Source organism: Sapajus apella, unplaced genomic scaffold (genome assembly GCF_009761245.1).
Source record: "Sapajus apella isolate SASKATOON/1434 unplaced genomic scaffold, GSC_monkey_1.0 scaffold40, whole genome shotgun sequence".
Lineage (NCBI taxonomy): Eukaryota > Metazoa > Chordata > Mammalia > Primates > Cebidae > Sapajus > Sapajus apella.
In genome coordinates this window covers 12,876,099-12,948,187 of record NW_022436980.1, presented here as the reverse complement: position 1 = coordinate 12,948,187, position 72,089 = coordinate 12,876,099, and the positions used below count along the sequence as shown (strand labels likewise).

The window sequence follows — 72,089 nt, the reverse complement described above, 5'->3', positions numbered from 1 at the left end:
GAAAGCTAAGAAAAAGAAGTAACTTCAGCATCCACAAACTGGAATTTCACTCAGAGACCCAATATGAAGGTCAGTAACTACAAAGACAACAGTTGGATAAACCCACAAAGATGGGAAGAAACCAGCACAAAAAAGATGAAAACACCCGAAACCAGAACACCTCTCCTCCTAAAAGGGATCACAACTCCTCACCAGCAAGGGGACAAGGCAGGATGGAGAAAGAGTGTGATGAAATGACAGAATCAGACGTCAGAAGGTGGGTAATAAGAAACTACAGTGAGCCAAAAGAACATGTTCTAACCCAATGCAAAGAAACTAAGAACATTGAAAATAGATTTGACAAAATGCTAAGGAGAATTGACAACATAGAGAGGAATATAAGTGAATTGATGGAGCTGAAAAACACAACACGAGAACTTCGCGAAGCATGCAAAAGTTTCAACAGCCGAATTGACCAAGCAGAAGAAAGGATATCAGAGGTCAAAGATCAACTCAATGAAATAAAACGAGAAGGCAAGAATAGAAAAAAAGGGTAAAAAGGAATGAACAAAGTCTCCAAGAAATGTGGGACTATGTGAAAAGACCTAATCTACATTTGATAGGTGTACCTGAAAGTGATGAAGAGAATGAATCCAAGCTGGAAAACACTCTTCAGGATATTATCCAGGAAAACTTCCTCAACCTAGCAAGGCAGGCCAATATTCAAGTCCAGGAGATACAGAGAACACCACAAGGATATTCCTCAAGAAGAGCAACCCCAAGGCACATAATCGTCAGATTCACCAGGGTTGAAATGAAGGAGAAAATGCTAAGGGCAGCCAGAGAGAAAGGTCGGGTTTACCCACAAAGGGAAGCCCATCAGACTCACAGCAGATCTCTCAGCAGAAACCCTACAAGCCAGAATAGAGTGGGGGCCAATATTCAACATCCTTAAAGAAAAGAACTTTCAACCCAGAATTACATATCCAGCCAAACTAAGCTTCATAAGTGAAGGAAAAATAAAATCCTTTGCGAACAATCAAGTACTCAGAGATTTCATCACCACCAGACCTACCTTACAAGAGTTCCTGAAAGAGGCTCTACACATATAAAGGAACAACCAGTACCAGCCACTCCAAAAACATACCAAATGATAAAGAGCATCAACACAATCAAGTATCTGCATCAACTAACAAACAAAACAGCCAGCTAGCATCAAAATGACAGTATCAAATTCACACATAACAATATTATCCCTAAATGTGAATGGACTAAATGCCCCAATGAAAAGACACAGACTGGCAAATAGGATAAAAAGCCAAAACCCATCGGTGTGCTGTATCCAGGAAACCCATCCCACATGCAAGGATACACAAAAGGCTCAAAATAAAGGGATGGAGGAAGATTTACCAAGCACATGGAGAGCAAAAAAAAAAAAAACCAGGAGTTGCATTTCTCATTTCTGATAAAAGAGGCTTTAAAGCAACAAAGATCAAAAGAGACAAAGAAGGACATTACATAATGGTAAAAGGATCAATGCAACAAGAAGAGCTAACGATCCTAAATATATAGTCATCCAACACAGGAGCACCCAGGTACATAAGGCAAGTTCTTAATGACTTACAAAGAGACTTAGACTCCCACACAAGAATAGTGGGAGACTTTAACACCCCATCGTCAATATTAGGCAGATCAACCAGACAGAAAATTAACAAGGATATCTAGGACCTGAACTCAGACCTGGACCAAGCAAACCTAATAGACATTTACAGAACTCTCCACCCCAAATCCACAGAATATACATTCTTCTCAGCACCACATCACACCTACTCTAAAATTGACCACATAATTGGAAATAAACCACTCCTCAGCAAATGCAAAAGAACGGAAATCATAAACAGTCTCTCAGACCACAGTGCAATAGAGTTAGAACTCAGAATGCAGAAACTAACTCAAAACCACACATCTTCATGGAAACTGCACAACTGGCTCTTGAATGCAGACTGGATAAACAATGAAATGAAGGCAGAAATAAAGATGTTCTTGGAAACCAACGAGAACGAAGGCACAACATACCAGAATCTCTGGGACACATTTAAAGCAGTCTCTAGAGGAAAATATATAGCAATAAATGTCCACATGAGAAGCAAGGAGAGATCTAAAATTTAAACCCCAGCATCAAAATTGAAAGAGCTAGAGGAACAAGATCAAAAACATTCAAAACCTAGCAGAAGACAAGAAAAAACTAAGATCAGAGCAGAACTGAAGGAGACAGAGACACAAAAAACCCTTCAAAAAATCAATAAATACAGGAGCTGGTTTTTTGAAAAGATCAACAAAATAGACAGACCACTAGCCAGATTAATAAAGAAGAAAAGAGAGAATAACCAAATTGATGCAATAAGAAACAAGAAAGGGGATATCACCACAGATTCCACAGAAATTCAAACCATCATCAGGGATTACTACAAACAAATCTATGCACATAAAATAGTAAACCTGGAAGAAATGGATAAATTCCTGGACACTTGCATCCTCCTAAGCCTAAACCAGGAAGAAGTTCAAACCCTGAATAGACCAATAAAAAGGTCTGAAGTTGAGGCAGCAATTGAGAGCCTACCACCGAAAAAAAGCCCAGGTACAGACGGGTTCACAGCCGAATTCTACCAGACATACAAAGAGGAGCTGGTACCATTCCTTCTGAAACTATTCCAAACAATCCAAAAAGAGAGAATCCTTCCCAAGTCATTTTATGAGACGAATAGCCTGATACCAAAATCCGGCAGAGACTCAACAAATAAGAAAACTTCAGGCCAATATCCATGATGAACATAGATGCAAAAATCTTCAATAAAATACTGGCAAGCCGATTGCAACAACACATCAAAAAGCTTATCCACCATGATCAAGTAGGCTTCATCCCAGGGATGCAAGGCTGGTTCAACATAACGCAAGTCTATAAACGTAATTCACCACATAAACAGAACAAAAGACAAAAACCACATGATTATCTCAATTGATGCAGAGAAGGCCTTTGACAAAATTCAACAGCTGTTTATGCTAAAAACTCTCAATAAACTAGGTATTGACGGAATGTATCTCAAAATAACAAAAGCTATTTACAACAAACCAACAGCCAATATCGTACTGAATGGGCAAAAATGGAAGCATTCCCTTTGAAATCTGGCACTAGACAAGGATGTCCTCTCTCACCACTCCTATTCAATATAGTACTAGAAGTTCTAGCCAGAGCAATCAGGCAAGAAAAAGAAATAAAGGGTATTCAATTAGGAAAGGAGGAAGTCAAATTGTCTCTATCTGCAGACGACATGATTGTATATTTACAAGACCCCATCGTCTCACCCCAAAATCTCCTGAAACTGATAAGCAACTTCAGGAAAGTCTCAGGATACAAAATCAATGTACAAAAATCACAAGCATTCCTATACACCAATAACAGACATAAAGAGAGCCAAATCAAGAACGAACTGCCATTCACAATTGCTACAAAAAGAATAAAATACCTAGGAATACAACTAACAAGGAACGTAAAGGAACTCTTTAAGGAGAACTACCAAACCACTGCTCAACGAAATAAGAGAGGACACAAACAGATGGCGAAACATTCCATGTTCATGGTTAGGAAGAATCAATATCGTGAAAATGGCCATACAGCCCAAAGTAATTTACAGATTCAATGCTATCCTCATCAAGCTACCAATGACCTTATTCACAGAACTGGAAAAAAACACCTTAAAATTCATATGGAACCAAAAGAGAGCCCGCATAGCCAAGTCAATTCTAAGCAAAAAGAACAAAGCAGGAGGCATCACACTAGTAGGCTTCAAACTATACTATGAGGCTACAGTAATCAAAACAGCATGGTACTGCTACCAAAACAGACATATAGACCAATGGAACAGAACAGAGGCCTTGGAGGCAACACAACATATCTACAACCATCCGATCTTTGACAAACCTGACAAAAACAAGCAATGGGGAAAGGATTCCCTGTTTGATAAATGGTGTTGGGAAAACAGGCTAGCCATGTGCAGAAAACAGAAACTGGACCCCTTCCTGACACCTTACATTAAAATTAACTCCAGATGGATTAAAAACTTAAACATAAGACCTAACACCATGAAAACCCTAGAAGAAAACCTAGGCAAAACCATTCAGGACATAGGCGTAGGGAAGGACTTCATGACCAAAACACCAAAAGCATTGACAACAAAAGCCAAAATAGACAAATGGGACCTCATTAAACTCCACAGCTTCTGCACAGCAAAAGAAAGAGTTATTAGAGTGAATCAGCAAGCAACAGAATGGGAAAAAATTTTTGCAATCTACCCATCTGACAAAGGGCTGATATACAGAATCTACAAAGAACTAAAACAGATCTTCAAGGAAAAAACAAACCAGCCCATTCAAAAGTGGGTGAAGGATATGAACAGACACTTTACAAAAGAAGACATACATGAGGCCAACAAACATGAAAAAATGCTCATCGCTCATTAGAGAAATGCAAATCAAAATTACATTGAGATACCATCTCATGCTAGTTAGACTGGCAATCATTAAAAAATCTGGAAACAACAGATGCTGGAGAGGATGTGGAGAAATAGGAACACTCTTACACAGTTGGTGGGAATGTAAATTAGTTCAACCATTGTGGAAGACAGTGTGGTGGTTTCTCAAGGATCTAGAAATAGAAATTCCATTTGACCCAGCAATCCCACTATTGGGTATATATCCAAAGAAATATAAATCGTTCTACTATAAAGGCACATGCATACAAATGTTCACTGCAGCCCTGTTTACAATAGCAAAGACCTGGAACCAACCCAAATACCCATCGATAATAGACTGGACAAAGATAATGTGGCACATATACACCATGGAATACTACACAGCCATAAAAAACGATGAGTTTGTGTCCTTTGTAGTGACTTGGATGAATCTGGAAACCGTCATTCTCAGCAAACTGACCCAATAACAGAAAGCAAGCACTGTATGTTCTCACTCATAGGTGAGTGATGAACAAGGAGAACACGTGGACTCAGGGAGAGGAGCATCACACACAGGGGACAGTTGGAGCGGGTAGGGGAGAGACAATGGGGGTTGGGGATGGAGGGGAGGGTGTGGAGGGATAACATGGGGAGAAATGCCAGATATAGTATGCACCTAAGGTAAAAAAAAAAAAAAAAAAGATGAGTTCGTGTCCTTTGTAGGGACATGGATAAATCTGGAAACTATCATTCTCAGCAAACTGATCCAAGAATGGAAAACCAAACACCAAATGTTCTCACTCATAGGTGGGTGTCAAACAATGAGAATACATGGACACAGGGAGGGAAGCATCACACACTGGGGTCAGTTAGGGGGAATGGGGAGGGTAGTGGTGGGTAGGAAGGGGTAACATGGGGAGAAATGCCAGATATAGGTGACGTGTGGATGGAGGCAGCAAACCACATTGCCATGAATGTACCTATGCAACAATCCTGCATGATCTGCACATGTTCCCTAGAACTTAAAGTACAATAAAAAAAAAATTATGTATATATATATATAAAGAATTGGTATTTGCCAAAAAATTCAGGTTCAGGGAGGGGTAAATAGGTGAAAAACAGTAAATTTTTAAAGCAGCAAAACTATTCTGTATGATACTATGATAATGGTTACATAACATTATATATTTGTCGGAAAAAAAAAAAAACTCACATAGGCCAGCCATGGTGGATCTCACCTGTAATCACAGCACTTTGGGAGATCAGGGTGGGCAGATTGCTTAAGGCCAGGATTTCAAGACCAGCTTAGCTAACATGATGAATTCTCTTCTCTATTAAAAATACAAAAATAAATTAGCTGGGCATGGTGGTGCATGCCTGTAATCCCATCTACTTGGGAGGCTGAGGATGAACCCAAATTGCTTGAACCCAAGTTGCAGAGGTTGCAGTGAGCCAAGATCGTGCCACTGCACTCTGGCTTGCATCACAGATCAACTTTGTCTGAAAACAAAAACAAAAAAAAGGCACACACAATGTGTGACACAAAATGTGAACTTTCATGTAAACTATAGACTTTAGTGAATAATAATGTATCAATATTAGGTCACCAGCTGAAGACAAATGTTCCACATTAATGCAAGTTATTAATGATAGGGAAAACTGGTGTGGGGAGGTGGGAAAGAGTTGGGAAAAAGGAGGGGTATGTGGGTATTCTCTGTCCTCTCTGCTCAATTTTTCTGTAAATCTCAAACCATTCTGTAAAATAAATCTATTAAGTCAACGAAAAATTAGAAAGCCTTCTCCAAGTTTCTGCTTGGATATCACCAAAGGGGAACAGCTGAGTGGCTAAAATGCTGTGCTAATTTCTCACTGACATCTATTTCTCACTGACATCTTTCTTCTTAATAAAGTAGGTAAACTAAGTAAAAAAAAAATGCACTTTCCTCTTTTGGGCCTCAAAAACGCTTTTCTTTCTATTTTGAAAGAAAAAAAAAAACAAATCACTGGTCAACTTGTTATTTTCAGGGAGAGATCCAAGATGGCTGATTAGGAGCAGCTCAGGATTGCAGCTCCCAGTGAAAGCGTGGAGGGTGAGTGGAAGTCGTATTTCCAGACAGATTTTTATTGCCCAAGCCCCATGGGTCGCCAGTACAGCTGTTTTGGCCAGTGCGGCTGTTTTGGCCAGTGCGGCTGTTTTGGCCTGCGTGGCTGTTTTGGCCTGCGTGGCTGTTTTGGCCGGTGTGGTGGTTTTCTGCACAAAATACATGGGCCCAGGAGCCATTTTAGCTGGCAAATGGAGCTCCTGGGATAGAGAGTTACCCATTCAACAGATTAAAAAAAAAAAAAAAAGAGGGGACTGAAACAGGGAGCCAGGCCAGGAGATTCCCAAACAAAAAAGCACCACGAGTCTCAGCACGGCTGTTTCAGCTAGCGCAGTGTATCACTGCACGGGAAATCACACAGATCCTGGTGCCTTTTCAACAGCTGACTGACACACCTGGGACACAGAGTCACTTGTTCAACTAAAAAGAGAAGGGCTCTGAGGTACAGAGCCAGGTGATCAGGCTTGGCTGGTCCCACCCCCACAAAAAAACAACAATCTGAAACGCTCTGGATTGAGGGTTTCACAGCAAGCACAGCTGAACCTGGGAGGGTCCAGCTCTGTGGGGGAGGGGCATCCACCATTACCAAGGCAGTCAACCACTACAGAGGTAGTCTGCCATTGCTGAGGGAGCCCACCATTGCCGAGGCAGCCCACCATCATAGAGAGAGTCCGCCATTATAGAGGTGGGCAGCCATTGCCAAGGCAGTTCTAACTATACCTGTATAAACAGGACTGCAGGAAAGTTCATACTGCAGCTGGGTGGAGCCCACAGCTGCTCTGCAAAGCCTCTGCAGGCAGACAGTGACTAGGCTGCCTCCTCACCAGGCAGGGCCGCCCTGAAAAAAAGGCAGCAGCACAACAGAAACTCATAAATAAAGCTCTATTCCCTGGGACAGAGCACCGGGGGGAAAACAGGAAGGGGAAGTTTATGAGCTCTGCTGCAGCAGACTTAAATGTATTTGCCCAGCAGCTCTGAATAAACAATGGAGCTCACAGTTCAGCATGTGAGCTCCTATAAAGGACAGATTGTCTTCTCAAGCAGCTCCCTGACCCCCATATATCCAAAGAGTCACCTCATAAAGGAGAGCTCAGGCTGACATCTGGCAATTATCCTTCTGGGACAAAGATAGCAGAAGAAGAAACTGGCAGCAACCCTTACTGTTCTGCAGCAGCTGCAGGTAATCTCCAGCCAAGCAGGGCCTGGAGTGGACCTCAGGAATCCTACAGCAGAGGGGCCTGAATGTTAGAAGAAAAGCTAAGAAACAGAAAGAAATAACTTCATCATCAACAAACTGGATGTCCACTCAGAGACCCTATCTGAAAGTCAACAACTACAAAGACGACAGGTGGGTAAATATACAAAGATGGGAAGAAACCAGCACAAAAAGGATGAAAACACCCGAAACCAGAACGCTTGTCCTCCTACAAGGGATCACAACTCCTCACCAGCAAGGGAACAAGGCTAGATGGAGAATGAGTGTGATGAATTGACAGAATCAGGCTTCAGAGGGTGAGTAATAAGAAATGTCTGTGAGCTAAAAGAACATGTTCTAACCCAATGCAAAGAAACTAAGAACAAACAAAGATCAAAAGAGACAAAGAAGGGCATTAGATAATGGTAAAAGGATCAATGCAACAAGAAGAGCTCATGATCCTAAATATATACGCACCCAATACAGGAGCACCCAGATCATAAAGCAAGTTCTTAATGACCTACAAAGAGACTTAGACTCCCACACAAGAATAGTGGGAGACTTTAATACTCCACTGTCAATATTAGACAGATGAATGAAACAGAAAATTAACATGGATATCCAGGACTTGAACTCAGATCTAGACCAAGCAAACTTAATAGACATCTACAGAACTCTCCACCCTAAATCGATAGAATATACATTCTTCTCAACACCACATTGCAGTTACTCTAAAATTGACCACATAATTGCAAGTACATCACTCCTCAGCAAATGCAAAAGAACGGAAATCATAACAAACAGTCTCTCAGACCACAATGCAATCAACTTAGAACTCAGAATTCAGGAGCTAACTCAGAACCGCACAGCTTCATGGAAACTGAACAACTGGCTCTTGAATGTTGACTGGATTAGTGATGAAATCAAGGCAGAAATAAATATGCTCTTCAAAACCAACACGAATGAAGACACAACGTACCAGAATCTCTGGGGCACATTTAAAGCAGTGTCTAGAGGAAAATATATAGCAATAAATGCCCATATTAGAAGCAAGGAGAGGTCTAAAATCAACACTCTATTGTCAAAATTGAAAGAGCTAGAGGAGCAAGATCAAAAAACTCAAAACGTAGCAGAAGACCAGAAATAAGATCAGAGCAGAACTGAAGGAAATAAAGACACAAAAAACCCTTCAAAAAAAATCAATAAATCCAGGAGCTGGTTTATTGAAAAGGTCAACAAAATAGACCACTAGCCAAATGAATAAAAAAGAAAAGAGAATAATCAAATAGATGCAATAAGAAATGATAAATGGGATATCACCACAGATTCCACAGAAATACAAACTATCATCAGAGAGTATTACAAACAACTCTATGCACATAAACTAATAAACCTGGAAGAAATGGATAAATTCCTGGACACTTGCATCCTCCCAAGCCTAAACCAGGAAGAAGTCGAAACCCTGAATGGACCAATAACAAGGTCTGAAGTTGTGGCAGCAATTAAGACCCTACAACCCAAAAAAAGCCCAAGTCCAGATGGGTTCACAGCCAAATTCTACCAAACATACAAACAGGAGCTGGTACCATTTCTTCTGAAACTATTCCAAACAATCTCCAAAAAGAGGGAATCCTTCCCAAATCATTTTATGAGACCAACATCATCCTGATACCAAAACCTGGCAGAGAATTAGCAAGAAAAGAAAACTTCAGGCAGATATCCATGATGAACATAGATGCAAAAATCTTCAATAAAATACTGGCAAGCCAATTGCAACAGCACATCAAAAACTTGTCCACCATGATCAAGTAGGCTTCATCCTGGGGATGCAAGGCTGGTTCAACATACTCAAGTCTATAAATGTAATTCACCACATAAACAGAAACAAAGACAAAAACCACAGGATTATCTCAATACCTGTAGATGTAGAGAAGGCCTTCGACAAAATTCAACAGCCCTTTATGTTAAAAACCCTCAATAAACTAGATATTGATGGAATGTATATCAAAATAATAAAAGCTATTCCCGACAAACCAACAGCCAATAATATCATACTGAATGGGCAAAAACTGGAAGCATTCCCTTTGAAATCTGGCACTAGACAAGGTTGCCCTCTCTCACCACTCCTATTCAGTATAGTATTGGAAGTTCTAGCCAGAGCAATCAGGTAAGAAAAAGAAATAAAGTATATTCAATTAAGAAAGGAGGAAGTCAAATTATCTCTATTTGCAGATGACATGATTGTATATTTACAAGACCCCATCGTCTCACCCCAAAATCTCCTCCTGAAACTGATAAGCAACTTCAGGAAAGTCTCTGGATACAATATCAATGTGCAAAAATCACAAGCATTCTTATACACCAATAACAGACTTAAAGAGAACCAAATCAAGAACGAACTGCCATTCACAATTGCTACAAAAAGAATAAAATACCTAGGAATACAACTAACAAGGAACGTAAAGGAACTCTTTAAGGAGAGCTACCAAACCACTGCTCAACGAAATAAGAGAGGACACAAACAGATGGAGAAACATTCAACGTTCATGGTTAGGAAGAATCAATATCGTGAAAATGGTCATACAGCCCAAAGTAATTTACAGATTCAATGCTATCCCCATCAAGCTACCAATGACCTTATTCACAGAACTGGAAAAAAACACCTTAAAATTCATATGAACCAAAAGAGAGCCCGCATAGCCAAGTCAATTCTAAGCAAAAAGTACAAAGCAGGAGGCATCACACTAGTAGGCTTCAAACTATACTATGAGGCTACAGTAATCAAAACAGCATGGTACTGCTGCCAAAACAGACATATAGACCAATGGAACAGAACAGAGGCCTTGGAGGCAACACAACACATCTACAACCATCCGATCTTTGACAAACCTGACAAAAACAAGCAATGGGGAAAAGATTCCCTGTTTAATAAACGGTGCTGGGAAAACTGGCTAGCCATGTGCAGAAAACAGAAACTGGACCCCTTCCTGACACCTTACACTAAAATTAACTCCAGATGGATTAAAAACTTAAACATAAGACCTAACACCATGAAAACCCTAGAAGAAAACCTAGGCAAAACCATTCAGGACATAGGCGTAGGGAAGGACTTCATGACCAAAACACCAAAAGCATTGACAACAAAAGCCAAAATAGACAAATGGGACCTAATCAAACTCCACAGCTTCTGCACAGCAAAAGAAAGAGTCATTAGAGTGAATCGGCAACCAACAGAATGGGAAAAAAATTTTTGCAATCTACCCATCAGACAAAGGGTTAATATCCAGAATCTACAAAGAACTAAAACAGATTTACAAGAAATAAAACAAATAAGTCCATTCAAAAGTGGGCGAAGGACATGAACAGACACTTTACAAAAGAAGACATACATGAGGCCAACAAACATATGAAAAAATGCTCATCATCACTGGTCATTAGAGAAATGCAAATCAGAACTACATTGAGATACCACCTCATGCCAGTTAGAATGGTGATCATTAAAAAATCTGGAGACAACAGGTGCTGGAGAGGATGTGGAGAAATAGGAACACTTTTACACCGTTGGTGGGAGTGTAAATTAGTTCAACCACTGTGGAAGACAGTGTGGCAATTCCTCAAGGACCTAGAAATAAAAATTTCATTTAACCCAGCAATCCCATTACTGGGTATATATCCAAAGGATTATAAATTGTCCTACTATAAGGACACATGCACAAGAATGTTCATTGCAGCACTGTTTACAATAGCAAAGACCTGGAAGCAACCCAAATGCCCATCGATGATAGACTGGACAGGGAAAACGTGGCATGTATACATTAAGGAGTACTATGCAGCCATCAAAAACGATGAGTTTGTGTCCTTTGTGGGGACATGGATGAACTTGGAAACCATCATTCTCAGCAATCTGATGCAAGAACAGAAAACCAAACACTGCATGTTCTCACTCATAGGTGGGTGAACAATGAGAACACATGGACACAGGGAAGGGAGCATCACACACTGGGGTCTGTCGGGGGGAAATAGGGGAGGGACGGGGGGTGGGGAGTTGGGGAGAGATAGCATGGGGAGAAATGCTAGATATAAGTGATGGGGAGGAAGGCAGCAAATCACACTGCCACGTGTGTACCTATGCAACAATTTTGCATGTTCTTCACATGTATCCCAAAACCTAAAATGCAATAAAAAAATAAAAGAAAGAAGCCAAGAATGTTTCTTGGTTAAATGAGAAAAAAATTAAAAAAAAAATTGTTCTTTTCCTGAAATGGCTCATACATAAAATAAAATTGACGAACATGGTATCTAAATGAAAATAAAAAGAAATTAATCTCTGTGGAGGACAGCCACCACATTTTAAACCACTTCAGTGTTTCAGGTTTATTGAAAAAAAGAAGGCTTACAAACTCTGCCACTATTGGGACACCCATTTCCTAACAGATTTGCTAGTAGTACATTTATTAGGGCCTGAAAATATAATCTGAGAAGGATGGATCTATTTTGAGAGGTGGTATATATTCATGCTCACACAGTTTCATTTATCCATTGACTCAACAAACATCTACTCAGCCCACTGAAAACTGGGGGAGAGGTCATGTTGACGTGGGAGATACCGGGTAAAAGATCTGGTTTCTGTCCTCAACAAAATCCTAAGGTGCTGGGAGGACAAGAAATGTGATCCTTGCAATCTAAAATAATAATGCTTTCAGTGCTTTAGGAATACAGAGGTGGGAGTTATTCCTGTTGCCTGAGGGAGCCAGGAGGCTTCTCAGAGGACATAACTAATTAGCCTGGAATCACGAAGAGCCATCTGAAACCTATTTCTGACCCACAGAATCAGGTTTATTGCAGGCTAAGCCATCTTTCACTGTTGGTGGTAGGGCGGCTCATTTATCTTCTGCAGGAAGCAGAAAGGCCCCCCGCATAAAGAGACAAAAGGCATGGATGTGTTAAAAGAAAAAAAATCCCACAATTTGTAATTTAGAAAAAGAACGGAGACTTAGACACGGTTACAGCCTGCACGGTGGCCATCCCATCCCACAGGCTGGAAAGCAAGACTCCAGCCAAGACTAGAGACAGGCACTTCAAAAAAGGAGCGGATGGAGTAGGAGCTTTAGGCTGAATAGGTTGGTTGAGCATGCATTTCAACAGGTTACAGGAGGAGCTCCGAATATTCATGTAGATGGTCCTGACACATGGGTATTGAACAAACATGCATGTTACATCCATGTTCACTTTGGAGATTTAAAATTGAAATGTTAGGCTCTATATGTCAGAAGGTCTTTTCAGGACATGAAGGCATGCAAAGTACACAATCTCTGTAAACCAGCCCTAACCAGTTACCAAAAAATGATGGAAATCTGTCTCTTATCCAATCAAAGCTGTTAGTCACGGCTGGTGGAACAGGGGGTTGGTTACTCAGCATCTGATGGTGAGCTGCAAATTGTGTTAATATTGCTTATCTCAAGGCCAGTGCTTGTTTAGCTGCCAGAGGAAAAGAAAACCCTTGGGCAGTTACAGCATAGTTTATTCCTTAAATGTAGGGGTGTGAGACTTCACGGTCTCCCGGCACAGCCTTGGGGCCCGGTTATAACTGTTTATTCCTTAAGTGTAGGGGGCGGGACTTCACCCTTGCCCAGCATGGCCTTGGGTCCTGGTTATAACTTAGTAACTTACCGCCACAGTCTGTTCTTCCGGTCTTATGACCTCTATTTTCACACGAATGCTGGTCAGTTGTGTCTAAACCATAAAAGGAAGGAGAAGCTAATGAGGTGCATTTGACCTCCTGTCATGTCTTGGTGGGGAACTCAGTCTTCATGTTTTTCTGGGTTCCCCTTGGTCACAAGGGAGCCACTCAGCTGGTAGAGGGACTTAGGATTTTATGTTTAGTTTACAGATGGATTTCCAAGTGAGCACAAAAGTTACAAAATTTGATCGTTTAATCATATTTTCTCTACAATGTTTAGGCTCTTCATGATATTTCAGCGGGCAATACTGAAACCAAACCATTTTTATTTAATCAGATTTTGGTAACAAAATGGTTTATGATCTTCAGTAATACTAAATTAGAAACCATAATCACTTTTAATTTTTATAAGAAAAGTACTGCTTTTTTGCTTTTAAATATTCCCATCCCGGGCTCCTGCACTGGTTGTCAGTGGCCATCTGCCCTTAAGCGCATTTCCACTGTTTTAATAATAGAGGGCAGATGCTCTTGCCTTGGAAGTTCAAGATCTGTTCTATATTGCGAACTGGCCCTCACTTGAAGCACAGATGACCAAGACAAGTTCTAAATCTATTCCTAAATCATCAACAAAACTGGGGCACCAAAAGAAACATTTCTGAAGTAAGTTGACATTTGCCTGATTTGAATGTGCCATCTAGATCCTGCTGGGACTTGACTAATGCAATATTGACAGGGTCCAGTACACGCGATACCAAAATATGGTACCTTGGCATAGTAGAGAAGGAAAAATCTTTCTTACTAGGTTCATGGCTCAGGCCCCCATAAGAGAAGAAACTAGAGAAAAGCATACAAACTTATTTATTAAATAGTAGATATTTTGACACGGGAAGCTTTATAAGAAAATGAAGACTCAAATAAATGGTGTACTTGTTCTTTCTCACACTGCTATAGAGAACTGCCAAGACTGAGTAATTTGTAAAGAAAAGAGGTTTAATTGACACACATTTCAGTATGGCTGGCGAGTGCTCAGAAAACTTACAATCATGGTGGAAGGCACCTGTTCACAGGGCAGCAGGACACAGAATAACTACCAAACGTTTATAAAGCCGTCGGATCTCGTGGGAACTCTCTCACTATCATGAGAACATCATGGGGGAATGGCCCCTGTCATCCAATCACCTCCCACCAGGTCTCCCTCAACACCTGGGGATTAAAATTTAAGATGAGATTTGGGTGAGGACACCAAGCCAAACTAAATCAAATGGCTAAACCTGTATGGTTTTATGCTAGATTTTATGAAGAGTAGAGTCATGGAGAAATATGATAGGGCAAAAAGGGTATGATTCAATGGTAATAAACTGTGGGGGGACTTAGCAAGGCCTGTTTGTCCAGATTCTTCTCTGTGACCCTTGATCTCCAGAGATACGGATATTCCTCTCCTCTAGGAGGGGAGGGGCCCTTTCTCCTGAGGGTCTATGACCTGCTTCAGGGGAAGGCCAGGAAATCCTTTCTAGGTTTTATGATCTGCTTCAGGGGAGAATGGCAAGGCAAGATAAGAGTGGTCTTCCTGCTTCTGCAGTTTTCTCAAATTCCTTCGGCTTAAAATATTCACTATGCAGGGTGCCATATTTTTGAGTAGTGTGTCTTGAAGCCTGTCAATATTGTATTAGTCAAGTCCCAGCAGGAAATAGATGATGCAATTGAATTGGGCAAATTTACATTTCACAGAGGAACTATTTACCAAGGTATAGTAGGGAAACTACAAAAGATACTGCAGGGTCCTAGGATTGGCAACAGTGGGCCTGGGACGCTCTCCCCCTAGGCGTGAAGGGTCAAGGTCCTGGGAGGATGGCCATAACCTGGAGACAAAGGGCTGGGTGGGCAGGGCAATAGAGAGCCACTGCCAGCCCACAATGACACTGATGTCACTCTCCTCTCTCCTTCTCTGTGCCTGCTCCCTTCCCCAGTGGCCAAGCACAACTGGAAGCTGAGAGCAATGGAACTAGCTCAGTCTGTTCATTCAGCCCCCAAGACACACAGCAGGGTGGAGAAAGGTGAAAGCTGAAACAGGCCAGCAAACAGATGATACCCAGCGTGGAATGTATTCACTGGTGGCACCAAAATAGCCTTGACTTATTATCTCATGTCTTAGTATATTATTTTAAAATATATGGTTAGAGAGAAGCCAGTTTTTTCAGGCCTCTAAAAGTCTTCATTGGGCCTCCTCATTTGGTGCGTCTGACCTGGAAGAATAAGGGTGGTGTAATTTGGTATTCATCAGTCAACTGCAGCCCAGAATATCCAAGGCTCCCAAGGAGGGACCATATGTTCTGTTTAGTCTCAGTATACTGGCTATGACCTTGAGAGGGGTTCTGAGTCTCAGGACACTGGCTGTGACCTTGAAAGGGGCTCTGCTGTCATCCTGAAGGGCAGGGCAGAGTTGTAACCTGCTGACTAGGCTACACATAGGCTCTGCCACCAGATAGACCCCCACACCCCCACAATCCCCGTGTCTTTCCAGTGACAACAGCATACTCCAAGCCTGCCAGGGTTAGAGAGACACATACTTCAAGAGGCAAGCTGTCCCACTGGAGAGACAAGAAAGCAAACAAGCAAAGCACGGAGTCAACACACAGCCAATTTAGAAAATAATCGGGGTCAGCACACAGCACCCCAATGGATTTTTCCAGGGGAAAATGTTTGTGTTATTTAACAATGTTGATATTTCTCACTAGCTCTCAGCAGTGAAAAGCGGCAGAGTGTCTTCATCGGCACTCCATACCAAAACAGAACATTTACATTTAAATATTTGAATTAAACATATCTTGTGTTTGTAGAGCATTAATGCTGTTGACATTGTTCCATGGTTGTACTCTTTAGGGAGTTGGAATCTGTCTTCAATATTCGTCAACAAACCTAAGAAAACACTTAGTAGGAATCAGGACTGTGCAAACTACTCAAAGAGGCCCTTGAATTGGAGTGGAAGATGAACTCCAGCAGGATGGTGACGAAGGCAAGGATTGTAGACAGATGCCAGTGGCTATTACTGCTCTTGCTAATTTCACTTTAGAGGGCATGTATTTGTCCTCAGTAGGGTATGGAGGCTCCACTTTTGGAGAAAGACACGGTTCTTCTCCAGAGCAATGTGCCTTCTCCCTTCCCCCTGAATTCCTTGAAAAGTCTTCTCCAGCTTCTTGGCACTGGCCTCACACACTTGAGATCACTTCCCTCTGCTTAACCTGGCACCTAATTCAGAAACTATATTCTGATGTCATGAAAAGAAAACTAATTTACCAGCTGAGAGCTGAGCCACTGAGCAGGTGAAAGAGGTGACAAATGTTTCTGAGAGGTAACAAACTCTACATCTCACGTGTGCCCCTTATCTGCCATGTCCCCATCTCACCTGCCCAAATTTGTACCTCTGGGACCCTGTATGCCAGCTGAGGTCTGTGGGTGAGGGAGTGCTAGTCCCCAGAACCAAAAGAGGATGAATTCTCCATCCTCCTTATTCTGACCACGTAGTCCTATGAGCTGTTTCTGTTTTAAGAGTGTGAGTTGCAGGAATGAGTTATGTAGTGGGCCGCAGGTGGGTTAGAAAAGAAATTAGAGAGCCAACGGCAAACTCAGTTATGATCAGTGACTGTGGCCTGCCTTTGGGCATCTGGTTTGCAGGAGGAACCCATGAGATCAGATGCCAGTTGCCCAGAGGCATAGAGTGACACAGCACAGTGGAAGGGAAGGCGCGAGGGCAGAGGGCACCTGCCACCCTGGAGAAAGGAGCGACGCCAAACATATCCACTCCAACCCCACCTGCTCTGCAGAGATCCCTTCATCAGCCCCACAATCCCCTGCTCCCCTCCCACCCAAGCCTTCTCCAGAAAAGGGCGGGCAGGTGCAGTGGGCCTGACTCCCCAGCTCACACTGCCCTGTGCAGAGCAGCTCAGGAGGAACGCCCACCTGTCACTGCAGTTTGAGGCCTGGGATCTCGGGAAGGTCAGCATGTCCCTAGTGCAACATGTGCACGGCAGTAGTAGTCCCAGTGCCCGGCCAAAATGGAGACAAGGCAAAGCACTAAATTGTGCTGTTAGTACTTGGGGGTCCCTGTCATTCAATAGGGCCCAGAAATGTCATCAGGGCATCATTGTCTAACTCTACTCTCCATGAAAGAGGCGTGAGCAGCCAGAGTGGGAGCCATGGGCCCACCTCAGCCAATCACTGGGGAGCTGCCTGCTGCCCCCACCCATTTCTTTAACAGTCCCCAAGGGTCCCTGACATTCTTTCCAGCCTCAGAAGCCCCCAGAAGCCCAAGTAGCCAATTCTTAACTTCCTTGAGCTGTTTCTTCTGGAAGAACAGCCACCTTCACAACCATGACTGCTGGCTGTGCTTATTAACTACACTGCATTAAAACCTGAACCCCCAAATCTGAAGGTGTGGCCTCAGGGCTCATTGCCCTTGACCCTCAGCCATTCTATCAGTAGAGCCCTCTGCCTTCACAGCCTTTTGCTCCTCTGACATTCCCACCTCCCCATGGCCCACCTTCCCCTGTCTCCCTGGTCATGCCCACTCTGTCACCTTCACTGTTCCCACTAGGTTATGGAGGCCTTTTGGTCATGAGCTCCTTCCACCAAATCAGTGCCTGAGGCGGCTGCATAACAATCTCCTTCCTTGATTAGAGCATCTTAATTATACTCCAGGAATTTGCTTAAACAGATTAATCATTATAGAGGACAAATTTAGAAGCTGTGCTCACTGAGGGATCTGCTCTGAATGTCCCTGGGGAGATTCTGATGACAACCGCCTGTTGGGCCTGTGCCAAGGCCTTGGGCACCTCAGGAACTTGGACACTGGCTGGAAGCTCTACGCCCTGCTTCAGGCTTCTCTTTGCTCCTCTGGGACTGCAGAGCAGGCTCTGCAACTCCTGGTTGTGAAACGTGGCTGGAGTTTGAGAGTAGGGAGCCCTGGTGCCTTCTTGCTCTTCCAGTGGACTCACTGCACTCTAAGGTATGGATTTGTGGGCCCCTCCTCGATAAAGTAAAGCCTTAGTCCACTTACTTGTGGCAACTGGGCACCACAGATATTGGCGCCTCACCTCTGGTCAACTTAATCAGGATTTCTGGGGTTGAGCATCTCTAATTTTGCAGGAGCTACTGAAGTGCCCACCAGATGGTTCTAGTATACACCAAGGTTAAGGAATCACAGCAAAATCTGAGCACTATCATATGGTTTACTTCTGCGCACATAAGCGTGGAGAGTCAGCCCCAAAAGTGCTTTGGCACTGAGGATAAATCACTCTGGTACTAATGGAAAATAATTGGTGTACACAGATCTACCCAAAGTCGGTGTTTACAAACCCTTATCACTGGGGAGGCAATGTTTCATGCTGTTTAAAAGCCAGTGCTTTGGATCAGACTATATGGATTTAAGGGCTGCTCCCCCATTTCCTAGCTCTGTGACCTTGGGTAACTTTACCTCTCTGAGCCTCGGTTTTCTCATAGGGACTGTGCCCACTTCACAGGATTGTACAGAAAGGGAGTAAGACTATATATGGAAGGAGCTTAGAGCAGTGCCTGGCACACAGTAAGTGCTCACTTAAAGTTAGCTCTCACTATTTCCTCATTCTTCTCCTCAGCATCACCATTTGGCTCAAGGATAGAACAGAATGTTCATAAGAAGCCAGGTCAGAAGTCCTTCCCAGGGACAATCAATGAGGCTGAACCTATAGCAAATCAATGACACTAAGCCAGTCCTGTCCCAGTCCCCTGCCTATGTGAGCCCTAAGTGGGAATGAAAATGCATTCCTTTCAGAGCTTAGAGTCACGTGAAGAAACAGATTTTCATTTTTTTTTTGGAAATTAAAAAAAAAAATGATTGGGAGAGGGATCCAAGATGGCTGATTAGGAGCAGCTCAGCATTGCAGCTCCCAGTGAAAGCATGGAGGGTGAGTGGACACAGCATTTCCAGACAGATTTTTATGGCACATAGACCAGGAGATACCCAGGCGGAGGAGCCCCATGGGTCACCAGTGCAGCTGTTTTGGCCAGCGCGGCCGTTTTGCTGGCTCCCCGGTGCCGCGGTTCTCCATATAAAATACACGGGTCCCGGTGCCATTATAGCTGGCGATTGGAATTCTGGGAATGCAGAGTCACATATTCATCTGATTAAAAGGGGGACAGAAACAGGGAGACCGGACAGCAGATTCCCAGGCAAAAAAAGCGCCAGGAATCTCAGTGCCACTGTTTCAGCCAGCGCAGTGGGTTGCCACACGGGAAATCACACAGGTCCCGGTGCCTTTTCAACAGGTGACTGGAACACCTGGGAGACAGTTAACCATTCAACAACAACAACAACAACAAAAAAAAAAAAAAAAAAAAAAAAAAGGCTCTGAGGCAGGGAGCCAGGTGATCAGGCTTGGCTGGTCCCACCCCCATAAAAAAACAGCAATCAGAAATGCTCTGGATTGAGAGTTTCACACTAAGCACAGCTGAGCCCAGGATGGTGCAGCTGTGTGGGGGAGGGGCGTCTGCCATTACTGAGGCAGTCAACCACTACAGAGGTAGTCTGCCATTGCTGAGGCAGCCCACCATTGCCGAGGCAGCCCGCCATTAGAGAGAGAGCCTGCCATTATAGAGTTGGGCAGCCATTACCGAGGCAGTTCTAACTATACCTGTATAAACAGGACTGCAGGAAAGTTCACACCACAGCTAGGTAGAGCCCACAGCTACTCAGCAAAGCCTCTACAGACAGACAGTGACTAGGCTGCCTCCTCACTGGGCAGGGCAGCCCTGAAAAAAAGGCAGCAGCACAACAGAAACTCATAAATAAAGCCATAACTCCCTGGGACAGAGTACCAGGGGACAAATAAAAAGGGGGGGTGGTTAAGAGATCTGCTGCAGCAGTCTTAAGCATACCTGCCCAGCAGCTCTGAATGAACAACAGAGCTCACAGCTCAGCACTTGAGCTCCTATAAAGGACAGACTGTCTCCTCAAGCAGCTCCCTGACCCCGATATACCCAAAGAGTCACCTCATAAAGGAGAGGTCAGACTGACATCTGGCAATTATCCTTCTGGGACAAAGATAGCAGAAGAAGAAACTGGCAGCAACCCTTACTGTTCTGCAGCTGCTGCAGTTGATCCCCAGGCAAGCAGGGCCTGGAGTGGACCTCAGGAGTCCTACAGCAGAGGGGCCTGAATATTAGAAGAAAAACTAAGAAACAGAAAGAAATAACTTCTTCATCATCAACAATCTGGACATCCACTCAGAGACCCTATCTGAAAGTCAACAACTACAAAGACGACAGGTGGATAAATCCACAAAAATGGGAAGAAACCAGCACAAAAAGGATGAAAACACCTGAAACCAGAATGCCTGCCCTCCTACAAGGGATCACAACTCCTCACCAGCAAGGGAACAAGGCTGAATGGACAATGAGTATGGTGGATGCAGAATGAGTGTGATGAATTGACAGAATCAGGCTTCAGAAGGTGGGTAATAGCAAACTTCTCTGAGCTAAAAGAACATGTTCTAACCCAATGCAAAGTAACAAAGAACTTGAAAAAAGATTTGATGAAATGCTAATTAGAATAGACAACTTAGAGAGGAACACAAGTGAACTGATGGAGCTGAAAAACACAACACGAGAACTTCGCGAAGCATGCACAAGTTTCAAAAGCCGAATTGACAAAGCAGAAGAAAGGGTATCAGAGGTCGAAGATCAACTCAATGAAATAAAACAAGAAGGCAAGAGTAGAGAAAAAGGGTAAAAAGGAATGAGCAAAGTCACCAATAAATATGGGACTATGTGAAAAGACCTAATCTATGTTTGATAGATGTACCTGAATGCGACAAAGAGAATGAATCCAAGCTGGAAAATACTCTTCAGGATATTATCCAGGAGAACTTCCCCAACCTAGCAAGGCAGGCCAATATTCAAGTCCAGAAAATATAGAGAACACCACAAGGATATTCCTCAAGAAGAGCAACCCCAAGGCACATAATTTTCAGATTCACCAGGGTTAAAATTAAGGAGAAAATGCTAAGGGCAGCCAGAGAGAAAGCTTGGGTTACCCACAAAGGGAAGCCCATCAGACTCACAGCAGATCTCTCAGCAGAAACCCTACAAGCCAGAAGAGAGTGGGGGCCAAAATTCAACATCCTTCAAGAAAAGAACTTTCAACCCAGAATTTCATATGCAGCCAAACTAAGCTTCATAAGTGAAGGAAAAATGAAATCCTTTGCGAACAAGCAAGTACTCAGATTTCATCACCACCAGGCCTGTTTTACAAGAGCTCCTGAAAGAGGCACTAAACATAGAAAGGAACAACCAGTACCAGCCACTCCAAAAACATACCAAATGGTAAAGAGCATCAACACAACGAAGAAACTGCATCAGCTAACGGGCAAAACAGCCAGCTAGCATCAAAATGGCAGGATCAAATTCACACATAACAATATTAACCCTAAATGTAAATGGGCTAAATGCCCTAATCAAAAGACACAGACAGAAAAATTGGATAAAAAGCCAAAACCCATCGGTGTGCTGTATCCAGAAAACCCATCCCACATGCAAGGATACACAAAGGCTCAAAATAAAGGGATGGAGGAAGATTTACCAAGCACATGGAGAGCAAAAAAAAAAAAAAAAGCAGGAGTTGCAATACTCCTCTCAGATCAAATAGACTTTAAACCAACAAAGATCAAAAGAGACAAAGAAGGACATTACATAATGGTAAAAGGATCAATGCAACAAGAATAGCTAACGATCCTAAATATATATGCACCCAATACAGGAGCAATCAGATACATAAGGCAAGTTCTTAATGACTTACAAAGAGGCTTGGACTCCCACACAATAATAGTGGGAGACTTTAACACCCCATTGTCAATATTAGACAGATCAACGAGACAGAAAATTAATAAGGATATCTAGGACTTGAACTCAGACCTGAACCAAGCAAACCTAATAGACATTTACAGAACTCTTCACCCCAAATTCATAGAATATACATTCTTCTCAGCACCAAATTGCACTACTCTAAAACTGACCACATAATTGGAAGTAAATCACTCCTCAGCAAATGCAAAAGAATGGAAACCATAACAAAGAGTCTCTCAGACCACAGTACAATCAAGTTAAAACTCAGAATTCAGAAACTAACTCAGAACCACACAGCTTCATGGAAACTGAACAACTGGCTCTTGAATGTAGATTGGATAAACAATGAAATGAAGGCAGAAATAAAGATGTTCTTTGAAACCAACAAGAAGACACAACATACCAGAATCTCTGGGACACATTTAAAGCAGTCTCTAGAGGAAAGTATATAGCAATAAGTGCCCACATGAGAAGCAAAGAGAGATCTAAAATTGATACCCTATTGTCAAAATTGAAAGAGCTAGAGGAGCAAGATCAAAAAACCTCAAAACCTAGCAGAAGACAAGAAATAACTAAGATCAGAGCAGAACTGAAGGAGATAGAGACAGAAAAAAATCTTCAAAAAATCAGTAAATCCAGGAGCTGGTTTTTCAAAAAGATCAACAAAATAGACAAACCACTAGCCAGATTAATAAAAAGAAAATAGAGAATAATCAAATAGATGCAATAAAAAATGATAAAGGGGATATCACCACAGATTCCACAGAAATTCAAACCATCATCAGAGAGTATTACAAACAACTCTATGCACATAAAGTAGTAAACCTGGAAGAAATAGATAAATTCCTGGACACTTGCATCCTCCCAAGCCTAAACCAGGAAGAGGTCGAAACCCTGAATAGACCAATAACAAGGTCTGAAGTTGAGGCAGCAATTACAAGCCTACCACCCAAAAAAAGCCCAGGTCCAGATGGGTTCAGAGCTGAATTCTACCAGACATACAAAGAGGAGCTGGTACTATTCCTTCTAAAACTATTCCAAACAATCTCCAAAAAGAGGAAATCCTTCCCAAATCATTTTATGAGACCAACATCATCCTGATAATAAAACCTGGCAAGAAAACTTCAGGCCAATATCAATGATGAACATAGATGCAAAACTCTTCAGTAAAATACTGGCAAGCCAATTGCAACAGCACATCAAAAAGCTTATCCACCATGATCAAGTAGGCTTCATCCCAGGGATGCAAGGCTGGTTCAACATACGCAAGTCTATAAACATAATACACCATATAAACAGAACCAAAGACAAAAACCACATGATTATCTCAATTGATGCTGAGAAGGCCTTCAACAAAATTCAACAGCCCTTTATGCTAAAAGCCCTCAATAAACTAGATAGTGATGGAACGTATCTCAAAATAATAAAAGCTATTTACAACAAACCAACAGCCAATACAATACTGAATGGGCAAAAACTGGAAGCATTCCCTTTGAAATCTGGCACTAGACAAGTATGCCCTCTCTCACCACTCCTATTCAATATAGTACTGGAAGTTCCAGCCAGAGCACTCAGGCAAGACAAAGAAATAAAGGGTATTCAATTAGGAAAGGAGGAAGTCAAATTGTCTCTATTTTCAGACGGCATAATTGTATATTTACAAGACCCCATCGTCACAGCCCAAGATCTCCTTAAACTGATAAGCAACTTCAGCAAAGTCTGAGGATATAAAATCAATGTGCAAAAATCACAAGCATTCCTATACACCAATAACAGACATAAAGAGAGCCAAATCAAGAACGAACTGCCATTTACAATTGCTGTAAAGAGAATAAAATACCTAGGAATACAACTAACAAGGAAGGTAAAGGACCTCTTTAAGGAGAACCACAAACCAGTGCTCAAGGAAATAAGAGAGGACACAACTGATGGAAAAACACTCCATGTTCATGGTTAGGAAGAATCAATATCATGAAAATGGCCATACTGCCCAAAGTAATTACAGATTCAATGCTATCCCCATCAAGCTACCAATGGCCTTCTTCACAAAACTGGAAAAAAAACACCTTAAACTTCATACGGAACCAAAAGAGAGCCCGCATAGCCAAGTCAATTCTAAGCAGAAAGAACAAATCAGGAGGTATCACACTACCAGACTTCAAACTATACTACAAGGCTACAGTAATCAAAACAGCATGGTACTGGTACCAAAACAGACATATAGACCAATGGAACAGAACAGAGGCCTTGGAGGCAACACAACATATCTACAACCATCCGATCTTTGACAAACCTGAAAAAAACAAGCAATGGGGAAAGGAGTCCCTGTTTAATAAGTGGAGTTGGGAAAACTGGCTAGCCATGTGTGGAAAGCAGAAACTGGACCCCTTCCTGACACCTTACACTAAAATTAACTCCAGATTGATTAAAGACTTAAACATAAGACCTAACACTATAAAAAACCTAGAAGAAAACCTAGGCAAAACCATTCAGGACATAGGCGTAGGCAAGGACTTCATGATCAAAGCAACAAAAGCATTGGCAACAAAAGCCAAAATAGACAAATGGGACCTAATCAAACTCCACAGCTTCTGCACAGCAACAGAAACAGTCATTAGAGTGAATCAGCAACCAACAGAATGGGGAAAATTTTTTGCAGTCTACCCATCTGACAAAGGGCTGATATCCAGAATCTACAAAGAACTAAAACAGATTTACAAGAAAAATCCAAGCAAGCCCATTCAAAAGTAGGCAAAGTATATGAACAGAAACTTTACAAAGGAAGACATACATGAGGCCAACAAACATATGAAAAAATGCTCATCATCACTGGTCATTAAAGAAATGCAAATCAAAACTACATTGAGATACTATCTCATGCCAGTTAGAATGGCGATCATTAAAAAATCTGGAGACAACAGATGCTGGAGAGGATGTGGAGAAATAGGAACACTTTGTTGGGAGTGTAAATTAGTTCAACCATTGTGGAAGACAGTGTGGCGATTCCTCAAGGACCTAGAAATAGAAATTCCATTTGACCCAGCAATCCATTACTGGGTATATATCCAAGGGATTATAAATCATTCTACTATAAGGACACATGCACACGAATGTTCATTGCAGCACTGTTTACAATAGAAAAGACCTGGAACCAACCCAAATGCCCATCTATGATAGACTGGACAGGGAAAATGTGGCACATATACACCATGGAATATTATGCAGCCATCAAAAACGATGAGTTCATGTCCTTTGTAGGGACATGGATGAACCAGGAAACCATCATTCTCAGCAAACTGACACAAGAACAGAAAATCAACCACCACATGTTCTCACTCATAAGCGGGTGTTGAACAATGAGAACACATGGACACAGGGAGGGGAGCACTACACACTTGGGTCAATTGGGGGGAAATAAGGGAGGGACGGTGGGGGGTGGGGAGTTGGGGAGAGATAGCACGGGGAGAAATGCCAGATATAGGTGATGGGGAGGAAGGCAGTAAATCACACTGCCATGTGTGTACCTATGCAACAATCTTGTATGTTCTTCACATGTACCCCAAAACCTAAAATGCAATAATAAAAAAATAAATAAATAACAAAATGATTGGAAAGGGAATAAAAAACAAACAAAGCCGATCTGGTCAAAGGGTGAATTCAGAAAACAGGTACAGAGAATGGTCCTCAGTACCACAAACTTGTTTTTCATGTCATCACTGTCCTGATGGAACCATGCTTTATCCTTTAAATCTTGTCATATAAGGAACTGCTCAAATTCCATAGTTTTACAGAATAGTGGAGAGAGTATTTCAAGCACAGGGCCGGAGGAGTCAGTGTGGTCCTGGAGAAGGGCACACAGCTCAGTTGGGTTGGATGTGCACGGTGTCTGCAAGATCATGCAGCCCTGAGCCATGCCAAGGAGTATGCACCTGACTCTGGAGGTTAGGGGTCTCATTTAACTATGCAGGAAAAGTAGTAGAGAAGGAGTTTGTAAACAGATTTGGAGTTAAGATTGGAAGCAGAGACACTGGTCAGCAAACATATTTAATCAGAGAAATAGACAAATGCAAAAAAATCTAAGCATTTGTTAGAATTGTATTTAAAGCCTTCACAGCTTTAGAAAAAAAAGTAAGTGATGCAAGTTTTAAACTAACTAAGACGTATCCTTGGCACCAGCAACTGCATGCTATGTAAAATCACATTTGTTTTCAAAAATAGGGAATTACATTTCTCGATTGAGATAATTTTCCTTTTTCTCATATTAATCTTTGTTGCTTTTATAGACAGTAAATTGTCACCAGAAAGAGAGATGACCCCTCATTTCACTTCAATAAATGCTTTCTGCATATTTGAATATGTATGATGCCATGGGACATTGTAGACTAAATTAAGCATCTTTATAAGGGATGCAAAGGAAGACGCATGTAATTCACCATAGAGAGAGTGCTGGCATGGGAAGAAAATCCGCTAAAGTGGAAATTCTCAAAGGCGTTAACAGGCCGGGCAAGCGTGGTAACTCAAGCCTGTAATCCCAACATTTTGGGAGGCCGAGGTGGATGAATCACCTGAGGTCAGGAGTTCAGGACCAGCCTGGCCAACATGGTGAAACACCATCTCTTCTAAAAATATAAAAATTAGCTGCGCATGTTGGCATGTGCCTGTAATCCCAGCTATACATGGAAGGCTGTGGCAGGAGAATCACTTGAACCCATGAGGCGGAGGTTGCAGTGAGCTGAGATCGTGCCATTGCACTCCAGTCTGGGCAACAAGAGTAAAACTCTGTCTCAAAAAAAAAAAAAAAAAAAAAAAGCCGTAATAGACTAGGTGTAGCACTGCAGACAGGTGGAAAGAGAACAGGATTTGGTGTAACGTGACCAGAGCTCAAGTTTTATCCCGTGGAGGACCAACATTGTCAACTCTGTGCTAGTTTGTTTTTCAGCCTCATCTTCCTCTTCTGTAAGCTGGAGGTAAAATACATGGACTGAGTCATGTTGTTTCAATCTTGTACTTATACAGTGTGTTTCTTAGGCCCCGGTGGAAAACTTTACATTTATCTTTGTAGAATTTCATCATCTTGGTAGCAATTTTCAAACATGTGAAGGGTTAGTATATTTGTGGAGGGATTAGACATGGTCCATGTGTCCAGGGGCAAGAAGCAAGACAGATATGGGAAATAGAAAGATGGAGAAAGGGTCAATATAAAAAAGTAATTTTCTAACCTTATAGCCTTGGTGTCAGGAGGGGGTGGTTTCACGTGACTGGAGGTGATCCGTCATAGCTTGGAGACAGCTGGATAGGGACACAGTAGAGTGTGTCAGATGATATCATTTCCAAACCTGAAGTAGAATGCCAAACAGCTCAAAATGAAATCTCATCCACATGCAGTGAGGGCATACAGGTGGGGCGGCCTTTTGGTTGAAGACTAATAAGAAGGTTACATTTATGAGTCTTAGATTGCAGTGAGCTGACTTTGCATCTGATGCCTTTTCTTCTTACTCTTTTTCTGAGTATTCTTTTAAATATTTTTTTTTGAGACAAAGTCTCACTCTGTCGCCCATGATGAAGTACAGTGGCACGATCTCAGATCACTGCAACCTCCGCCTACTGGGTTCAAGTGATTCTTTTGCCTTAGCCTCCTGAGTAGCTAGGATTACAAATGCCCACCACCACTTCTGGCTAATTATTGTATTTTTAGTAGAGATAGGTTTTCACCATGTTGGCCAGGCTGGTCTCAAACCCCTGACCTCAGGTGATTCTCCCACCTCAGCCTCCCAAAGTGCTGAGATTACAGGCATGAGCCACCATACCCAGCCTACTTTAAATAATTCTTGAAATATATATTACTGGGTATAAATAAAAGACCTCCTTTCTTTCTGAAAAACGTTATTTCAGTGAAAAGTTATTTAACCCTAAAGTACCCAAGTAGGCTTAAAACTACTAGATAATTTAAAATTTCTATTGACATCTAGGAAGATATACAGATACATACATATTATACACACATATATTTACTCATTATTCATTTATTTTTATGGAACTCATAAACTTTTAACTATAATTTATTGTAACAACTGAACTATCAGGAAAATGAAATAGGTCATTTGTAAAAATACATTTCATTTCCAAGAATTTAGTATGGGGAATTAATTGCAGAAAACTTAGCTACAAAATTGACTCAAATCAGTATTTTTCCACATGCCTTTTATCAGCCTCTTATAGATTCACTCCTGAGGCAATGAGTTTCGAAATAATTGTTGAAAATGATTTATTGTATTCAATCTGAATACTTGATGAAGTAGAAGCATTTATTGCCTTGTCATAATTATGTATTTATCTGAATGTTCTTAAAGATAATTACTTGGAATATTTATTTCAATGAAACTTATTAGGTAGAGGTTCACATAAACTACTATGCATGTGAAATTCCAAATTCATCTATGTGGTCTAAAATGCTCTATATAGAGGAATAATTTGAAAACGTCTAATCCTACAGTTGAGTAAAGCATCTTCTGACTAGCGATTCTTGTCACCTGCATCCTGACCAGGTGAGGCAGGTCTTCGGTGCCAGGGCCATGGGTAATGTCCCATCAAAGGAGGTGGCCACATCTATTCCATTTATTAACATGAACTCAGTAAGCTACACTGACTGGTTTCTTCACAGAGCTCCATTTGCAGGCTGCGGGGCCCCTATAGCTAGAAGTTTTATGTGCCTTTCTGTTCCAGCAAGTTTTTTTTTTCCTTTTTTATGCCTCTGAAGTCATAGAGCAGTACTATCCTAGTAATTCTCCAACCTGGATGCATATTTTAATCTTTAGAAGTTAAAAAAAAAACAAAACAAATGTAGTAGATAGAGCAGCAGTTCTCAAACTTCACATCAAACTCATCTGGAGAGCTTGTTAGGCACAGGTGGCTGGTCCTCATGCCCATCCCCAGCTCCATCTCTAGCCCCAGAGTTCTGATTCAGTAGGCCTGGGTAGGTCTGAGAATATGCATTTCTAACAACTTCCCAGATAATGCTGAAGTGCCTGGTCCAGGGCCCACACTTTGAACCACAGACCTAGAGAACTGTAATTAATTTGTCTTAGATGGGGCCTGAGCATTTGTAGTTTTAAAAACATTCCAGGTGATTCTAATGTGCAATTAGGGCTGCAAATGACAATTAAATCTGGTGGACTTCTTTCTTAAACACGTACCTTTTTATTTTGTATCAAGGTTAAGTGTAACGTGGAAAATCTTATACAAGTACCAAGGCGACATGACACCAACTGCTGAACATAGAGTGTGACTTAATTTTAAAAGCATTCACTGATTTAACTATTACACTAGCAATAATTTGAGTTATTAGTTCACGTCATACTTGTAAGGCTATGAATATCTTCTTAAAATAATTCTTACTGCATATTAAAAAAATAAAACATAGGTTCATGGATTGTTGCTCCCATATATTTTTCAATTTGTTCTACTCACACCTCCCTAAAGTACTTATAAGAGTCTAACAAGGCTGGGCTTAGTGGCTCACACCTGTAATCCCAGCACTTTTAGAGGTCAAGGGGGGTGGATCACAAGATCAAGAGATTGAGACCATCCTGGCCAACATAGTGAAACCCTGTCTCTACTAAGAACACAAAAATTAGCCGAATGTGGTGGCTAATTTTTCCCAGCGGCAGAAGAATCACTTGAACTCGGGAGGTGGAGGATGCAGTGAGCCGAGACCATGTCACTGCACTCCAGCCTGGCGATAGAGCAAGATTCCATCTCAAAAAAAAAAAAAAACCAAACAAAAAACAAAAAAAAGAGTCTAACAAAACGTTGAACAAACATGAAGAAGCCAAGCAAACAATGTGGTATTGAGTATAACATGGGTGCCGTATAAAGTATAATAGGACCACTTCAAATTAATGCCATCACTAAAGAGCCTCTAAACCTTGATTTAGAATTACATCTTATGTTGTTACCACGTATCACTCTGGATCAAAAAAGACAGAATCAGCAAATGGATTTGGGAAATTTTTTGTTGACAAATCACTGAAACAGAATATTGCAGAGATAGTTTAAAGGTTCACAGATGTTTCTCTGCATACATGCCCTGAGACCTTGCATCGCGGCTCCTTTTTGGGTATCAGTAGACATTATCCTAGGGAAGATATTTTTACCAGAAGGCTGAAAAGTTCTAGTTAGCATATAGCTTTGTCTGTCAGGGATTATCAGGACTCCAGGGTAATATGTAATTTCATACAATAGGCATGTGCTGTGAGTAGAATTATTTAAGACAGCTATGATTCCAAATATGGATAAGGGGAAATTCCAATTAAGTGGCATTTGAATTTTAAGAGTCCTTTTGAAAAACAAAAACCGCGAAGTGAGAAGCTTTATTTCTACCTGCCATTACAGAAAGGCTCCTTCAGATGGAACATGAGAGGTAATGTTTTTACAGCACTTTACAGTTGTCAAGACACTTCTACATGTATTACTCATAGAATCCAGGCTTAGTTTTCTAAAAAATAACTTTTCAGAGATGCTGAGACAGGAGAGTAGAAAATAATTTGTCTGCTTTTGTTCAAGGACCTTTATCCATGAACCGTATTTGTTTGGTGGCAGCTAAACTTGAGGTAGCCGACAAGCCACAAACAAAGTAGGGACGAGGAGAGGACGCGGGGTAAGGACAGAGCTGCCTGCGGGAAAGATACAGGTGGAAATCCATTGCTCTGGACACTGCTGTCCAGAAACGCCCAGCTCCAGAGCTGAGTGGCTCTGAAGGCTGCAGATGACCAGGGCAGAATCCCAGGGAACCCTCATCACCCAGAAAGGAATCTAAAACCAGACAGATGAAAGTGGACACTGAGAGAAATTCAAAGTCAAGGACAACATAGCCAGAAGTGGCCAAGATACATGAAACAAGAACAGAACAGGAAAACCGAGAGAACGGAAGAACATAGAATTAGGGCATCGAGCGTAGCCGTTCCACCCCTCTCCTTCCCCCCGCACGGCAGGCATCGTCCTCTCACCATTTCCTCCTTTGGGAGGAATCAGTGCCACTGTTTCAAGCTTCAATATTCCCCGTTGACTCTTGCCTGGATTCTGAGTGAAACCATGCCTTGGGTAAAGGTGTCATTAAGGATCTGTTGCATGCTTTCGTATTTTCTTTTATCAAAGTAATAGGCTACCATCTCAGGTTAGCTTAATATGCTTGTCATATCTGTTTATAATATTAAGAAATATTTTTCCCATAATTTTTATGTGGTGGGAAGTCGGGTCCAGGTTAATGAATATTCTTTTTACGGCCAGACAAAAAAGAGCCCACACAGTTCTGAGAGCATGTTTGTAATCCCCTTCATTACCAGACTAGAAAGGGTGTCAGTTCTCTTCTTCCTAGACATACAGTGATGAGTCCCAGGCCCGAGTGCTTATCGCCCGCCTTCATTCCCGTGCACTAAAGCAGCTTACCGAGTCCCACGCTCTCCACGTGATCGGCTCTGCGTTCCATCCGCGGAAGAAAGCGCCACGCTGCTTCCCATTTGCAAGGCCTATCCCTTTCACCTGAGTCACATTTATTATCTCTCTAGTCACAGACGCTGATTCCACAACACAGATTCAGTCACATCCTCCTCTTCATCTCACGCCGCAGCCGGGATGAAGGAACGCACCTGGCATTTAAACCTGGGTGCTGAAATGCCTCTGCACGTGGCTTAAACCGCTCGCTAAAGATTCCCACTCACACCTTTGCAACAGCTACATTGTAAAAAACGAGTAAGCTGTGGCTCTCGAATGGAGAGGCTATTTCCCTGCAGCCATATTCTCCTTGTGGGAGATTCCCTAAGGGGTGCTTAGAAGATGCCCAGGGGTTCTGAACACAAGGCCGGATACCAGCGTCAGCACTGATGGACCCCTACTGCTGATGCCAAGACTAAGAAGCAGCAGAGGGCAATGGGGTGGGGCAAAAGCCAGACTATTGAGAGGAGGGGTAGGGAGCGGAGTGAGGAGGGTAATTCAGGATCTCCAGTGCAGCTGCCCCTTTGAAGAACACTCCAAGGGAGTGGGCCTGGCTGCCAGAAGAGGTTCTGGGAGGTCGGTAGGGAGGGTGGGCAGGGCGGCCCAGGCACAGGGTTCAAATGCTAAACAATCTCAGAGACAAACAGGCAGTACCTCTGGGAGCAAACGAAGCGATCCAGCAGCCTGAGGGATGCGCTGAGCCCACCGTGGGATCTCAGGCAGGTCCTCCAAAGGTCGGGGGTGGGGCAGGACCGGCATCATGGGTGGGGCAGTGGGCGGGCACACGGGGCCCCGAGCTTGTTTGAGGCTCTGCTGCCGCCATCTTGAAATTGTAAGCAATTCTTTCACTAAGGGCTTGGCATTTTTATTTTTTAAAATTTTTAACTCTGCCAGTCCTAAAAAATGTGGCCTGGATTAGGGAGAGGAGGACAGCGTTTCTTCTAAGGTGATAGGATCCCAGCCAACACTTTAGGGCTTGGCGTAAAGCTTTCCCTCACTCCACCATCTCCATCACTCTCTGCCTCCTTATGTTCCTGCACGTTTCTTTAAAGCAGTCTTCACTTCCTGAAATTAAGGTGGTTCTTGTTTACTTGTTTATTGCCCAGCTCCCTTTTGCCGGTAGGCGGTAAGGACTTTGTCCGTCTTGTTCACTGCAGTATCCCCAGTCCCTACAACAGTGCCTGGCACATGCAAACACATGCTGAATAAATGGTTAACGCCAGGCCTTGGGAAAGGTCCCAGGCTCCCAGAGAAATGGCCGGATTCCACGGGAATCTGGGCAGTGCCTGGAAGTAACTCAGTCCTGTGCAGAGTCCCAGGAAGAAGAGGAGCTCTGCCTCAGGACAGGAGGAGATCAGCCATAAGGGTGAGATCAGTGGGTATGTTAGAGGTGGAAGAATCGCTAAGGAACCTGAGGCAGGTGAAGCCAGCATAAATAAGATTGGAGGTTGATGACAAATTTTTTTAGCTAAGAGTTGTTGAGAAACGCTGAGTATATGGTGAGAAATGCTAAGCGTATGATAATATTGTTTGCTAAGAACAATGGCAAGGAAAACCTAGCTGCCCTCCCTGCCAAGTGGAAAACGACTTGGGGCATTCTAAAGTAGCAAAATAGCGTATGTATATCATACACAGGTTAAAACAACTCTTTAAGCATGGGATATGTGACCCTGTCTCCGTGGCTCCCTCGTGGAGAATACTTTCTAGTTTGTCCTTGATCAGTGGTAAGCAGGCATCAGCTGCCTACCTAGTTTATCTCGGTTCTGTGAGAAAATACCAAACACCTGTTTGTTAATAATAATCACCTGTTCTGAGAGAATAACTACGTGGGTCAGTGTCTGCTTGAGGCTCTCAGATAGTTCCACTTTGCTATTGAATTTGGGTGTCTGCTTCTTAATACCTTCAGCGCTGCCTGCGTGGGGGTCTCTACACCTGAGCTGGTCTTGGTAAAGAGTAATATCCACATTGGCAAGTGATATGCAGCGGACGCTTGTTGTAAAGGTCAAGCTAAAGTGGAAATGTGCTAAGTCGTTATTGCCCCAGCAGAGTAGAAGCAACTTCCACTATTTCACAAAAGCATCTACTGTTTAGAATTGCCTATGGGGCTTGATTTAAGACCCCCCCTGATGAGCCCACCACTCTGTAACGTTTTGGGATTGTCATAGCATCAGCTTTTGTCAATGCACTTCTTGTTATCTGTCAATGCACTGTGCTCATGAGGCCCTGTACATGTATGGATGTCACCTCAATGCATGTAGGGGTGACCTGAGCCTGGAGTGGGCCTGGGACCTGTGAATGACAGCTCTGACCTTTGGAACTATTTTCAAAATGTTCCAAATGAAACAGACTTTTCTCTTTCTAATCTGAGCACTTCCAAAATCTCTTATCTCTGAACTAGCGTCCCATCCCCCCCTGACTTGCATGATGGACAAACTGAGGTGCTGTATCTGTGGTCTTAATAAAGACAAGCTTGTATCCCTGTGGGCAAACCATAATAAATTTGGAGGCATTGGCATTGAAGAAATATGTTGATTTCCAATTAGCCTGAATGACATGTTGGAAAACTAGTTAGAGCAAAAAAAGCCTTTCATCGCCAAACCTGCTGTGCCCAGTAGGGTCACTCCTCCCGGTCTCAGGTTAGATAGATGAAATTTTCACCTCCACCAGTCAGAGCAGGTGAGCAACAGCGGACGAGAGACTGTTAGGTTTGTCATTTAGGCAGGATGTGAGTTTCATTTAATAAGGAGGAAATTGTATTTTCAAGTGTTTTGTTTTTTCCAGCTTTATTGAGGTATAATTGACAAATATACGTATGTTTAAGGAATATGTGATGTTTTGACATATGTATCCGTTACAAAACAGTTACCACAATCAACCTAATTAATATATCCATCACCTCACACAGTCAGTTACCTTTGTGTGTGTGTGGGGGGGTGAGAACATTTAAGATCTGCTCTCTTAACAAATTTCTAGTATAGAATACAGTAACTATAGTTGCCATGCTGTATGTTAGAGCTCCAGAACTTCTTTTTCCTGCCTAATAAAATGTTATGCCTTTTGACCCCATGGTTCTGTCCCTGCCCCATCCCCCCTGGCAACCGTTATTCCACTCTCTGCTTCTATGAGTTTGACTTTTTTATTCTATAGAAATGAGGTCATCTAGTATTTTTCTTCCTGTGCATGGCTTATTTCACTTAGCAGGTCCTTCAGGCTCATCCACGTTGTCTTAGATGACAGGACTTCCTTGTTTCTGTAAGGCTCCATGATATTCTATTGTGTATATGCGCCACATTTTCTTTATTCATTCATCATCAATGGACATTCAGGTAATTTCCATATCTTAGCTATTGGGAATAGTGCTGCAATAAACACGGGAATGCAGATATCTCTTTGATGATGATTAAGTATTTTATTTTTGCCTTCTCTACAGCATAGTGGTTAAGTCCAAAGTCACTGAAGCCAAGAGGCCTGGTTCAAATCCCAGCTCTGATACTTGTTAGCTCTGTAAGCTTTAGCAAATTAACTTCTCTGTGCCTCAGTTTCCTCACATGAAATATGAATTCCTGACTTATTGGGAGGATTCAATGAATTGATACATATAAAATGTTTAGAATGGGACTTGGTGTGTCCTAAGAATTCAATGTATGTTGGCTATTCTTGTCATTTAATTATTCTTGTCACCGCTTTTCTCAGCCCATCTCTTCTGATGGGGAAATAAATGTCTATTCTCTCATTTATCCCATTCCTGTTTGGATTTACAGCTCTTGAGGCAATGGTGTAGATTGAGTTTTACGGTATTTCTCATTTATTAACCCGTTACTTAATCAGTAAAGATCTCTGGAGTTTAGAAAAAAGCATAGCATGAATGTCTTTAGTGCAGGGAATGGAATGAGTGCTGATTTTGACCTCTGGAGGCCTGACCTAATGATCACAGTGTCACGGCTGAGTTTCCTGCCTCTTAGGCACAAGCTGTTTAACGCGGCGACCAAATATATCAGGTGACAGGCAAAGAAAGATGACCCATGAATAAGGAGAATACCATTTATGATGTTCATTTAGGGTTCCCTAGAGTCAAGTCAAGTCTAAGACTCACTGGAAGAATAAGAACCAAATCAAACCTGTTATCACAGTGGCACATCTCTTTCCAAGGCACCTTATAACCAGGCATAACTCCAACTCATGTAATCTGCAAAACAGAGATAATTACACCTGCCTGCTCTGTGCCGCACAGAGACAGTGTGAGGATTAATTAAATAATGACTGCCAAGAACACCAGGCTCCTTTGAGATAAACGCTCTACAAATGCAATCTTAGATGATTAGTGGAATTTTTTTTCTGTAAATATCAGGACAGACCTGCAGCTTATGAGACCAGGTTCCTCTCTGCACTGCCGGAATTCCTCCAGAGGATAGAAAGCATGTCTGGAAAATTCCTGACCACCAAACTAATACATTTCTAGAGAACCTTTGTTTTCTATGGTCCCACATAACTTGACACATGCTTTCTTCACCGTTTTCAGAGTCTCACACCAGGTGCCTGCATTTGGAGTCATATCTTCCATAGTGACCTTGCTGCCTTCCAAATGAACATCTCTTTTGTAGTTAGGGCGTCATTCCACTGATTCCACTTCATGTGACTTTATCATTGTAAGATGACCCTCCCAGTCTTCCCAGAATGCAGGACTTTCAATGCTAAAACTGGGGCTAGTTCTGAGAAATTGGCATCAGCTAGTCAGCCTAACATGCTTTGCAATAATAATGATATTATGTTGCTTTGTAACCTCTTGGAATTTACTTCGGAGTCTTGATAACCTGTTCTATAAAATATTGAGGCCCAAACTGATAATAAATTATTTTGTACAAGGTGCATTTCTAAATTCTTTATGCTTAATACCACAACTCCTGAAGGAAGGTATTAGCATTACATCCATTTGACAGATGAGACACATGAAGACAAGGGAATTTGCTTAATGTTACTCAGCTGGCAAATTGGCAGGGCTAGAGGGCCTCACCAGGTGATGAGGTATCAGGCCCCTGTTCTTAAGCATCATGCCATATTGCCTCTCTAAGATAACTTCCAGGGCTCAGAGTTGATAATTTTCATATAAAAAGAAGATAATTTTCATATTTTGGCTGGGCACAGTGGCTCATGCCTGTAATCCCAGCATTTTGGGAGGCCAGAGTGAGTGTATCACGAGATGAGGAGATTGAGACCATCCTGGCCAACATGGTGAAACTAAATACTAAATATTTAAAAAATTAGCCTGGTGTGGTGGTGTATACCTGTAGTCCCAGCTACTCAGGAGGCTGAGGCAGGAGAATCACTTGAACCCAGGAGGTGGAGATTGCAGTGAGCAAAGATTGCGCCATTGCACTCCAGTCTGGCAACACACCAAGATTTCATCTAAAAAAAAAAAAAGCCATTTTGTTTCTTTTCATTTCTAACTATTCTAACAATTCAATAAACTAAGTGGACATATCTTCTCTTTTTCTCTGATTAAAAAATGCAAACGAGCTTAGGACTCCCTCTGCAAAATGAGCAGCAAATCTGTTTTCTCTCTTTTTGAGTGCTCCTCTCCCGCTGGCTCGGCCCATGCTGCCGGCCACACCTTGACTGGCTGGAGCTGCAGCTGTCTATGCATTAGATCAGAATTGGGACAGGCATCCAGGCCCTCATGAATGCAGACCTTTCCCTGCTCTGCTCCCCAGAGACTCAAGTATCTTTGGGTCAAGCTTCTTTTCCTTTTTCAAACTGCAGAGAAAAAGTGCTGGTTACAACTCCTTTCCATTGTGATTGAGTTGTCGGCTCACAGTCCAAAGTTTGGTCAACGAAGGCTCATCATCGGTCCTGTTCATTGGGAGAGGAGCACTCGAAAGAGAGATAATAGAGTTGCTGCTCATTTTGCATAGGGAAAATGCAAAATTTGTTTGTTATGTGGCTGCCATAACAAAGCACCATAGATTGAGTAGTTTAAATTGCATACTTACTTTCTGCCAGTTCTGGAGTCTGGAGGTTCAAGATCTGGATGCCACCATGGCCAGGTTCTGATGAGGAACCTCTTCCTGGCTTAGGGGTGAGCTGGCTGCCTTCTCACATGAGGAGGAGTGAGAGCGTGAGCCGGTGAGCTCCAGTGTCTGTCTCCTCCTATAAGGACACTAATGCCATTACGAGGAACCCACGGTCATGACCTTAGATCTAATGATCTCTAAAGGCCACATCTCCAAATAGCATCACAATGGGGATTAGGGCTTCAACAGACGAATTTTTTTGGTGGGCATGGGGAATCACAATTCAGTCCATAGCAAGAGCTAATGGATTATCTTTTGGGTAATCACTTGTATCACACTCCCGTCTCATAGGGGGAGAACTAACTCTCATAACTTAATGGTTATTTTCTCCCCTTATTGTGTTTTTAAAAAGTGGCTTTCTGATCCCTGTTTTGTTTCTGCATTAAAAAACCAAAAAACTATTTTAACGTGCAGGAGAGGTTCTCGTTCTACCAGTGAAAAATAGTATCAAAATGATAACCCAACTTACTTAGTTTAGGGCTTAGTGATTTAAGGATGGTAGTTCCAAGAGGCCTTGGCATATAACATTCCTACCCTCGATTTGGAATGCAAAATTAAGAGTGAAGTGGCTCAATCAAAGGAAAGTATTATTTTTTTCCATTCTATAATTAGCCATCACCAATAGCTAGTTGTCTAGCTGTTAATTCCTGTTTTCATCCTTTAGTTCTTCAACACATGTAGAATTGCTCTCACAAATCATGGAGCAGAAAGCAGACATCATGTGAAGCAGAAGGGAATATGATTGGCTTGTTGTGCCAGAATGATTATGCCTCTGAACAAGTGGTCTCTGATTAACTCTGAATTCTGACTGATTGGAGGTGTTTCACACATCAACAAATTCCGCTGATGTTTCTGTCGTCCACCTTTTGTTTGTTTTCATCACCGTGCCCAGCCACCTCACCACTCAAGCTTTGGTTTCATGAATAAAAGCAAAGCAGTAAAAAGTTTAAAATGTGTTTCTGCTATCATGCCACTTCCCTGGAAACACCAGTCATTTTCTTAGGAGGGTGAAAACTAGGTTAATTACGGGAGCCTATGCCAGAGGTGACCTGGCACTAATCCACCCTCCCTGCTTTTTGTCAGTTGTCTTTGTCTTAGAGTTTTTGCAAGAATTAAATAAAAATAATTAACATATGTAAAGCATTTAACGTGGTACCACGTGCAATGAATATTAGTTTATTTAATTATTTTCATAATCCTGTCGAAAAAGTCATTTTCCCTTTGTATGACATAAGAACAGGGAGCTGAATGAATATTTGTTGAATGAAGATTATCTAGACCAGTGGTTTCCAGAATTTCGGATTTCAAGGCTCATTAAAACTAAAAAGGAAATTGGGATTGATGCAGGACTGCTTTTTATTTTTCTAAGCTGAGGCATGTGAAAATTAATTTCCAGCTACTAGCAACAATATGGCGTTACAAACAAAAGAAGTTGTACTGCAGATATAATATAGAATTTAAAACAATAGATTTAACTTACAGAAAGACACGTCTTTACTCCTGTTTTTCTTGATTTGCTGAGAAATGGTGGAAGTAAGGTGGTCTGGCAGAGGACACAAACTCACATTTAGAAATCTCTAATCCCATCCAAACCTTTGCCTCCATAAACCATCTGAGCCAAGTGGTTGTCGCTCCTAATTTTAGGGATCTTTGGGCATGAAGATTTCACAGTCTTCCTGGCAGCTTCTTCTAAAGTTTAATCACGCTTAAGTTATGTCTGAGCTGCCAGAAGATTGAATACAACCAATGAAGAAAAAACAGCCTGACCTGTCTGCCTTCTGGGCGGGCTGTGCCTTTTGAGGTGTTCACATTTATAATCTCCTTGTGGTCATTCAGATTTGAAGACAAGCCTTACTCAAAGCAAACAGTCCTAGAATTAAAAAGAAAAAATGGTAAGCAATATGTGACTCTAACTGAAGGCGTTCTGCCTATTCTCTCTGGGGACATATAAGAATTCTGGACCAGGTGTGGTGGCTCACACCTGTAATCCCAGCACTTTGGGAGGCCAAGGTGGGTGGATGGCCTGAGGTCAGGAGTTCAAGACTAGCCTGACCAACATAGTGAAACCCCGTCTCTACTAAAAATACAAAAAATTAGCCAGATGTGGTGGCGGGCATCTGTAATCCCAGCTACTCAGGAGGCTGAGGCAAGAGAGTCACTTGAACCCAGGAGGCGGAGATTGTGGTGAGCCGAGATCACGCCATTGTACTCTAGCCTGGGCAACAAGAGTGAGACTCCACCTCAAAAAAAAAAAAAAAAAATTCTGGAAGTATTTGAATCTATATAATATTATCCCTATGTCAAGTCATGAGATCTTTAATCAGAGTAAATATGAAATTATAGTAAATATGATATATGTCATGATCTGGTGTACCTCAACATAAAACCCCACACAGCCATTTGAGCCACTGGATATGTTTTACTTTTCATAGAATTTTCTGGGCCTTATAAAATGACTCTTTACATAAAGTAGTTATAAGAAAATGAAGTCAGACTCTCTCCACTTGACATTTGTCATGATCATTGCAATGTTATAGTTTGGGATTTGTCCCCTCCAAATCTGATGTTGAAAATTGATCCCCAAAGTTGGAGGTGGGGTCTGGTAGGAGGTGTTTGGGTCAACCGGATGGATTCCTCATGAATGGCTTAGGGGCTTTCTTATGATTAAGTTCTCACTCTTAGTTCCTGTGAGTCCCATTATTAAAAAGAGCCTGGCACCTCCTTCCTTTCTCTCTCACTTCCATTCTCACCATGTAACATACTGGCTTCCCTTCCCCTTCTGCCATGAGTAGAAGCTTCCTGAAGCTCTTACCAGAAGCAAATGCTGGCACCGTGCTTCTTGTACAGTCTACGGAGCTGTGAGCCAAATAAACCTATTTTCTTTAGAAATTACCTGACCTTGGTTATTTGCAGGAGTGTCCAATCTTTTGGCTTCCCTGGGTCACAAATAAAATACACTAACACTAATGATAGCTGATAAGTGAAAAAAAATTGCAAAAAAAGAAAACATAATGTTTTTAGAAAGTTTACAAATTTACGTGGGTCTCATTCAAAGCTGTCCTGGGCTGCATGCGTCCCATGCCCCGCGAGTAGGACAAGCTTACTTTACAGCAACCCAGACCAAGACATGCAAGGACCTGAAGTTTGTTGCTACTCAAAATGTTCAGTAGTAATCTGGGAGGCTACCTATTCCCTTTGGGGCAGGGTCAAGTAACATAGGAGGGCTGACTTTATTTGCTAAGATTAATTCATGCTACAGATAAGCTCCACAATAGGGCTGAATTATCTTTATCCTTTTATAATAAAAGCTCAGTCCCAAAAATCCATCATTTTTTTGTTTCTTTTAAGTTGGGTCTACACAAGGCAGCTAGTTTCAGAATATGCTTCATTATTTGCATCCGTTTGGTGTCTACATATAGACTGAGAATGGTGAGAAGATTAGAGAGAACACGAATTTAACTTGAAATAAATTTAGAGGACCATCAAAAGAATTATTCTGAGACTCTTCCTGATATAACAAATCAATAGATATTTTGAAATAAAAGATGGGCTGAGGCTTTCTTACATTCAGTGTCTTTTTTATCATGTTTTATAGTCATTTACCCTCAGTCCTTACCTAGATGACATCTATTCTGTAGCCTCCAATAAGGACAGATGATTTAACAGAATAGTTGAAATTTTTATTATACTAGAAATTTTTATATATGGGTTTACTGTATCTGAATGTGAACAGAAAACAGTATTATAAAATATCAATCTATAGTCTCAATCATCAGGATATTTACATATTTTAGTATTTTTTAAAAACCCACCTTAAAATGAGTCTAATGGACATTTATACACACATGCAGACACATACATTCATGCTGTGAACCAAGGAGTTGCCAAAAGCACACTTCCCACTGTGACTAAATGTTACTACATTAAAATGTTTTCTAGTTCTGAATCAATAAAGAAAGGTTTATGTTAAAATAAAATGCTCCCTAGAACCCGGCAGACAGCTGAATAACAGGAAATATGTTGGCTTTAATCAATACATACCATTTTAAGTGGAAGCATCACTCCTCAGAAAGGGGAGTGTGCTTTGGAGAAGGTAGAAAGACGTTGTTCTGTGGGGGGATTTCTCTTTATCCAGGTGACTCTTTGCAATAAATTCTGAAAACTAAAATTAAACAGTAAATGTAGATTCTCCCTATGATATGTTGGTGTTTTGAATAAAGTCCTAATTGTGCCTTTTGTCCTCCTCCCTTAGAATATACAATCTTTAAATAAACAGCGAAGGGCTCAAGACCGTATGAATTCACTCAATAAGACTCTTGCCAAAAGGAAGATGTATCACTGCTAAAATAGAAATGGCTCTAGTGGGCTTTCACAATCTAATGCCCCTGCTTTTAACAAATTCGAGAAACTAGGACATTGCTGGGTCCATATACTATCAAGGGATTCTCTTGAATACAAAGCACAGCCTAGACTGAGTGAAGGACATCTGTGAAGACCACAGAAACACAGAGCAGGGAGAATGGTGGTAGTGTTTAAAGGAAACCTTCACTGGAGTGATTGGAAACAGAGGCCATATGAGGATAATGCTTTTCAGGATGGTTTAAACAATCATCCTAAAGGTGCAGCTCTCCAAGTAAGTATGGATCGCGTCTCCATAATGCTGTGTCTTTGCTAATGTATTACAGCATTAGTGCTATTTATAATCAACAAAATTACTAACTTTGTAATCATGCAAGTTTGGTGATAGTAATTATCACAGAATAAACAGCAGTCAGAATGCCTTTGCTGCAGTTATTGATGTTGGTGGCAAACAGAGCCAGGGAAGGTTGGTTTTGTTTGTTTTTTTCCTTTTTTAGGGAAGCCACCCAAGCGGGCAGAACCTGCAAGTGTTGGCCAGGAAGGAGGTTTTATATACCTTTCAAAAACAGACTTCCTGAAAGGAGATGTCACAAAGGTTCATTGGCTAGGATTTATAAATAGTGCACTTATTTTTAAAAATAATCACATATATGTTTATGTAAATTATACTTGCAAACATACGCTCACCATTCCGCCTTGTGGAAAGGCTGTGGCTGGTGCCTACTTGGGGCTGACACAGTTTCTGAGTCGCCTCTTGATGACGTCACACACATTTGCCGCGGCCCCACGGAGCGCCTGCGCAGTAGAGTTCTTTCTCTACATGCAGTTCCTTGTGCGTCTCTTACCACCGGTGTTGGGTAAAAAATAACATCCAGAGACTTTACTATCTGTAATTAAGGGCTCCAATGCTACTAGTGATAGAAGCATTGAGCTGTTTGAGAAACAGACATTTTATCTTGCGGTTGGTTTTATTTCCTTGTGGCTTAAATTATGAGTGAATGTTCCTCTCATTTCTTACTTTACTCATAAACAGTATTTTCTGTGGCAAAATTACTAGTCATTCTTAATAACTACCGGGCAATAAAGTGAGCTATTTGGAAGACAGGGGGTGTGCATTCCAGTTGTTCCACTCATCGTGTTTGCAGGACAGTAAAGGGGAGGGACTTCTGGGTCCTCTGGGGAGGGGGTTTAAAAGACTGCAGGAAGTTAGTATCAACACTTTTCTTCTTGATGGAAGAGAGAGCTTCATGATAGCTCTGGGATTGAATAGGCAAAGGCAAATAAAATAAAATCAATCGCCTTACAGTTAGGAGTTCTGTTAAACAGAGCACTTGTTTGAGCTTGTTTTTAAAAGTCCATGCCCTTTGACTCAGCAATGAACATTTACAGAGATTTAAGGAAATAACTAGATCAGCAATGAACGTTTCTAGAGACTTATGTTAGGGAAATAACTAGATCCATGGTAGACATGTGCATTCAAGGATATTGTCCACAGCACTGTTTATCATAGTCCCTATCTTGGCTCAGAGCAGGGGAGTTTAGGACTTGTCTGGATACAGGACTTGTCTGGATCATTTCCAAGATGATCCCAGGAAGCGGGAGGGAGACAGTAGGGAAGACGGAAAAGCAAATTGAGGCTGATGCCTTGGGCCGCTGGGACTCAACTCCACAGCGCCCTCTTGAGCATCACTCACAAGGTCTCCCGAAGCATTTATTCGCCAGTTCTGTCCCCACTGGTTGAAGGTCGCCTAGGAGCCGGGGGGGAAAAGACTCTCCTTTGCCTCAAGGCTCTTTAGCACTGGAAAAGCCCCTGTGCTAGCTTGTCCATGTGGGGCTGCCAGCACCAGGTGAGTCTGAGCTCTCATGACAAAGTTCATTGCAGCTATGGCTGAAACCAGAGGCAGGCCAAAGAAGGCAACCCTGGAAACCAGAGGTGTCCATTGTAAGCCAAACTGGAAACGCACAGAAGATCCACTAACTGGAAACTGTTTAAATAATTCTTTTCTTTTTTTCTTTTTTTTTGAGATGGAGTCTCGCCCTGTCACCCAGGCTAGAGTACAGTGCATGCTCTCAGCTCACTGCAACCTCCGCCTTCCAGGTTCAAGCAATTCTCCTGCCTCAGCCTCACAAGTAGCTGGGATTACAGGTGCGCACCACCATGCCTGGCTAATTTTTTGTATTGTTAGTAGAGATGGGGTTTCGCCATGTTGGCTAGGCTGGTCTTGAACTCCTGACCTCATGATCCACACACCTTGGCCTCCCAAAGTGCTGGGATTACAGATGTGAGCCACCGCACCTGGCCAATAATTTTTATAGACCCGTACACCAGAGAATTTTGTAGTCATCGGCAACTATGATGTCTGTATTTATGGACATAAAGAGGCATGTGCCAACCAAAAAGCATGTTACGAGGAAGTATATATACTATTTTTTTAAATCTATAAATGTACAGATGTACCCCAGGTTATGAAACACACAACAGATACAAAACTGTTTTATGCAAATTGCTCCATAAGGTACATAATTTATTTTTGGATATGTGGACACTTTTATATCCACTGCAAGACTAAATGTGGGAAGTGCACTTCAGAGCCCCACAGCCCCTGCCCCACGCCCTTCACCGTGTCCTCACCTGTCTCCATTACCTGCTGTGATCTCTGCGTGTCAGCCACGCTAATTCCATGTTGTGTGTTATTTCCTCTTTACTGCCTTCTAATTGCAACTGGAAAGTGGTGATAAGGACGGAGGCTAGCAGTCTATTTGAAGGCGTAAAAGGAAAGATACAGTGCCCCTAGTACAAAGTTGGTGACTAGTCACTGTGGTTCAATAGTTTTAAAGACCTTGTCTTTTTTTTTTTTTTTAATCATTTTAAAAAAGAACAGTAACACTGTGAATGGTGATACAAAAAGCCGCAAAAGCAAATCGAAAGCATTTTAATGTATATGAAATATGATTTACTTAAGACCTTTGAAAAACGGATGATTGCATAAATTGCATAAGTTGGAAGATGCCTCTATTCCCTAGGAAAAGTGATTTTCTCTGGATAGTGGAATTTCAAATTATATTTCTTTGTTGGCATTTTCCCAATATTTCTCAAAAATTATGTTAGTTGAGTTAAGAAAGCATGATGATGACAGAGACACGGATGAAAGACACAGTATCTTTTTAGTCACTTGCAGTTGTTGTGGGAAATTTCCATTAGTAAACACAAAGAGGCCATTCCAGAGCATCTATGTAGGGATCTATCGGAAGGAGCAAGAGGAAGCTGTGTTTTGTAACACTTTAGATAAAACAGAGAAAACGCCAATTCCAGTTGTCTATGTTAACAATGAGGGAGAGTGGCTTATATAGATTATGGACAAAGCGCCTCCCCCCGACCCCCATCAATCCCTGATGTCTCCTCTAGCCATCCTAAAAGGTGGCCCCCGTGTGACCCTGTAAGTGGCAAGTGTCTGGCTGGGATCTCACCTCTTTCCATGACAACACAAAACCAGCCTTTTGACTTCGTAACAGAGCAAGGCCAGGTGGTCTGTGACATGGCTGGCCACAAGCTGACTTTCTAACCAGCCTATTTTTTCCCCTCTGACAACACTGGGCAGTTTAGTGAGTCCAGATGGTGATTCCCCACATGCGAACTGTTTTTCTATGCGAAATAAATGCCAGCTGTATCTAGCTAATCAAACTAATGTAAACTTGATTCTGGGTCCTCCTTTATGAACACTCTTCCTGGTGGATGGTACCTTACATCTTTAGAATACAATCGCAATTTTTTCCTAATTATTTTTCAAATAATGCTACCTAAAAAATGCCACGTATTTAAAAAATGTGTATGTGCCCTAGCTGGATGCAGCTATAATAAATCCAGTGAATTAAAGTTAATAAATATTTAGACTTTGCAGTGCATAAAAAAATGAAGGTTGATGGGCCCTGAGAAGAACGGGGACACTATTTAAATGTCATGCATTTTAATGGAAGAAATAGTTCAGTTCTTGTCCTCCCTTTCTTCAAAGCAATGATTGTTCAGGCTTGGATTTTCAACACCCCATGCGCTCACCAGTTATCCCAAGGGAGGCCACAGATTGCCATTGCTTTGTGTTCAGCTCATCGCATTCATTGATTTAATAGGTCCACCTGGACATTTTTCAAAGCCAGTAATTGAAAATGTAGCCTGACAGGTTAGCAGGAGTGGCAGGGCCTGGGGGGCAGGGATGGAGTGAAGGAGGGTGGCTACTTTCTCTTCAGCAACCGTAGCAGGTGCATCAAATGCTAGCACCAAAAATGCTGACCCAGGGGCTACCCAGAGGACAGAAGGCAGGTGCATCCCTTCTGGGCACTGACCGGCCTCAGAAGGGACCTCAGAGGCAGGTGAGTGGTAGAAGAATCATGGGCCAAAACCACACTGTTTAACCACAAATCCAATAAGGTTCAAAAGCAACCACGTGACAGAGGCCATGTATTATTCTTTTCCTTTTCTTTTCCTCATTACCCGAAATTATAGTGTGTGTGTATGAGATGGGCTATTTCAAGCGCAGCTAATCCAAATCCACTTCTGTACATTCATTATTATTGTTGGTAGCAGCAATGGGATTTTAAAATATTAACGCATGTTTCCACCTCTCTGCAGTATTTTCTGCTGCTGTCTCCATGCCTTCAGGTATCCAGGCAATTGTGTGCTCATTATCTCCAGAAGGATGTGATTCTGTGGAAAGCAGGGGAGAGAGAAGTGTGAGCAAGCTGAACCTTAGGCCTCAGGGGAAATTGTCAGGGCTTTGAGGAAAAACAAAATATTTGGGAAGAAGGATATTATAAGGGAAGCAAGGCACCTCTGGGGACTGGAAGGAATTTCCCCAGACTGGGCGAAGAGACCAAAGAGCAGAAGACAGGTGTTTCTTTCCTGTGAATACCTAGCTAGCCCTAGAGATGATCTTAGAGCAAAGCGGCAGATGAGAAAAGCTGACTAAGCCCAGGGACAGGAAGACCCCGGAGAGGGACTTCAGAGAGAATATTGGAAGAGGGGCTGTAGAGAGCCTCACAGGAGCCTGTGTGCCTCCAAGAAGGCATAGACACAGCAGGGGGTGGGGGGCGAGGGGCGGGCCTAAACAGGCAGGTTGGACAGAAAGAAAGGATATGTCAATGTCACTTGCAGCCTGTGTGGATCAACAGCTGAAGGCGACTGGACGCCCCAGCAGACATCTGTGTGGAGAGATGACCCTGGCAACCAGGCGCTCCCCACTCCTACCACATCCACAACCTGGGACTCTGTGAACCCCCAGAATTCCATAGGAAGGAAACCCAAGAGTGACTAAGATTGAGTTTCTAGGTTAAAACAGACATTAAGTTTAGTGGTAGAAAGTTTACATTTTTTGTACACTTGAATTATGAATAAGCTTCATGTCACCTAGTGTTATTTGTCCCTACCATATGGTGTGGATGTTAGAATTATGAAACCTATCGTTGTAGATTTCACTGTTTCAAAACATTTCCATGCACTTAAAAAAAAGTGATCTCTTCCAAAAGCATGTGAGGTCTGGAGGAAGGCTATTATCCTTACAACAGAGATGAGGATGCTGGAAGACGGGGAGAGGGATGAAGGAGTTTATTTAACATCACACAGCTGCTATCCACATCCTGCTCCACGAGCCCCTTTTAAATCCATCCTACCACCATCTTCTCCCACCACCTAACGCTTCTTGTACCCCTTCCCTACCATAGAAATAATGCATTTCACATCCTCTTTAGCATAGCAAATCTTTGAAAAGATTTTGCTGTCTTTTAAAACAAATCAAATGGTGTCATAAATGGTATATTTGAAATAAAATCAAAGCATCAAGGCAATGAAAGAAAGCACTGCTTTGCTTTCAAAGCCTGTTTCAACTACCCCCATAGCTCTTATGTTAGTATTTCCACATTAGTAAGTCTCCAAAAACTTTGGAGAGCACCTGCTACAATCCCCTTTCACCTATAGTGAGAAAGGTAGTCCTTGTTCAAGGTCACACAGCCAGGCAGGGGCAAGCCGAGGGGGTAATAAAATCTGGCCTCCTTATGCCCTGTTCAGTACTCTTTCCTATACACTAGATTTCCAGTTAGCTTGAGCAAAAAAAAGTTCAAACTTTGATGAATTTAGCAATGTTCCCCAAACTCTATTTGTAAAAAATAGCCCTTGAACCAAAAAAAAAAAAAAAAATTGGCATATAATGTTCTCTTGAGATGCTTTAAAAATTTCGGTAGAAAAAAGTAGTCACGATAAATTTCTCATATTGAAAATGTCAAGCTCTGTTTGTTATATGATGATGTCAGGGACTATAAAATATGAATTTCTGCTTGAGGATATAAACTCCTCTACAAAAATTTGGTTTCCAATATCTGTAGAGATACGAGTGATAACTAGGAAGTTGCTTTGCTTGAGTTGTTTTGAAATAGTTGTTATGATTGTCATTGTTCATTGCAAGCCTGTATATGTGCATGTCTGAAACAGAGATTGCGGTTGCTGATATTTGCACTCATATTTGTTACTGTCACCAAACTCCAAAACGGATATTGCCAAAGGGTCTCATTCTCATGGAAGACCTTGTGGCTGACCGTGGGAAGGACAAGGTACCAGTATTTGTTGAGTACTATGTGTAGGGACCATACCAGGAAGATAGAGTACTTCTACTTCTGTAGAAAATTGGCAGGGCTGAACAACATTAGAAATTGCTCAACATCACTACTGATCAGAGAAACGCACATCAAAACTACAGTGTGATAACCACCTTTACTCCTGCAAGAATGGCCATAATAAAAAAATAAAAAATAATAGATGTTGGCATGGATGCAGTGAAAAGGGAACACTTCTACATTGCTTGTGGGAATGTAAACTAGTACAATCACTGTGAAAAACACTGGAGATTCCTTTAAGAACTAACGGTAGAACTACCATTTGATCCAGCAATCCCACTACTGGGTGTCTACCCAGAGGAAAAGAAGTCATCATACAAAAAGATACTTGCACAAGCATGTTTTTGGCAGCACAAATTGCAATTGCAAAAATATGGAACCACCCCAAATGCCCATTGATCAACAAGTGGATAAAGCAATGTGGGGTGTGTGTGTGTGTGTGTGTGTGTGTGTGTGTGTGTGTGTGTGTATATATAGATGATGGAATACTACTCAGCCATAAAAAGGAATGAATTAATGGCATTTATAGCAACTTGGATGGAACTACAGACGAATATTCTAAGTGAAGTGACTCAGGAATGGAAAACCAAAGGCATAAGAATGACACAATGGACTTTGAAGACTCACAGGAAAGAATTGGAAGGAAGTAAGGGATAAAAGACTACAAATTAGATTCAGTGTATTCTGCTTGGAAGATGGGTGCACCAAAATCTCACAAATCACCATTGAAGAACTTACTCATGTAATGAAATACCGCTTGTTCCCCCAAAAACCTATGGAAATAAATTTAAAAAGAAAAAAGAAAACTGGCAGGCCTGCAGTGGCTTGAAGATACTAGGACTAACTCACATGCCATTTATCCATATATCCATTCAACAGTCTGCAAATATGCACTGGGCTCCTAGAATATTACAGGTATTTTTCTAGGTGCTTGGGATACAGCAATGAACAAGGAGACAAGTTCCATGTTCTCCTAGAGCTTACATTCCAGAGAGCAAAGAAAAATAAAAAGTAAGCAAATAAATGCACAAGCCAACTACCTTCTTTCTGCATTGTGGTAAGCATCTAATTGCACTATATCATTTAATTACCACAACAACCCATGTGGGTACTACTATATTCATTTAATGTTACAAATGAGTAAAATCAAAGAGAGAGTAAATAACTTGACCTAAGGTCTCAAAGCACATGAGCAGGAGAGATGAAATACCCAGGAAATCTTATTTCAGGGCTTATGTTCTTAACCACTATTAAACTGCTGTAGACTAAATGTTTGACCTCTCTCCCCCTAATTTATATGAAACCTAATCCCCAATGATATGGTATTAGGAAAGAGGGCCTTTGGTAGGTGATTAGGTTGTGAGGGTGGACACCTCATGAATGAGATTAGTACTCTAATAAAGAAGGCCCCAGAGGGTTTCTTTGCTGCTTCCTCCACGTGAGGACACAGCAGAAAGACAGCTGTGTATGAACCAGGAAGAGGGCCCTCACCAGACACCCAGTCTGCCAGTGCCTTGCTCTTGGACTTCCCACCCTCTAGAACTGTGAGAAATAAACTTTTGTTGTTTATAAGCTACCCAGTCTATGGTGTTCTGTAGTCCAAATGGACTAAGACAAAAACTTTATGTAAAAAACCTACTAAATGATAGGACAGGTGAGGAAGACAGAAAATGATGACATTATGCAACAGGTAGCATACTTAGGTAAGCCAAGTTAGAGCAGGGGCATACAGGAAGGGCAACTCATCCAGAATAGGGGCGTCTGAAAAGGATTTCTGGAGAAGTTGAGGCCTGATCTGGGCCTTGAAGAATAAATGGAAATTAATGAGGGATGGGAAACGGAAAAGCATTGCAAACCAAGGGCAACTTCAAATTCAGGCTTCAGGTTGTAGTCGTGTGTTGGGGAGCTGTGAGACATGAGCTGAAAAGAAATCAAGAGCTAGATTCAGAAGGGCCTTGGGTACCACTCCAAGGAGGACTTTGGACTTTTCCTCTAAAGATAATGGGAAGCTATTGGCTGATTTTAAGATATTATCCTATTTGCATTTTCATTTTTTTTTTTTTTTTTTTTTGGAGACAGAGTCTCCCTTTGTCACCCAGGCTGGAGGGCAGTGACCCCATCTCAGCTCACTGCAGTCTCCATCTGCTGGGTTCAAATGATTCTCTGCCTCAGCCTCCTGAGTAGCTGGGATTACAGGCATGCATCAGGACGCCCAGCCAATTTTTGTATTTTTAGTAGAGGCAGGGTTTCACCAGGTTGACCAGGTTGGTCTCAAACTTCTGCTTTCAAGTAATCTGCCAGCCTTGGCCTCCCAGAGTGCTGGGATTACAGGTGTGAGTCACCGCCCTGGCTCCATTTGCATTTTAAAGAGTCCCCTGTGGGATCCTAATCCATTAGGTATTTGGAAGAGTTAAATCTTTTTCTCTCGTACTCCCTGACCCACAGCTCCCAGGAACAATTTGGGCCAGATCTATAATCTGTAATTTATACTTTATAAGAGTACTAATCACCCCAGACATCCTACCACCAGTAAAACATACTACTATTGACATAAAAAAACAGATTTAAGGCAATACTTATGAAATTATTTAAATTCTGGGTAAAAGATGATTAATAGCCACAGTTATTCCTGAGTTTGATCTTGACTTAACATTTGCTCCTAATTTCAGTTTAGCAAATATTTATGGAGGGCATTGTCTGCACCTAACAGCTTTAGATGCTGAATGGGCTTCTAAAAACATACTGCATATAATTTAGTTCCTGTCCTGGACAAGATGGGTTTTTTTTTCTCTTTTGACAAAAATATACAAAGCAGCATGTGGGTCTTCACTTATATGTAATAAAACACCAGAACAGGAAAAAAATCCCTGGATGAGGTTGTCATGGAGAAGGGGAACCTTAGATGACCTTGGAAAGATTAGGCTCCCAGGATGTAAGAAGATACCATAGTGAATTATTTTCAGTAATAACAGTAATCTCCATTTCTTCATGACTTAGACTCAAATGTTAATTGTACTTTGCACTGGAAAAATTAAACAGTGGATATAAAACCATGCAAACACTAGGACAACTAAATCTTTCTGCGTAACCATTTGTTCCTTGTGAAATCACCTTTCTATAATGAATTGTTATGAGAAACTGGGGGCAGGAACTGGCCTCTGAGAACAGCAAAATAAGCTCTCTGAGGTGTGAAAATGAAATCTCCTTCTACTTTTAGCTTTGGAATTGTAGAGGACCTAGACACGACAGAAACTCCCCTGGGTATTGGCAGAAGCTTGTCAGGAGCACTCTTGGACAAACTTGAAAAATTAGCTAAGAAGTGTTTTGGGGAAAGTCAGCTTGAATATTCACCGTTATGCAGATTATAAATTTGGTAAAGGCTCTTAAACAATTGTCATCTATTTAATGAAAAGAGCAATATCTTTTGATTAAATATATATATATATATATACACACACACATATGCACATATATACACACAGATACATACATATGTATATTCAAATAGTTTCATAATTTAAAAAACCCAATCATACATTGATAAAACTGACACCAGATATCCCAAAGCCACAAATCACCACACAGAGGAACCCTGTTCCCTCCTTACTCTTCTCTGGTTCGTGGGTGCCCACCTTGCCGACCATCTCCATGGAGAGCCTCAGCAGGACTGACCCTGAAGGAAATGAGAAATGCAAAGCAGAGAGAACAGGATCCATGCCTCTGATAGTCACGTCTTTTGTAAAGTACATTTCTCTCTCCGTATGACAACGGCTTATCTTTAAGCCTAGAAGCCAAGGGCGATTCCTTCTAATTAGGCCAGTAGTCACCATTCTGGTTCCAATAAAATTAATGAAATGACTAATTAGATGCAGAATATTATGCTACCGTTACAGTCCACTAAGGAGTAAAAACGTGAGTCTCTGCTTAAGAAGCTTATGGCCTAAAGGAAATACAAACAGACCTCAATTTCTTTTTTTCTCACTTGAGTGAATATATCTTACACTGTCCTGTCAAATCGGAAAGGCTCTGTCAGGGAGCATAAGCTCCTTTTAATATGTATGCAGAAAGAAACCTAAAGAGTTAGAGCAGTGAGGAAAACAGAGTCACCTTTTCCAAAGACTTAGGAAAGTCCTAACAAGAAACAGCCCCAGAATAAATTTCTGGTCCCCTCATTCCCAGTCTTGAACCCAAGGCACGCACCCTCCATCTAAAACCATGCAAAACATGATTTCTGAAAGACAGAAAATTAATGGTTGTGAACCCTCTAAAAGGATGTTTTATTTTACTCGCCTAAATTATTATTTTCATTGAAAAATCATGGTCCTCCGCTTCTACTGAATGAACGTGGTGATGCTTTGTACCTGAAGAGACAGGCTTCAGATACCTCCAGAGCTGTCTGTGTCTGATGGATAGATGGGTAAGCACTAATGCTTTTCTTGGAGGGCAACCCTCTAATTTCAATAAGAATTGAGCTACGTGGTGCTTTTATTTGAGAAACTCAGAGTGAAGGTCTGCTAATTGTGAATGGTGGAAATAAAACATTTCTGAGAGTAAACACTGAGGGTACCTATGAGGATGGAAGGATGGTTTTGCCTAAGTTGTATTTGAGTAAAAATTTGGAGGCATCTGTTTAAGAATTCTGTTCAGTTGTTCTCTGTGGGCTCCTATCTTTCTTTCCCTACCATGTGTGAAAGGTGCTGGTGCCAAAATGGAGTTATTTATGTCTAACTATAACACAGTGGAGTCGGGGAGGCCATGAAGAGGCAGCTTTATGCGCACATGCCCGTAACAGGCCTTACAGAAGACAGTCTAGCACCTAGATCAGTAACAGGACCTATCTCAAGAGCTTCCTCAAGATGGCAGTATTCTGGATAAGCCACTGATACAGGGACAGGTACTTAGCAACAGTCTCTACCAGTGAACAAACACTAACTGCAGTGAGCTTGTGAACTATGAACCTTCCTAAAAAGCAGCTTACAGAGATTTCTTCTCTTTGTCTTTAAAAGCTTTCGCTTTGCCCTGACCCCCTTGGATGTGCCTATGATCTGTCACAGCACGCATATCCTGTATTGCCATCCCCTGCTGTTGCCAAATAAACTCATTTGTTCTGGAGAGCCCATCTCTGAGTTTCTTCTTAGGTGGACCCATGTCAGTTTCCTGAAGTTAATGACCAACAGCATGTAGCCCATTTAGGGATCTGCACTCAATTCGTCCACACGAAAGAAAGGATATATAGCAAGATAAATTCACACAGATCCTTATTTTAGGCCATGTTAAGTTCAGACCAAGTGACCTTCCGGAAAGCAAAGGTACTCTAAGACCAATGGACCTGAAAACAAAACCTTGCGCTGTTTTGTAAGCCCCTTGGAGCTTGTCCCCTCCCACCTGGACATGATCTGGAGCTGTTTTATTGGTCCTTGGATTTAGGCGTCTGCTTTGATTCCAGATCCACCTTTCCTCCAACTGTCTGCCTCTTTCTTTTTTTCTCAAAATCCCTTAATTGGCTGAGGTCAGCCCTGATTGTCTGGTTTTGTAACTCAGCTATGCACTTTGTTCCTCTTCAATTTTATACGGTATAGGCCTTCAAGTTTGTACTCTGAAAACCTTCCCTTTTATAACTCTGGGGAGAAAATGCAATATCCCTGGGGCGGAGAGCCTGTTGCAGCGTCTAGCATCTCCCAGAGACCTGCTACAGGTGTGTGACAGGTGGGAGCTGTTGCCTTTGGGCTCCTGTCAATAGTATTTTTCAGGAAACTGGGCACTGCTGTTGGTGTTAACTATTTGGGCTCCAGTACAGAAAAAAAGCAGAAAGCAGAATACATGTACCCTGGGAAAAGTGCTTTGAAAAAGCACTTGAAAACATCTGAGTTCTGTGTCAAGGTATGTGATACAAATTGCTTGATTATCATAAAGGGTGGATGTGACAAAAATTAAGTGGGACCAACATCTGGCCATTCCCATGTATAGAATTAATAAGGTTTAAAGGTCCTTTTGATCATCAAATATCTCCCCCAGTGGCCTGTCATTTCATTAGAAAACTTACATTTTTCTGTTCAGAAGGCCTCTGTTCAAACACAACCATCTTTTCTGGAAGGTACATATACAAATTTATCATCATCAATATATTAGATGCAGTAAGTGATTCTGTGGCCCAGCAGAACAGGCTCTGAAAAATAAAAAATGGAAAAAGAACATTTTAAGCACAGAGTAAGTTGAGAATGTTTTCGAGCTATGCTGTTTAAAATGATGGACACTAACCCCACATGGCTATTTAATCTTAAATTCAAATAGAAATTGATTACAATAAAATAAATAGTTTCTCAGTCATATTAGCCACACTTCAAGGGCTCTATAGCCACATGTGGCTAGTGGCCGACATATTGGAGAGTGCAGATATAGAACATTTCTGAAGGTTCTATTCAGAACGTTCTCTGAATGTGCTGAAAGTTGACTGCACAGCTCTGGTCTAGTGTATAGGGGACTTAATGAGGACAGCATGTCTAAATAGCTTGTTTCTATGTTGTACTTGGAATCCAGAGAACAGCCAAGAAAGCAATGGGAAAAGGTGTGGGAGGGAAAGAGCTCCAATGGAGAAATAGGATCACATAAAGTAGGGGTGGCAGGGAGAGCAAAGGCAAGCATCGCCTGTTTCACAGTGTTGCTTAGAGCCCTCTGCTTACATATTCTGTGATGAAAAGGCACAATTTCCCAGCAAGCTATGCCTAGGTCAAATCCTGGCTTTGCCAAATATTAACTGGGTGGCTGTGAGCAAGGCATTTAACTCTTCTTTCCTCGTCTGTAAAATAGAGATTCTGATTTTTACCCTGCACAACTGTCATGAGGATTAAAGAAAATGTATGCAAATCCGGTATATCGTAGGTCCCCAGTGAATTGGACCAATTATATTATAATGCCCATTATGCTGCTTTAAGCCACTGACTGTCACTCACATCTTTGTATCTGTCTCCATGTCCAGCACATAGTAGGCATTCCCATAAATAGTTGTTAGATTTCATTGAAGACACTGACCTTTCTTTTCTTTCTCTGTCTCTGTCCCCTCTTCTCCTCCCCCCATTTCTCTTTTCTCTTGTTTTCCTTTTTTTGAGACAGGGTCTTGCTCTGTTGCTCAGGTGGAAGTGTAGTGGTGCAATCATAGCTCACTGCAACCTTGAGCTCATGGGCTCAAGAAATCCTCCCACCTCACCCTCCTGAGTTGCTAGAACTGTTGCAGTAGGTAGTCCGCAGACATGCAGGACAGGAAAAGCCCCCAGCTCACTCCTCTGGAATGTCAGGCAACCATTAGATGATGGTCAGGTGGTTGTTAAACTTGCTCTAAAATAATTGGTTGCAGCTGGTGCTAGGGAAAGGCAGTCTCTCTGTGGATAGAAACACCTGCACATTTTATTCTTTCTTTCCATGTTCCTATATAAATCAACATTCCCATCTTGACATCCCTCAAGTAATAGCTGCTATGACTCTCAAATCATTGACTTTATTACTTAATTTTATGGATTTCTATCTGTTATTGGGAATCACCTGAAGCTGGTGATTAGTAGCTTCTCAATAAGATCTCAGGAGTTGGGCCAGTGGGCTCAAGCACTAACGGGCATTCTTCCCTTACCAGTTCCTAGAGGAAGGTCGTATACCAGTTAAACTCTGCCATTTTGCCTCTTAGTTGTCTGATATTCCTTACAGGGGAGGGGACTCTCCTGCCCTGCTTAACTTACTGTAACAGGACTATGGGCCCACACCACCACACCCCGTTAATTTTTAAAGTTTTAACTTTTAGTAGAGACAAGATCTCGCTGTGTGGCCTAGGCTGGCATTTCTTTTATTAAGCTCTCATTTACACTATGAATGAAGACCCAGTGAAAGAAAGATGCTGTGCAAATGCCAATGTTATTGGTATTGCAAGAGTAATTAATATGAAATAGGATCAGAAGACAACAGTCCCTTGGAAGTTAATCCTTTTAAGTTAATGGAATTTAAATATTATAATTCATGAAATAGCACTTAGGTAGTACTGCTTGGACAGTTACTGCTTGTTAGCTGTATTTGCTGAATTTAAAAAATTACACCCTTCACGGAATTGCTTGAGGGCACAAAAGAATTAATCTATTAATTATCATAAGTGAATCATTAAAGAGCAACAGTAATTAACAGCTTAAGTTAATATTTTAAAAAAGACACACGCACAAACCAGTAGTCTTAGTGCTCTCCTACGGGGAAAAGCTGGCTGGAAAAAGAGCTGGTTGGTAGAATATTCGATGTGATGTATAATCATGGGAGTGCATCTGGTCCCTCCCACTGCCTTCATATTGAACCACTGTGGGCAAATGAGCCCTCACTATAAAGCTCTTATTAAGACATTTAATAATCTTTTCTACATGACATGGTTAATACTGAGTGTCAATTTGATTGGACTGAAGGATGCAAAGTATTGATACTGGGTGTGTCTGTGGGTGTTGCCAAAGGAGATGAACATTTGAGTCAGTGGGCTGGGAAAGTTAATCTGGGTGGGCACCATCTAATCAGCTGCCAGCTAGAATGTAAAGCAGGCAGGGAAACATGACAGGACTAGAGGGGCCTAGCCTCCCAGCCTACATCTTTCTTTTGTGCTGGACCCTTCCTGCCTTTGAACATCGGACTCCAAGCTCCTGTATTCTGGGACTCGGACTGGTTTTCCTTGCTCCTCAGCTTGCAGACGGCTTATTGTGGGACCTTGTGATCATGTGAATTAATAATTAATAACCTCTGCTGTGTGTTTATATATATCTCCTATTAGTTCTGTCCCTCTAGAGAACGCTGACTGATACACTAGACCTGCACTTATTGTTGGGACTTCTTTTTCTTTGTATTGTCACTATGTATTTTTTCATAGATATCTAACCTGTCAAATGAGATGTTTGAAACTTTCAGATGAGAAGTTTTAAATGTGGGCTCCAAGGAGTCCAGAACTACGCAGCAATTTGTAGAACAGGAAGAAGGTAGGATGTGTGAGCAGGAACAGACTGTTTTACTCTCTTACCAACCCCAGCACTCCCCTCCCAGCCTTAAGCTAGCACAACACCAATTTTATATATTTCATTGGCTTGCTCTAATTAGGTTTGAAGAAGAGTCTCCAACAACTTAATTATTTTGAATCACCAAATACGATCATTCTAAATTTCCTGTTCACTTCAGTCCTTAGTTCTGAACCCTTGCTGCCAAATTATATCCACATATATTCTGATTCAGTAAATTTCTGGGGGCCCTAACATTTAAAAAAATTCCCCCAGAGGATCTCAACTCGCAGCCAGAGTTGAGATGTATTGTTTAGTCCAACTGCATTGATGATTTCCTTCCAGGTAGAAATGAGTATGGGAAGGATTTTATTTTTCTGCCAGAGGACAGTTTTTCCAGGAAAATTTGTGTTTGTAGAGTGGATTTTACTCTTTCTTTCCATGTTCCTATATAAATCAACATTCCCATCTTGACATCCCTCAAGTAATAGCTGCTATGACTCTCAAATCATTGACTTTATTATTTAATTTTATGGATTTCTATCTGTTATTGGGAAGAGATGGGTTTCATTTAATTAAGATGGTGTCTTTTGGCCAGGGGGCATGGTGGCTCACACCTGTAATCCCAGCGTTTTGGGATTCTGACTTCACCTGACGTCAGAAGTTCATGACCAGGCTGGCCAACATGGTGAAACCCCATCTCTACTAAAAATACAAAAAAAAAAAAATAAAAATTAGCTGGGTGTGGTGGCATGCACCTGTAACCCCAGCTACTTGGGAGACTGAGGCAGGAGAATTGCTTGAACCTGGGAGGCGGAAGTTACAGTGAGCCGAGATTGCACCATTGCACTCCAGCCTGGGTCAAGGAGCCAGATGCTGTCTTAACAGCAACAACAAGAAAAGATGGTGTCTTTTAGTAAATCTGTAAGTGTCCACTAATAAATGTTAGTATTGAGATTGTTATACAATGTTAGAGTATATTTCTGCTTTACATGTGTTTGTTTTGTTCTTTTAGAGAGAGAGAGTGTGAGTGTGTGTGTGTGTGTGTGTGTGTGTGTGTGCACGCACATTTTGAGACAGGATGTTACTCTGTCACCCAGGCTGGAATGCAGTGGCACATTCGCAGCTCACTATAGCCTTGGCCTCTTGGGCTCAGGTGATTCTCCCACCTCGGCCTCCTGAGTAGCTGGGACCACAGGTGTGTGCCACCACACCTGGCGAATTTTTGTTGATATAAGATTTCACCATGATGTCCAGGCCAATCTCAAACTCCTTGGCTCAAGCAATCCTCAGACCTCAGCCTCCCCAAGTACTAGGATTAAAGAATGAGCCACCATGCCCAGCCAATGTGTTATATATTTTTTAATGACAAAAACTAATTATTGTGTCTTGCACACAGTACACTCACATTGAATGATTAAAGTCACAATAGGAATCCAGAAATAATTCTACCTATCTGTTACAAAATGTGTAAACATTCAGCTGCTACCATTTACCATGTACCCTGAGCTTAGTATCTTCCATTAGTGTAGGACCAGGATTAGCTAACAAGGGCAGCATTCCAAGGTTTTTTTCTTGCCGTCACTTTTGTGTTCCAGTTAAGTGGCAACAAATTTGATAAACAGGCAACAGGTAAATAAAAGAAATGGTACAGTCTTCTGTACTGAACAGCTAGATATAGCATTGTTATGAGTGAATAAGTCAGTAGGAATAGAATCTGTTTCTCTCCCTTCCTTTTTTCCTTCTCTCCCTCCCACTTCTGAAAATCCAAGGAAGCAGAAAAATATAGAAAATAACATTGCAAGTACCCATATACCTGTCACCTAACTTTAAGTCTTACCATTTGTGATATTTCATCCAATACTTACTAATATGGTTTGGCTCTGTGTCCCCACCCAAATCTCATCTTGAACTGTAATCTCCGCATGTCAAGGGAGGGACCTGGTGGGAGGTGATTGGATCATGGGGGCAGTTTCCCTGGTTTCCCCCATACTGTTCTTGTGATTGTGAGGGAGTTCTCACAAAATCTGATGGTTTTTAAAGTGACAGATTCCCCTGAGTGCTCTCTCTTTCTTTTTCCTGCCACTATGTAAAACATTCCCTGCTTCCCATTTGCCTTTCACCGTAAGTTTCCTGAGCTCTCCCCAGGCCAGGTGGAACTGTGAGTCAATTAAACCTCCCTTCTTTATAAATTACCCAGTCTCAGTTATAGCAGTGTGAAAATGGACTAATACACTTATTTTAAGAAATAGAAATTCTCAGTAGAATTGAAGCTACCTTTATAATGACACTGCCCTTAACTCATACTCTTTCCCAGACTTTGCTTCACATTAGAATCACTTGGAGAAATTTAAGACTCCTATTGCCCAGTTCTCATCTCCTACCAATTAAACTGGAATGTCTGGGAGCAGCAGCCATTATTATTTTGTAAGTACCCTAGGTAACTATTACGATGTAAAAAGTTTGGAAAATACTGCCCTATTTCCCACTCCAAAGGTAACTTCCATCCTAAATTTGATGTTTATATTTTTACTACATATGTGTATTCATAAACAAAATACAGTTTTGCATGTTTTAAAATATATAAATTGCATAATTTCATATTCTATAATGTGCTTTTTATACTCAATCAACATTACTTTTTTGTGGTTTATCAATATTTATGCATGTAGTTATAATTTATTCATTTGAACTGATATGTATCATTCAACTTTTAAATTGAATAATACATACATCTGTCTACCTTCCTATTGACAGATGTTGACAATATGACTTTGTGTTTATGAATTTTGTTCCTTTATCCTTTTATTTAGGTCTCTTTTATATCTTGGTAAAGATCTTGCACATCGTATGTTGGTTTGATTCCTTGATATCTGGAATGTTTCTGCTATTGTGCATGGTATTCTTCAATCACATATTTATCACTGGTCCATAGGAATAAAATCAGTTTTAGTGAGTTGATTTTGTGTTCAGCAACTTTGCTGAATTTTCTTATTAACTTAAGGAGATTTGGTGTATATTCTCAGATTTCATTTGGAGACAATCATATTACCTGTAGTGATAGTTTTATTTTCTTTCTGATCTTTGTAAATTTAGTACCTTTCTTTTATCTTATTATATTGTTCAGAGCCGCCAACATAATGTTTCATAGCATCTGTGATTAAAGAAACCCTTAGATTCTTTCTAACTACAAAGGGAATGCTTCTAATGTTTTACTCTTAAGAATTATGTCTGCTATGAGTTTTTTCTGAGTTCCTATTATATATATCGTTTATCAGGTTTAGAAAGTTTTATTCTTATTTTGCTGAGGTTTTATTATTAAAATATGCCGAAATTTATCATGTGCTCTTTTTTTTCATCTACTAGAAGATTATATATTTTTTTCTTTTAATCTGCTAAGAGGATAAATCTATATGACTATACCCCGTTTTAAATATTATATGAAAGTAATGTATACACACACTTAGTTTTAAGAATGAAATTGTACCACTAGCATTATAATGGAAAGCACTTGGTACCTGGCTTATCATCCAATATCTGAGGCAATTATTTCCAATTATTTTATGTATTTCTTCTGGTATTTTCCTTCCTATTCAAATAATAACAAGTATATACTGACTTTTTCTTTTGGTTCTGAAGCCTGCTTTGCTTGAAATTAATAAAGATACTCCAGTTTTTAAAATTAGTGTTAGCATGTTATATATTTATCTCTTACTTTCAATTTATCTGGGTCTTTATATTTGAAGTGAGTTTCTTGCTGCAATATGTAATTGGATCTTTTAAAACACACTTTGACAATCTTTGTCTTTTAACTGCTATATTTAGATAACTGAATTTAAATATCAAATTATTGATGTTGCTGAATTAATATTCATCATGTTTATAACTTTTCTATTTGTTGCATTTACACTTTCTCTTTTCCTTCTCCTCTTCTGCCTTCTTTGGTTTTAATTGAGCATTTTATATGATTTTGAATTTTCTTCTCTTAGCATATCAGTTACACTTTTTTAAACACAACTTTTTTTTAGTAGTTTCCCTTGAGTTTGTTATATACCTCTACAACTAATCCAAGTCTACATTCAGACAGCACTATTCCATTCTGGGGGCAGCGCAAGGACCTTACAACAGGATATTTTAAATTCCTTTCTCCTGTGACTTATGATGTTGCTGTCACTGATTTCACTTATTGATATGCTACGATTACCCAATAAATTGGTACAATTATTGTTTTAAATTATCTAGTAGATCACCTGATAAATTGGTATCGTTGTTTACTTTCATCTATTGTTTCTCTGATGATCTTCATTTCTTTCTAAAGATCTAAGTTTCTGATGTATATTATTTTTCTTCTGCCTGAAGAATACTTAAACATTTTTTGCAGAACAGGCAATGAATTCCCTCAGTTTTCCTTTAAGCAATCTTTGTTTCATTTTCAGTTTTGGAGGATAATTTTGCTCTATATAGAATTCTGGGATGGTGGTTCCCCCACCTCCCAACATTTTAAGTCTTTTACTCCACTCTCTTTTGCTTGCGTGGTGTGCGATCCAAATTTTTTTTAATAATTATTCTTCTTCTTGTTCTATAGATAAGAGTTTCCTTTTTTTTTCAATATTTTTCTTTTTGTTTTTGGTTTCATGCAATTTGAATATGTTATGCTTAAATCATTTTTGTTGTTTGCTTGGTGTTTCTTGAGCATTCGGAATTTGTGGTTTGGTGTCTGTCATTATTTTTGAGAAATTTTCAGTCATTATTACTTCAAGTATTTTTTTTCTGCTTCACTATCTTCTTTTTCTTCTTCTAGTATTTCAGTTACACATATGTTATGCCTTTGCAATTGTTTCACAATTGTTTTTGAATGTTCTGTTCTGCTTTTTAAATTTCCTTTTCTCAGAAAAAGTTGTACCAAAAGGATACCTTCACTCATGTTTATCACTATTCACAATACCAAAGTGGAATTGGCCTTAGTGGCCATTAGAAGATGATTGGATAAAGAAAATGTGGTGTGTGTATGTGTGTGCACATACTATTTGAGTATGCTAATAGTATGAGCACTGTTGAGTGACAGATATGTATGCTATTTGAGTGGTGGATACACTAAAAGCCCTGACTTCATTGCTGTGCAATATATCCATGTAACGAAATTACAATTCTACCCTACAAATTCATATAAAGAAAAAAAGACAAATATGAGCACAATTTCTTTAAAAAATAAATTCATTCTCTTTTCTCATTGCATTTCAATTTAGAAAGTTTCTGTTTACCTATATTAAGGCTCACTAATTTTTTCCCTATCTGTGTAACATCTGTTGTTGAGCAAATTAAAGGCATTCTTGATTTCTGTTTACCAAGTTTTTGATTTCTAATATTTCCTTTTAGTCCTTTCATGGAATTTCCATGTCTCTGCTTACATTTGCCTTATGTTTTTATACACTGTTTAAGTTACCTTTACCATTTCCATCATAGTTATTCAAATTCTGTCTTACAATTTCAGTGTTTTCATATCTGAGTTGGATTCTGATGATTGCTCTATTTCTTCAGATTGTATTTTTGTTTCCCATTTGGTATGCTTTGAAATCTTTTCTTAAAAGCTGGAAATGTTGTTTCAGGTAACATGAATTGAGGTAAGCAGGCCTGTATGAGGATCTGGCTAGAATTTGGCTATGCTATGATCTGAATGCTTCTGTACTCCCCAGATGTTGAATCCTAATCCCTACTGCAATAGCATTAAGAGATGGGGCTTTTAGGAAGTGATTAGGTCTTGAGGATGGAGCCCTCAAGAATGGGATTAGTGCCGTTATAAAAGAGGCCCAAGGGAGCTTGTTTATCCCTTCTGCCATGCGAAGACACAGTGAAAAAGCACCATCTTCAAAGCAAAAATGGTTAATACCAAAGCTCCTGCCGGATGCTGAATGGTGAACTCCGGCCCCCAGAACTGTGAACAAAAAAATTTCCATTGTGTCTAAGTTACTCATTCTAAGGTATTTTGTTATAGCAGCCTGAATGGATTAAGACAGATTGTGTTTAATGTTTTCTATAGCTATCAGTGCCAGAGGCTTCATGTTTCTCCAGCATCCTTGTTTTGTTTCCCCACTCATGACTTCGGGCTTTCATTACCATCAGTCTGTGTTTTGCAGCTCCTTTAGCTGTATCCAGTGTTATTCTGGGGCCCCTATGGTGTGGCACTAAGATGTATGGGAAGGAAAGTGTTCTGTAATCTTCTAGTTAAATGAAATCTCATACCATTACTGAGTCTATGTTTCAAGTCTTTTACCTTTAGAACTACTTCTCCGATCGTGTAGCTTCCCTCATCTGGCCCCCAGCACTAGTCTCCAACTTTTCTCCTAGCTGCGGTGTTCCCAATAGATTCCTCAAACCCTGACTTCAGTTCTCCCTCCCCATGCCTCAAGCCCCTTTACAGAAAGCAAGCAGATTAAAGGGAGGTAGAGTTGGAGCAATGTCCTTTCTCAGGCTGGGATAAGGCTCTGGCAAAGTCTTTCCCTGGTCTCTGGGTGTATTTCACAATGATCTCCTGGCCTACCCACTGCCCACTTCCCAGCCAAAGTTACAGTCACCAGGGAATCTCTCTTAGATCTTCACCATGAGAATTTGGTAGAATCCCTGGAGATAAAAGACCCTGAAAAATGTGCCCTGCCCCCTGGGCCCCAAGACTGTGTCTTCCAGGAGTTTCTGGCCCTCAGGTGATTCCACACTCAGCTTCCGGCGATTCATTAAAATTACCATCTAAGTGTTCCTAATGGCAGCCTCCATTTCAGGTAATTGGATCTCAGTTAAGACTCTATGGGTGCGCCTGCCTCTCCAGATTTCAAGGCAATGGTTTACTCTGCAAGCTCAGCTCTATAGTAAGTCTAAGAAAAGTCATTGATTTTCAGTTTGTCCAGCTTCATTTTGTTATAAGGGCAATAGCAACAAGTTCTAAGCTCTTTACATGCCAGAGAAGAAACATAGTCTTGACTCCAGACTTTTACAGTTCATTTCAAGTATCCTGGATTCATGTGGAAGAGGAATGGATGCAGTTTTAGTCCTCCCTGCCTCATTATTTAAGTCTGAGTTCCTGTTCCTCTATGGGGTTAATACCCAACCCCCTAGGTAATGGAAGCGGGTGCCATTCTATCTCCACAGCTGCCACATCATCATCTCATACATTTTATGCTCTGGTTTCCAGTTTCCTTTTTGTTTTTGGCCTTTGGGAATTTTCTTTACTTTCTCCTATTCTCATATGAAAATGTATAAGGACGTGAATTTATGGTCACTTGGCATTTCTTGGTAGATGGAGGATTTTCAGATTACTTAGTCTATAATATTGCTAAAACTAGCCTCTTATCAATTTTTGTATTGAAATATTTGGTGAGCTGGTGGGGGCTGTGACTCCTGAAATCTCACTGGCCCTGGAAAAGCCCTAGGCAGGGAATTGGGACGCCCAGGTACTGCTTGCTACTCTTCCCCTGACTGCCGTGTCACGGTGCATGGCGAAGCCTCCCAGCATAGTCGACTCCTGGGAAAGCAGCAATGGTGTGGTATTCACAGCAGCTTTGCCTGAGCCCGGCGCATGCTGTCTATCCAGCTTCTCCTGTTTGCGATCCTGATAATGCTTATCTTCTTGAGTACCACAGCTCTCCACTTCTGGATTTTTTCTGAAGTGTGACTCTTGCACTTGTCTCTGCATCCTAAACAACATTGAGCAAGACTTTGACTGACTCAGATCAGCTTTTCTACCTCTTAACTCCTCCCTCTGCCTTATTCCAAGACTCCAGTTTATGACATCTCCTCTAGAGAAGGGATTTCGCAAATCCTGTCTCCTTCTTGGTGATATAGTTTGCTCTTTTTCGATATATAGCTTTGACCCAGGGCTATATTGAAGCCAAATCTACCCAATTACTTTGAAGAACTGGGATACCCAAGTGATCAATCTTTGGGACTGAATTTGAGTAGGTGCCCCAAGCCTTATGGGGGAGGGGAGATACATGTGAACAAGAATTAAAGGATTTTGTTAAATATTCTAGCTTAGTTACGGAAAAAAGGAATGGATGGGCACGACTGCAACTCCCAAGAAAGAAAGCTTACTGTGTTAAAGTATAGAAGCCTTAGTATCTGAGTATTTAAAAGGAGCACTTTGTTTTTAAGTATCTCTCTTTTCTTGAGATAAGAATATTAAAACCTTAATTTCTGGGCTTCAGATCAAGCTCCCTTAAACACTGTGGGTGGGATGTTTCCTAGTTCCTCACAAGGAGCTGCTCATCAAACAGTCTTTTGAAACTGAGCTAGCAGGTAGAGGCTGCAGAGAACAAGCTTAGGTCACCCATGCAAGAGGTTGGTTAATTCAATTATAAATCAAACTGCAAAAGGACAGCAATTTACCGTAAATTATTGAGATGCTCATGTGAAGAATGCTTTTTTCCTTAGAAGGGATTAAGCTCACCGGCTTTAAAGAAATCCTACAAAACTCAAGTCCGTAGGTGCATATTTCTGTGTAAACATGGTGGAGTCATTAGTGATTAAAAGAGATGTAATATCTTAGTAGGGAAAAGAGGAGGAAATTAAAAAATGGCGCCATATCCCGTGTAGGTTTACAATGGTGTTGATATAGATGATCTTAATTCTCTGGCAAAAGCTTTCGAGATTTCATCGATTATTAACTGAGACACAGTCAAAGATCTTGCAAGGACTTTAAAACCCCCATTTTAACAACTAACAGGCTCCTCTATATTCCCTATTTTCAGGGGCCGCTAATGATTTCCCCCTGGATAGCTATCTTTCCGGCTTTATTCTACCATGTTGTTAGTTCCTAGTTGTCATTTCAGCATCAGATGGACTTCACCTCCCTCAGGAATCTGTCCTGATTTCTTTCCCTACTCCCATTGCCCACTTCAAGGCCCCTGCTCTGGAGCTTCCATACTATTTCTCAGTCATTCAATATTATTTAAAATCACATCCTTGAATGCCAGTCTCCCCTCAAGGCTGTGAGCTGCTACAGGGCTCTGTCTTCATACAATATTTTCTTCTGTCACTCAGTACCCAACACATAAAAAAATTGTTTCGGCCGGGTGCGGTGGCTTAAGCCTGTAATCCCAGCACTTTGGGAGGCCGAGGCGGGTGGATCACGAGGTCAAGAGATCGAGACCATCCTGGTCAACATGGTGAAACCCCGTCTCTACTAAAAATACAAAAAATTAGCTGGGCATGGTGGTGAGTGCCTGTAATCCCAGCTACTCAGGAGGCTGAGGCAGGAGAATTGCCTGAACCCAGGAGGCGGAGGTTGCGGTGAGCCAAGATCGCGTCATTGCACTCCAGCCTGGGTAACATGAGTGAAACTCCGTCTCAAAAAAAAAAAAAAAAAATTGTTTGGTTTATTATTTAATGTAAACTTTTAACTTAACGTTACCCAATGTAGAAAATTATACAAGTCATACATGTGCAGCTCAGTTGATTTCTGATAGTAAACACACCCATGTAACCAGCACACAGATCAAAGAACAGAGCATTTTCAGAGCCCTGGAAGCACCCCTTATGTTCTCTTTCAATGAGTCTCACTTGCTCCAAGCTAACACCTGTGTTTGAGTCCTAATACTGTACATTCATTTTGCCTGTTTTTGAGCTTTATATAAGTGGAATAATGCAATTTGCATCATCTTGTGTGTCCTTGTTTCTTTTTCTTTTCTTTTTTTTTTTTAATGAGACAGATTCTTGCTCTGTCACCCAAGCTGGAGTGCAGTGGCAGGATCTCAGCTCACTGTAACCTCCACCTCCCAGGTTCCAGCAATTCTCCTGCCTCAGCCTCCTGAGTAGCTGGGATTACAGGCATGTGCCACCATGCCTGGATAATTTTTGTATTTTTAGTAGAGTTGGGGTTTCACCACGTTGGCCAGGCTGGTCTAGAACTCCTGACCTCGTGATCCACCCGCCTCAGGCTCCCAAAGTGCTGGGATTACAGACGTGAGCCACTGTCCCTGGCCATGTGTTTCCTTGTTTCATAAGCCATATGTTTGTCAGATTTATCTAAGTGTTTTGGGGTGTGTGGTTGTAGTTTGTTTTCCTAGCTTGATCATTTTCTATTATATAAATACACATAATTTATCCAGTTTGCTGTTCTTGGGCATCTAGGTTTTTAGTTTGAGACTATTATGAATATTGTTACTATAAACTTTCTTACACATGTTGTTAAAAGATAAATTTAGACACATTAAAATTTTAAAGAGTTTATTTGAGCAGACAGCCATTCATGAATTGGGCAGCGTTAGAACACAAGCAGATGGGCTCCACTGACAGGACATGAGGGGAAAACTTTTATAAGGTGCTCTTGGAAGCAAGACCAAGAGAATACATTTGACTGGTTAAAGTGGAAAGTCCTTAGAGATTAGTTTGGTGGTTTCTGATCAGTTAAGCTTAAGTTTCATTTTACTGTTTACACAGTTGGGCTGTTGCTTTTTTCTGTGAGACCCAAGGCACTGGAGCCAGCTCAGCCTCAGGGCCTTCCATCAATTTTTTCTTAACAATGAGTTTTGGTGCACATATATTTGCATTTCTAAAGCATAAATTGATAAATAATAGTTTTCACATATTTTCAGTTTTCATAGAAATCACCAGTTTTCCAAAGTACGTTGCACCAATTTTTATCCCTAGCAGTTCAATAAATGTGTTTTGAATAAATTAATGCATGAGCAAAGGAATTAAGAGTATTTCCTCCCTAAGCTTGACTCTTAAGGGGAACACAATCTCTATAAGCTACCTTGAAAAGAAAATGTTTTCTGTTCCTTCCTGCTTTTTAATTTTCTTCTTATATTTGTTAACGAGTGACTTAAACTAAGGCTAAATGGAAATGTATAAAAATGTTACATATGAGAAAATTCCCAAGTCATTGAAATAATCTTTAATGTGGTTGTTTCCTTTCCTGTCTTTATTTTGTAATTGCTGAACACCATTCTGGGAACAACTAGCTTTGCTGAAATATCAGGTTGTGAATAATTCTGAGAGTATATTTAATTTTTCAGACAAATATGAATAATATATATCTTCCTTTGTGGGATTACTTAGTCTCTCATCTTGCTGTAAACATGTCCTAATCAAAAGTAATTGTGAATTTAAACAATGGCGACCAATTAAAGTGCAGTTACCATTTGTTATGTGAGTTCATCAGTATGAATGTCCCTCTGTGATGGGATTCTACTTTGATCTAGGCAGCCACATTACATTATCTGGTCTGAGCATCATCGGATCTCAGCAGGTGAGAATTGAGTCAAGAGGAAAAATCTGAGTGCTGCTAAGAGGTAAGGTAACCCATTCAGGAACCAGCGCTGTTCTCTGAGAATGGATACTCAACTGGCCTTTCTGCTTGAATGTCTATGTAATTTGCTGGAGGGCAGCTTACATTTTAGGATAAAATCAACACAGGATGGACTTTCTCAGTTCAGTGCCATTTTACTTATTCATAGGGTCTCCTCTTTCATGCATGTCAGGGGAACCAATCGAGCAGCCTCCTGTGCTGGCCCTGTGTTGGGACTTATCAAGTGCAGTCGTGTGTTGCTTCAAGCTAAATGGTATAGCCTCTTGGTCCTAGGCTACAAACCTATATAGCATGTTGCTGTACTCAATACTGTAGGCAACTAAAACACAATGGTAAGTCTTTATGTCTGTAAACATATTTAAACATAGAAAAGGTACAATAAAAATATGCTATGAAGATTTAAAATGGGCTGGGCATGATGGCTCACATCTGTAATCCCAGCACTTTGGGAGGCCAAGGTGAGCAGATCACCTGAGGTCAGGAGTTCAAGACCAGCCTGGCCAACATGGTGAAACCCCGTCTCTACTAAAAATACAAAAATTAGACAGGTGTGCTAGTGGGTGCCTGTAATCCCAGCTACTGGGGAGCCTGAGGCAGGAGAATCTCCTGAACCCAGGAGGATCTCCTGAACCCAGTAGGTGGAGGTAGCAGTGAGTAGAGATCGTGCCATTGTACTCCAGCTGGGTGACAAGAGCGAAACTGCCTCTCAAAAAAACAAACAACAAAAGAAATTAAAAGTGGTACACCTCTATAGTGCACTTACCATAAATGGAACTTGCAGGACTTGAAGTTGCTCTGGGTGAGTCGTGAATGAATGGTGGGTGAATATGGAGACCCAAGACATAATTATACGCTGCTGTAGACTTTTTAAGCACTATACTCTTAGGCTACACTAAATTTATAATAACAATTATTTCTTTAATAATAAAATGAGCTTACTGTAACATCTTAACATTATAAATGTTTTAATTTTTTAAAACTTCTTGACTCCTCCATAATAACACAGCTTAAAACATAAACATGTCATACAGCTGCACAAAAGTATTTTCTTTATAGCCTTATTATGTGAGCTTTTTTCTATTTTTAAATTTTTTACTTTTTAAGCTTTTTTGTTAAAAACTAAGACACACACACACTAGCCTAGGCCTACACAGGAACAAGATTATCAATATCCTGGTCTTCCACCTCTGCGTCTTCAGAGGGAAGGTCTTCAGAGGCAGAAACACACATGGAGCTGTCATCTCCTATGATAACAATACCTTCTTCCGGAATACGCTCCTGACATGCCTGAGGCTATCTTACAGTGAAACCTTTTCTCATAAGTAGCTGGGCACAGTGGTGCCTGCCTGTCTCAGCTACTCAGGAAGCCAAGACAGGAGGATTGCTTGAGCCCAGGAGTTCCAGGCTGTTGTTGGCTATGATCTCACCTGTGAATAGCCACTCCACTCCGGCCACTGGTGCCGTGAAATAGGCGTCCTGGTCTCTACTGAGTCTGTGCCTCCAGGCAACTTGGTGAGACCCCATCTCTAAAAAACAACAACAAAAAAGCAAAAGTACACTTAATAACAATAAAAAGTTTAGCGCAGTAAATACGTAAACCAGTAGCATAGCTGTTTATTATCAAGTATTACATACGGTACATAATTGTATGTGCTATTAGCACAGTAGGTTTGTTGTAAACAAACACCAGCATTACTACAAACACATGAGTAATGTGTTGCACTATGATATTACGATGGCTACAACATCCTAGGTGCTAGAAAATTTCCAGCTCCATTATGAACTTATAGGACCATCATTGTCTATGTGGTCTGTTGTCGACCAATACATATTTATTTGGTGCATGACTGTAATTGTGTTGCTACTGCTATAACAGCAATGAGAAAAACCTGTTAGCCCTGCCTCACTTCACTGTGTCAGTAGCTCAGATCCACAGCCTGACCTGAAAACCTAGTGAAAGTGGGACTGACAAAACCTCATGGCTTACGTTCAAAGATTAGAGGAAATGCAGTGGTTACATAAAAAGGTTTTAAATCTTTGGGCTTTCTCCCCTGCCTCAAATGTCTTCAAAACATATGCCCCCAGCACTTTGGGAGGCTGAGGCAGGTGGATCAGTTGAGATCAGGAGTTTGAGACCAACCTGGCCAACATGGTAAGACCCTGTCTCTACTAAAAATACAAAAATTAGCAGGGCGTGGTGGTGGGCACCTGTAATCCCAGCTCCTTGGGAGGCTGAGGCAGGAGAATCGCTTGACCTGTGAGGCGGGGTTTGCGGTGAGCTGAGATCATACGATTGCGCCATTACACTCCAACCTGGGTGACAGAGTAAGACTCTGTCTGGGAAAAAAAAAAAGGACAGGGTAATGGTGTATTTTTGCCTACTGACATCAATAGTAAAATACTCCACTGTGGTCTCTAGCACAAGTAGCTCCTGTGAATGGTGAGATGCAAACTAAATCAAGCAGACCAGAGAGTTTCATTGTCTTTAAATTGGATCTTTGTGGATTAACAGAATTCAATTCAACTGACACTTATTAAAAAGGCACTGTGGAAGAGACAAATACAAAATTTCTGACTCCATCAAACATTTAATATCATACTATACTGACATGAAATAGGCATCCTGATCCCTACTGGGTTCGTGCCTGTCTTCTCTGGAAAGTAAGGCTTTTCTACCCCCATGTTAGGGCCAGTGAAAAGGACTTCAGGACCTATAATCATGGCCCCTTGGATTGAGACTTCCAGGTAAAGAGGAGATATTAAAGACCATCTTTTAGTCCCAAGGGAAAGTACCAAGATATGGATAAATTTAGATGTGATTTTCCCTTTCTGGACATGAGGCTGCCATTAGTGGAGCATCAGGAAGGAAAAGCTTTC

General features: G+C 41.2%; 1 long non-coding RNA gene across 1 annotated transcript; it reads right to left on the bottom strand.

Annotated features, from left to right (window-relative positions):
• Window positions 1-25,133: 25,133 nt before the first annotated feature.
• On the bottom strand, window positions 25,134-49,078 carry LOC116565346. The gene is made up of 3 exons (XR_004275399.1): window positions 48,965-49,078; window positions 26,268-26,271; window positions 25,134-25,167 (listed from the first exon to the last, which is right to left on the bottom strand). It is a non-coding gene; the product is annotated as an uncharacterized LOC116565346 (long non-coding RNA).
• Window positions 49,079-72,089: the final 23,011 nt, after the last annotated feature.